Source organism: Azolla caroliniana, unplaced genomic scaffold (genome assembly GCF_043228905.1).
Source record: "Azolla caroliniana isolate FFs.n. ecotype wild unplaced genomic scaffold, voAzoCaro1.0.p SCAF_9, whole genome shotgun sequence".
Taxonomy (NCBI): Eukaryota; Viridiplantae; Streptophyta; class Polypodiopsida; order Salviniales; family Salviniaceae; genus Azolla; species Azolla caroliniana.
In genome coordinates this window covers 10,339,146-10,410,141 of record NW_028230444.1, presented here as the reverse complement: position 1 = coordinate 10,410,141, position 70,996 = coordinate 10,339,146, and the positions used below count along the sequence as shown (strand labels likewise).

The 70,996-nt window shown below is 40.3% G+C and overlaps 6 protein-coding genes across 7 annotated transcripts; 2 read left to right on the top strand and 4 right to left on the bottom strand.

Annotated features, from left to right (window-relative positions):
* Positions 1-3,842: 3,842 nt before the first annotated feature.
* On the top strand, positions 3,843-7,426 carry LOC147860154 (putative CDP-diacylglycerol--inositol 3-phosphatidyltransferase 2). Its single transcript, XM_087325122.1, has 10 exons — positions 3,843-3,989; positions 4,127-4,211; positions 4,594-4,643; positions 5,686-5,725; positions 5,832-5,876; positions 5,959-6,027; positions 6,154-6,268; positions 6,349-6,405; positions 6,489-6,587; positions 6,962-7,426. Exons 1-10 carry the CDS (start codon positions 3,887-3,889, stop codon positions 7,019-7,021), a joined length of 723 nt encoding a protein of 240 aa, XP_087181248.1. The 5' UTR covers positions 3,843-3,886; the 3' UTR covers positions 7,022-7,426.
* Positions 7,427-14,129: 6,703 nt separating this feature from the next.
* LOC147860153 (uncharacterized) lies at positions 14,130-20,839 on the bottom strand. The gene is made up of 6 exons (XM_087324229.1): positions 20,374-20,839; positions 20,227-20,291; positions 18,446-18,535; positions 15,755-18,344; positions 14,661-15,682; positions 14,130-14,522 (listed from the first exon to the last, which is right to left on the bottom strand). Exons 1-6 carry the CDS (start codon positions 20,557-20,559, stop codon positions 14,474-14,476), a joined length of 4,002 nt encoding a protein of 1,333 aa, XP_087180355.1. The 5' UTR covers positions 20,560-20,839; the 3' UTR covers positions 14,130-14,473.
* A 9,863-nt stretch (positions 20,840-30,702) lies between these two features.
* On the top strand, positions 30,703-42,461 carry LOC147860152 (ubiquitin-fold modifier-conjugating enzyme). Its single transcript, XM_087324054.1, has 4 exons — positions 30,703-30,901; positions 41,143-41,355; positions 41,448-41,509; positions 42,059-42,461. Exons 1-4 carry the CDS (start codon positions 30,785-30,787, stop codon positions 42,195-42,197), a joined length of 531 nt encoding a protein of 176 aa, XP_087180180.1. The 5' UTR covers positions 30,703-30,784; the 3' UTR covers positions 42,198-42,461.
* A 917-nt stretch (positions 42,462-43,378) lies between these two features.
* On the bottom strand, positions 43,379-47,989 carry LOC147860151 (ammonium transporter 3 member 3-like). Its single transcript, XM_087324408.1, has 3 exons — positions 46,999-47,989; positions 45,735-46,020; positions 43,379-44,125 (listed from the first exon to the last, which is right to left on the bottom strand). The coding sequence occupies exons 1-3, from the start codon at positions 47,653-47,655 to the stop codon at positions 43,554-43,556; spliced, it is 1,515 nt and encodes a 504-aa protein (XP_087180534.1). The 5' UTR covers positions 47,656-47,989; the 3' UTR covers positions 43,379-43,553.
* Positions 47,990-53,900: 5,911 nt separating this feature from the next.
* Positions 53,901-56,828, bottom strand: LOC147860150 (uncharacterized). Its single transcript, XM_087324455.1, has 3 exons — positions 55,295-56,828; positions 54,904-55,058; positions 53,901-54,817 (listed from the first exon to the last, which is right to left on the bottom strand). Exons 1-3 carry the CDS (start codon positions 56,775-56,777, stop codon positions 54,299-54,301), a joined length of 2,157 nt encoding a protein of 718 aa, XP_087180581.1. The 5' UTR covers positions 56,778-56,828; the 3' UTR covers positions 53,901-54,298.
* A 1,786-nt stretch (positions 56,829-58,614) lies between these two features.
* On the bottom strand, positions 58,615-66,775 carry LOC147860149 (protein ALWAYS EARLY 3-like). Of its 2 annotated transcripts, none has more exons than XM_087324268.1 (17): positions 66,323-66,775; positions 65,261-65,359; positions 64,884-64,946; positions 64,048-64,125; positions 63,752-63,956; positions 63,000-63,662; positions 62,665-62,739; positions 62,215-62,414; positions 62,085-62,126; positions 61,715-61,987; positions 61,412-61,590; positions 61,047-61,329; positions 60,715-60,948; positions 60,453-60,620; positions 59,869-60,009; positions 59,282-59,773; positions 58,615-59,178 (listed from the first exon to the last, which is right to left on the bottom strand). In XM_087324268.1, exons 1-17 carry the CDS (start codon positions 66,425-66,427, stop codon positions 58,978-58,980), a joined length of 3,501 nt encoding a protein of 1,166 aa, XP_087180394.1. In that variant the 5' UTR covers positions 66,428-66,775; the 3' UTR covers positions 58,615-58,977. The 2 variants fall into 2 exon arrangements, with proteins under 2 accessions (XP_087180394.1, XP_087180395.1); XM_087324269.1 differs by having other exon boundaries at positions 62,215-62,411.
* Between the last annotated feature and the right edge of the window lie 4,221 nt (positions 66,776-70,996).

The following is a 70,996-nucleotide window of genomic DNA, read 5'->3' as shown; positions in this document are numbered from 1 at the left end:
ACCAATTCTTCTCTATGGGGTGGAAGTATGGGGCGGTAGCATCCCTAAATCTATGTGGAAAGAGTTTGAAAATGTCCAAAAGCATTTTCTTACCAAGTTTCTACAAGTTAAGAAACAAACGCCCTACACCCTCCTCCTCCTTGAGACGGGATCACTTCCCATTGAGATCATGGCCATGGAAAGGGTTGTTGAATACATGCTTAAGGTTCAAAAAAGTCCCTCACATCGACTTCCTAGAATTGTGTGGGAAGCAAGCAAAAAGATCCAAAAGACGCATAAAAGCAAATTTTTGTGTTCCGGTTGGATGCAAGATATAGAAAAATGGTTTGGTAGATGGGATGCGAGACACTTGCTTCATGATGCAACATTAGATTCCTCTGTAAATGAGGCATTTTTGCAACGCCAATGTACCATGACATGGGACAAATGTGGAGGCTCACGCTTCACACATTATACTACACGTGTTGCACCTAACTACAAAACCATATTCTTTGCGGAACGGGGAAATCGTACACATCCATACATGTTAGAGCTCATACCGTTATCTGCCATTCGAACCATTGCTTCCATGCGACTTAGCTCACATGCATTGCGATGTGAAACAGGGCGTTGGGGTACAAGTGATGAGAGTGGTCGGCTATGCACACTTTGCCCTAAACAAGTTCGCGAGTCTGAGTATCACACTTTGATACAATGCTCTGCCTTTGATCATATTCGACCATGCTTTCCACATCTCTTCGATCGAGCCCAATCTTTGCATGAATTCCTCTTACAACCACAATGTGCACTCTCGATTGCAACATTCATTGGTAAAGTTCTTGAACATCAAGAGTCACTACTCACTTTCACACATATCACGTGAAATGTAATATTTTTGGTCTCATAGGTCATATTTGACCTCCGAAGACAATAATATAATCTATCTATCTATCTATCTATCTATCTCCCTCTCTCTCTCTCTTGATCTCTCACACGCCCCTTTCATCGCAAGCGGTGTATTCATGGGAAGCGTCCACCTGCGATCGCCATTGCGGGTCTGAGAGCTCGCCCTTCACATGGCGTAACGCTCGGTTCATCATCGGAAGAGTGACTCGAGGGCACTAGTTGGGAGCCGTGGCCATTGTCGGGACCTCCCTTCTTGCCATCCTTCTGTCATCTCATCACTTTCCTTTCTCGATGTATTATTGTCAAGTTGAGTCCAACCAAGTGTCGTTATTGTAACTTGGTCTATAAACCGCAATTAGGAGAACTGTTAGAGACACACCAACCATGGACTACGAAAGAGCATGGTTGACGAGGCTATGACCGATAAGTGAAACCGGAAGTGTCAAGGCTAGGAACTCTAGAAGTTGTGGGTGACAAGACTATGAACATAGGAAGCTAGGGTTAACTGGAGAGCATGAAGATAAATATGAGGATGAAGGAGACAATATGGCATGAATTGAGAATACTAGATTGACGTGTCAATGACTGGTGTTGAATCCCTTGAAAGGAACCAAGGAGGTTACAAGTATTTATACAAGTTCCAAGATTGAATATCTCTAGAATATACTCGAGAAATATCTCTAGAATATACCAATCTAGAATATACCATACAATATTTCTAGAATATACTAACAACTAGAATATTCTAATTTTGAAATGTACTATATGCTAGACTATACAATATTAAATTATTATATATAAATACATGCTCATATCAAAATGGTTGAGCATGACATCTTGTTGATGTGAGGTTGCAGGTTCAATACTCATCAACTATGTATTTGATGTCACTATGTCGTGACAAGAACACCTCCTTGTATTCTATTGTGTATCGTAGGCTTGTTTTCAACTATCATTCTTTGTGATTGACTCTATTCAGTTCCGTTGGTGTCACGCGGGTCGACGGCTAGAGAGCCGAAAGCAAGGAAGGAGGTCGTGTCGGCCCCCGCCGAAAAGCTCATAGCAGATGTGGCCTGAGGGGCCAACAACGAGGAAGGAATCCGAGCCGGCCGAGGACAGATACAGCTGGAAGGTGCAAGCTCACTCAATTTCAAACTCCCTAGTCTGAGACACCCATGGTCCCGCCTAACCAACTCGTGGACGCGGATTGTCGCATGAGCAAACGTGGCCCGAGGGGCCAACATCGAGGAAGGAACTTGAGCCGTCCGAGGACAAATACGACCGGAAGGTGCAAGCTCACTCAATTTCAGACTCCCTAGTCTGAGACCCCCATGGTCCCGCCTAGCCAACTCGTGGACGTGGATTTCTGTGACAACGTGGTTGATAACAAATCTCAAAGGTTGTCTGAGTTTGAGGATGCCAAATGATGTTGATGTATTCCTCCAAAATATGGATTTATTTTGGAGAAATTACAAGATATATCATAGTTGCATGTACCTTTTCCAATGGAAACAAATGTTGCCCCTTGGGTGGATTAGCAATTAAAGGATGATACACATTTGTTACAAGTCACTACAAATATATTGTATCATCATTCAATGGTATCATTATCTTGGCTATCACCTAAAGCAGAAAAGGTGTGGAATGTCTATAAGTCAAACGCAAGGTCATGGCAAATATTGCAACGTAGTTGGCATTCCCATTTGTCATTTCGTGCAAAGGTATTCATTCATATGGAGAGTCATGATTGTTGGTTCCCATTAGGTATAGCCTTAAGGAGACGAGTAGGGTTTGGTATGTGATTCTTTTGCACTATTCTGTTTTAGAATAGTCCACATAGGTTCATTATGTTAGGAATCGATCGGCCACAACCGGTTTAACGTTCGTATTCATGTGCAGAAACCAAGAACTAGTACACAGACAAGAAAAACGTGAAGACACAAAGACACCGATATTTTACGTGGAAAACCCGAAATGGGAAAAAACCACAAGGGACCACAAACCCCGAGAAAACAGATCACTATAGTAGAGAGGAAGTACAAATACGGAACTCGGAGGCAACGACCTCGAGTTCTCCTTCATCTGACAGACGACTACAGAGTTACACTCTCACTTTCTCACTCACAATTACAGAGGCAACTACCTCGTTCTAACTTTACAATAATGATCAACTACCTCATTTCTAAAGTTTGCCCTAGTTGCTTATATACAGAAGCAACTTTCTTGCTGTTTACAATTATAGCCCCCAGGAGGCATTTTAGACTATTTACAATTATAGTCTTCCAAAACGATTGCGGATTTCGATTTCGGCCTCGACTGAATTACCCTTTTGTCCTCGATTTCGGTTTCGGCCGAGGCCCATCCGGAGGGACCTGTTTCCCAACACATTACATGTCCTATAGCGCATATCATTTGTAAGTACTTATCAGATATTTGGCAAGTTTTAACCCTTTGTTATTTGAGGCCTCAACAATGGGGGTTTTCTTAGAATGTTCAAAATGCTCCAAATGACGAGCTAAAGATATTGTTCCAAATTTTAGAATATTGGGGACTAGAATACAATTGGAATACGTGTAATGCTTTCATGTTTGATGGTAGACTTGGGGTGAACTTTGAAGGCATACATGAGGAAGTTGAGAGGCATGCTTATGTAGGATTTCTGGATGTTAGAGAGCATGTGGGAATAAATTCGTCAAGTGCATAATATTCAGGTTTTTTTTAAGGGTTTTACAGATGAGGATCCTCCGTAGGTAGGTAAGTAGGTAAGTAGGTAGAGGGGTCTTCTGAGAAGTTGTAATTGTTTGTGTGCTTTTTTACCAGAACAAAAAAGAACTTGGAGAGGCGGGGGGTAAATTTGTAATAAACATAAAGCATGTATCTATCTATGTACATATCATTTGCCATGCCAAATAATACAGAGGCAGACGCAGAGAGCTCAACGAGAGAAAGACAGAGAGAGAGACAGAGAGAGAGAGAGTTGAGCCGGTCTTTGCATCGCTAGATGCAGAGAGCTCAACGAACGCAGACGCAAAGACAGTCGGAAAGACGAGCTATGGCTCCTCCAAGGACTTGGCCCATCTATCTATACGTACCAAATCTGATCGGTAAGTCTCTCCCTATCGCTTATCTCTTTGTCGTTTCCTTTGCAACTTTGTTTTCCTGCATAATTCATTTCTTGGAAAAAGGCTACGTTTTCATGGAAACCTATCTGCTTCCACCCGTCTCTCTTTCTCTCTCGCAGGATATGCCAGAATCCTGGCCAATCTCGTTGGTTTTGGCTACGCTTTTACCAACAAGAACCTCTTTACTGGCCTTTATCTCATGAGGTTCTTTCTTAATGTTATTTTCTCATGTTTTAGTTTTCGTTGCTTTACTTAAAACGTAATGTTGATGAAGAAAGATTCAAATATATGTTATTTGATGTTACATATGCATATATCTATGTACATGCACATGTATATCTAGCTCTATATCGATGTATGTATATTGCAATTTACATATACATGCATAGATAGCTATATTCACATAAATTCATAAAAACTTTGTATATGTGTATAGCTAGCTATTCAGGCACATGCATATGCGTGTTGCTATGATACAAGGATGTATACATGTGTATGTATGTATATTTCATATGTATTATATACAATATGGATGTATATATGACAAATGCTTTCATTTTGATAATCCCCCATTATTTCTTTGCAGCTTCATTTGTGATGAATTGGATGGTCGGTTTGCAAGGCTTCTAAACCAAAGTGAGTGATTTTTCTTACTTCTCCTATATTCAAATCTTAGAAAGACTTTATAACATATATAAAGAGGAGGGAACTCAATAAATGGTTAACATAAGATGATTCTGGCGTCATAAGATCATTGGTTGCCTCTTAAGATAATGGATACTGTAATTGAAATATGTATAAGTTGAGTTAAGATTAATAGAAATTTAAGGGAATAAATTGAGGCAAATTTGTAAGCATAATGATTATAAATATATTTGAAAATCATGACTAAGAAGTGTTGGATTCTTTGCTATCAATCCCAATTTCAATATATGGCGTTTCTTACATGATATATCGCTCTTTTGAGCATCCTACTAATGGTCTCTCATGGAATTATGAGGATATCGTACTTAATTTGTAAAATTCCAATTCAAACATATAAACACAATTGTTTAATGGTCAATCGTGTGCATTAAAAGATTAATGTTCAAGTCTCGAGCAATGAGTTTGATGTTGTGCTATGAAAATTCTTGATTTTAGTTGATTCTGGATACACCAGTTCACTTCTCAAAAAAAATGGTTTCCAGCATTGGCATTGCCACATTTTCAACAACATGAAGAATGAAAACAGTAGCATTGTCCTACTATTAAAGGCATTTCCAAAACAGGACAAGGAAATTCTAGGAGAGAAGAGCAACTGCAAAATATGATAAAATAACTAATGCAAACACCAAACCACTATATTTCTTATTTGGTGTCAACTTTTATCTTCAATTTGATTAATTTGAATCATATATCTTTCAAACATGTACATAAGAAAGTTTTTTTTACTCGAGGGAGAACTATTCAAAAAACGTTTATAATGCAATTGAGCAAAAATTAAATATTGTCATTTTGTCCTCATGGGCTCTTGGACTAAAATAATCACGAAAGCATTTTGATAATGATCATAGCCACAAATATTGTGCACATAATGTGGAGAATGAGATATAAATTATCATTCATGATTAAAATAATTCAGACAACTTTTTATAATATTTGTAGTCACAATTACATTGATTCTAGTGCATTTGTGCAGCATCTACATTTGGAGCTGTTCTTGATATGGTCACAGATAGGTATCTCATTTTAACATACCTGTTTAACATTTTAACGAAAATATTTTGCAATATGAAATATGTTTTTTTTATGCATGGAATTACCCAATATTTTGTCTAATTCTAGGGTAAGCACAGCTGGACTTCTAGTAGTGCTTTCCCACTACTACAAGTAAGTCCTTTCGTACATATTTGTTTCAAGCTCATATTTCAATCTTTGACATCTTCTCATATCGGCTTTTTTGGTAGTGTAGGAGTTGCTTCGGGTTTTTTCTTGGGTTGCTAGCCCTTGATATTGCAAGTCATTGGATTCAGATGTACAGGTATGGTGTCTGCTATATATGTGTATGGATGCACATGTGTGCATTGATGGATGGATATATACAGACATGCATGTATTTATGTAATGTGGAAGCTTAATCTCACGGGAAGATATGTGAAGCTTGCAGTATGTTCTTATCAAGCAAAGCAAGTCACAAGGATGTTGTCGATAGTAAGAGCAGACTACTGAAAGCATATTATCAAAATCGCATGTTTATGGGATATTGCTGTATTGGAGCAGAAGTAAGATAAAAACTTTTTCCATTAGAAATGAGGGATATTCAATTTTAATGAGACCACACCAAAATCATGAATGTCTGCAGGTAATGTATTTGATATTGTATGTTATTGCACAAGAGAAATTTGACGATATCTTGGATGTAAGTATCAATTCATGTCTATAGTGGATAATATACAAAAGTCTCCCATTTGGTGCCTTACTTGGTCACGATTGGCATGCTAGGTTGTACAAGATGCTATCAGGAGATCATCACCTTGGGTTATTCTTGGAATGATAGCTCTACCAGGATGGGCAATCAAGCAACTGGTCAATTTTCTTCAGGTACATGGCCTATCATTGTGGTATGTGAGAGAGGATATGTGAGTACACACACTCACAGAGGCTTGTTTTTAGTAATATATTGTATTACTGACAGGAAAGTCTGAAGTGAAGAATAAATTTAGGTCAAAATGCTGATTAAAATACATAGTGTAATGGTAGATATATTACACTGTTTAATCTTAAGGTTGTGGGATTGAGTCTAAAGGGAACGGATCTAATGCTATGTTATAGGAAACGTTCATATTTCTAGTTTGAGAGATCATATACCCTCTCTCTGAACACATTTCTTCTAAGAAAAATGGTTTTAATAATAGTCGATGGAATGAATATGCTGGAGATTTTAACGAAGAACCTCTTTGACTCTTTTTTAACAGATTCGCTCAGCTGCTGAAGCATGTATTTTATATGACATTCAGAAATCAAAATCACGCTGAAGTTTTTGACCATCTATGAATTCGAAACATGTACTTATTTTTCTTAAGATACGTGTTTTGATTTGTATCCCTCATTCGTTTTCTCATGGCTAAAAAAGCAAAGAAAGATGTGTTGAACTATATATGTGTTTTGCATGGTCATCAGTTTCTCTCTGACAGATTTTCAAGAATGTTTCTGATTCACTTATTTAATGATGCCATTCCATCCAAAAAGGAGAGTCGTGGAAAAAGAGGCAAATATTCTACGTAAGTGATGAGTGTTTTGCATACTAACAATAATGTAATTGTGTCGTGATGATGAAGGAAGACTTTGCAAAAAAGAAGAGACATGGGCAGAAGCCGTTCTTTGAGTGGATAAAATATTCCCTTGTATAAACATTTTAACTAAACTATTTTTTATCTTTGTGTTTTAGTAGTGTTATAAATATTGTTATCTATATTTATTTATTTTTATGATGATATAATTTTAAAAAACCTGTTTTGAGAAATATTGTACGAATGGTGTTATGAACGGAAAGAAGGTTTTGAAAGACAACAATGAAGATTGGTGTCAAGTTGTTGATATTGCATTGGAACCTCTCACGAAAGGCTTGCTCTCACAAGCATATGTTACAATTAACAATACAGTGTTTAGAATGCCTTGCTGGACTTAAGATCTGTCTTTCCCTATTATTTAGTAAGATAGATAACCAACATTTTGCTGTTTCTTTTAGTTTTAATGTGTGTATTCCCTTTCTCTAGTTTCATTTAAAACATTCTGTAAAAATGGGCAAATTGTCAAAGGATTTTCCCTGTGTATCAAATTTCTTCTCAGACAGCAAGCAAGCATGTGCACTTGCTCTCTTTCTCTACGCTACATAGAGAAGCCATTTAATTTTCTGACAAACTGTGGCTTTGTTTTTGTTTAATGTGAATAATACGACAAGCATAATGGTAATAGTATAAAGAGCCTTAGACACATCGTTATTATCCCCCATAGAATTAGTTTATAAATCTTTAATCAAATCTAAAAGTGAGCTGAAACAATACTCACCATTTGTTGTTTGCATATCCAATCGTTCCAACAGTCTCCTCAATACATAGAAATTTGAGTTGTAAATATTCTTTCCTACAATGCTCTTGAATGTCAAGTTCACTGTGAAACTAAGACTTAATCTTAGCAATCTCCAATGTATTCCACAATGTGGAATGGGCATATCATCCACATACAATAGAAGGGTAACAACGATAGTAAATGGAGTTTTGTATTAAGAGTTTAGGCGATACAATATCAAGTATGGAGGTGCAATCTTAGGATTGGGAATCTTCATAGTTATGTGAGAGAGATTGTTTTGATAAGACATGTTGTGAGAAAGAAAGAAAGAAAGATATATTAACGTCTTCTAAGGCCAAAATTGACCCATGAGACAAATGGTTTACAACAAAAAATAGGATATTTACCCATTCATCGAAAGTAAAAAATAAAAATAAAAATAAGATAAAAATAGAGTTTAAAGCTAAATAGTTCTAGTAAAATAACAAACATGTTCTATATAAAAAACATGTTCTACAATGAAAATGATGTTCTACTCCATATCGACTTGTTTTGAAGCCCAACATCCAAGGGCATTTGGTTGTTCTTTGCATTTCTGCTTCCTCAAGAGAGAGGCCGAGCAGCATAAGTGTATCCACATTCATCGTCTCCCCTTGTTCCTGAAAAATTACACTAGTTACATGTTGATGAATAGTAAAAGGGTTATGGTCAACACTTTGTAATTTATTCTCCCTATGTTGTTTTAGCTCTAAGATATACCTAGCTTGTCTCTTTACGTCCGGGGTATCTAATAGTTTGGAGAGGGTGGGAGAGGGTCCTAATATGTCTTGGTATTCCGCCCGTATCTCGGCATAAGTTGGGCACTTGCATGTGAAGTGATACTCATCCTCTATCTCTATGTGGCATAACCTACATAGCCTTTCCTCTCTAGGAACTCTATTAGCCCAACCATTCTCAATCTCAAGTTGGTGAGATGATATCCTAAGTTGTCCAATGGCCACCCTTAGTGCATTTGATAAGAATGTATCTAGATATCTTGGTCGTGTAATAAAACCTAACTTAGAGAAGTGCAAGAAGTGTTCCTTATAGTACAACATTTTAGATGGAAGTGGCTCTCGTGGGGTGATCCATTTATATCAAGTGTAACTTTGCCATATTTCTTGGCGTAACACTTTATTACGATCTTCATGAGATATTAGAGTTTGATCAGTCCCATGATTGTACTTAAGGGGAGGTAGGTTATTAATGTCTATGCCGTTTGCAAGTAACCAACTCACCACAATATTATACCAAGAGCTAGTGTCTCCAGACGCATGTAAGGATCAGGATGCCTCAAAGGCTCGACGAGATATCCTATCTTGTGGTTGGCTATGTATCCGATGAATAAAAACTACCACTTGAAAAAGTACTAATATCGGGGGCAAACTAAACTCTACTCTAATAATGTCATGTGGTAATGTCGATTTGCTTCGGAGTTGACGTGATAACATCATCACCAAAGGTCTCTCTAATTGCGTCCACATGAAAGATGGTAGACCTGGAGCCCATACTACTTATGCATACATGAGGAAAGGGGTCACTAATGAGTCGAAGAGCCATCCCTTAGTCTGTGGCTCTTGAAAGTATGCATGGTGGCATTGTCTCTCTAAGAGTGAGAGGGATGCATACCCTCTCATTAGCCTATCTTTGGCTGCTTGGGTCATCGAGAATTTACCTGAGCGAGCACTAAAGGTGACTCCCAAGTATACATATGATCCAACTACCTCAACTAGTTTATGAGAGAGGATTAGGTGACATTTACTCCTAACTCGGGACGATGTCTGAAAGATAAGGACTTTAGTTTTCTCTAGATTCACTACCAATCCTCGTTGTGTACAAAAGTCATCTAGGGCATTAAGATGCTTTTGTAGGTCGTGTTCCGACTCCGAGAGCAAGACAATGTCGTCTACGTAGAGTAAGAGACTAACTTGTGTATCCCAATAGTTACTCCCTTGCCTCCCTTACGAGCAATAAAATCAGTGATCTCATCAATGTAGATCCCAAAAAGAGTCGGTGATAGGGGGCAACCCTGTTTTACACCAATGGTGCTAGTGAAACAATCAGATAGGTCACTTGGGCATCTTACGCACCCAGAGACTTGCTCGTATAGGGCATAAATGGCCCAGATCATGTCATTTGGTATCGCCAAGCTCTTAAGTGTATCAAACAACCTCTCCCTAGGAACTGTGTCAAAGGCTTTGCGGAAGTCCACAAAGCAACAATATAGTTTCTTCTTACGAGCCTTCGTCTGGTCAATTAAGCACCTAAGTGTGAAGATATGGTCAACAGTGGAGAAGGCTCGTCTAAAGCCGGCCTACTTAGGTGCTCGAAGACTTAATGTTTCCATATAATCGTTGAGCTCCGCTTCCATTACTGCACCATATAGTTTAGTGAGCGTATGACCTATCATAATGGTCCTATATGTATTTGGGTCCATTGGGTCCCCTCCTTTATGTGTAGGGGCCACTATGTTCATGGTCCATTGTAGTGGAAAACCCTCGGCGAGGGCGCGGTTGAAGATTAGAGTGAGAAAGGGGGCTAGACACTCTCGAGCATATATGATGTGCTCGGCTCGCAATCCTGTGTGGTCCATGGATTTCCTATGTTGTAATTTTTTTATGACCTTCGTGACCCTAAAGGTCGTGAAAAGTGTCCCCATGGTAGGTCGAGGTGTGGAAGGCATTGGAATGGGTGGTTGGTTCAGGACATGGTAGAGTCTCTCGATATGTGTGCCAAATATTGGGATCCTTGATGGGTGTTTGTGGCCGCGGTTCCCGTAGTCTCTTCCATGCAAGGGCGCAGTCCCTACTCATGAGCATATGGTAGAGTTCCCAATATTGAGATGTTTCCCAATCTCGTCTTTTACGACGTGTCATCTTGCACATCTCTTTGCAAGCCTATACTGAGGAAATAATACCACTAAGTCGCGACACATTAAGTTGTCTTTACAACTCTCTACAATCCTCATCATACCACTTATTTTGTGGCATAGACCCTATTCTACTATGATTGGAGTGTTTCGTGTATGGGTAGCTACTAATTGCTGTTGAGTGAAGGATGTGTGCGAGTTTTGTAGTGAGGTTCTCTAAAGGCAAGGAAGAATCAAAAGAGGGGAGATGGGCTTGAACATGTTGGGAGTAGATGTCAACGAGCTCATGCGTGAAATGTATTATGGTGTGATGGTTTGGTTGACTAGAGTTGGTGGCGTGGGAGGTGTCGCGTTTTAGCTCAAAGTATAGGAAGCTATGGTCTGCACCAATGGGGCATGGGGCCACCCGGAAGGAGTTAACCATGTGGGTAGCTTCAGGGCGTCCTATGAGATACCCAACAAGAGATTGAGTGTGAAAATGTTTGTCTCCTTTTCGGTTGGATGCACACGAATGGTTCACATGGCAAGACCTCATTGTACTAAGAAAATGGCTTCCACGGATATGACATATCCTTGACCATTCGCGTATATAGTCTGAAAAGAAAATCGGTTGTGTGTGTGTGTGGAGAGTTGGTTCTCTTTTTCTCTCGCTACTAATAAATAGGGTCTTCTATTCCAAAAAAGAGAAGCCAATACCAAGAATTTCATTAACTCCGTTGTAGCAGTCTTCCACTGGTTTTGGGCGGATTGAGCATCCTAAGCACATATATATATATATATATATATATGTATGTATATATGTATATGTATATGTATATGTATATGTATATATAGCTTTTTTGACTTTTTGGGAGGATTCGGCTCTCCCCAATTCCGGTAGTGTTTCTATTCTGTGCATAGTGCTGCCTTTTCATATGGACAGGACACCAAGCTTCAACGTGGACATCAGATTCCCCTTGTATTGGCCCACATATTGTGGAATATGGTTAAACGAGTAGTTCAAGACTTTCTCTCAGTTCACCTACTCATGAGATTGATACACCAGAATCTTCTCACTTTAAGGGATGTGGGAGCAGCAAGTGTGTTGAAGCTTGGAACCTACGAGGTCTTCTCACATGCCTGCAACCCTAAGTATATTGCCAAGCTTCTTGAAGTAGGAGGAAAAAAGGCAATGCTTATGAGCAGGACATGTGGCGACAAGTTTTGAGATTCGTTGATTAGGAGATGCATGTCATTTGGGGAACAGTAAATTGGCTGCTTTATAAACTGGAAGCTGTGAATTATGATGATATACATAAAAGCTTCTTTTTTTATCTACTCACAAATGACTCGGTAACTAGACCACGAATGATTGATCATAGATATAATTGAAACCACTTGCGTACATGTTTAAGATGGGGAGATCATCAACAGTAGCAGCAGAACATTCTGTAACTACTACACACGAAGTTGAACATAGCAGAGTGAACCGAACTGAACCACAAAACCACGGCGTAACAGTTTCATGCCATCAATCCAGACAGGGGGATGCACCCTACATTTCAGTCAAGTTTTTACAGCTTTCCCTTTAAGTGTCACTAAACATTGTGAATACTTCATTGCATCCTCATGATCTGAAGCATTGTTTTCTCTTCTAGGCTCAGTCCTAATTACATGCCATTGTCAGTAGTTCATTGCATCCACAAGATCTGAAGCATTGTTTTCCCTTCTAAGTATGGTCCTAATTGCACGAGACAGACTGTTTGTAGACCCTGGTTAAGAAAGAATTCCTGAAACCTGGAGATTTCAGCTGGCGAAAAAGAACTTACTGCCTCAAATCATATGCCAAATTTTGTTCTCATGTTTCAATTTAATACCTGGTGACCTGTTGCAAGTTTTATTTTACATTTGAACATACACTACTTTGTTTACAAACTGCTATCCCTGTGAGACCTGTGAGATATTAGTGATATCTCTTGGTTAGTAAGCCTGAACACTCTAACTTGAGTTATTGTGGTCCTCCAAAAACTTACAGAATGCGTTGAAGTTATTCAGGGTATACTTCTATATTATACAATGAATTTGGAGTCTTGGACATCCATGGAAAAATGGACGGAATGCACCAAAGTCCTTTGGAAAATTGAAAATGTGGTGTGGCTCTATATCGACTCAAATGTATGAGTTCTTTTTGCAAATACTTCTCTCCCAAGTCAAATGAAAATGGCAAAAAATGAGCCCACAACATTGCTCTGTTTGTGTGAAACAGTGCCAAAAGAAATGTCATTGTTTTTCTGAGGTTTCAAGACAGAATTTTGTTTCGTTAAGAAAATTTACGAACCAGTTTCCTAAAATCAATATATAGATGCATATATAGAGAGAGACTGCTCAAGTAATTTCTGGTACTAGTTTCAGCAATGAACTGATTTCAGAAATTAATGAAACCTAACTAATATTTAACTGAAACTCTGTGATCAAATAAGAAATTGGATGTTACAAAATGTTTAAAAGTTGACAATTGCAAGATAGCAGAATGATTTGAGGTTCCAGAAATCAGATATCAGAGACGACGACAGTTATGATATTTGACGCCCACAGGGGGGCAATATGACCCTATAGGACCAGAATTGTTTCATATCACTCTTCCCGTCGTTAGGTGGTTGGATTTTAAAATGGTAAAGCAAAACAGAAAAATTAAAAATGGAAGCGAGAAAGAAAAAGAGATAGAAAAATAGGCTTGTTAGTGTCTTTTGAGAGGCTGAACAATCACCAAAATAAATATAACCAGATTAGAAAAAATTCTCTAAGATACCAGATAATTTCATTAGCTAAGCAAACATTCTGAGCTTAGATTGACTGGGCTTCTGTTTTAAAGTATCTCCAATGTGGGCGAATACAAGATGGAAGGCCTCCGAAGCAAGGGAAGCACCTTCAATGTCAGGTGATAATGGACTTGATATGCTAATAACAAGGGTGATGGGGCCTGGTCCAGATAAACGTAGGTAGCCTATGTGCATGACAAATTGCCATTGCCCATCTATGTGCACAGAAGAAGATAGATAGATAGATAGATTAGACTCTTACAGAGCCCAAAATGTCCTATGAGACCAAGCAAAATATTACATCTGAAAATGTGATCTCACCTTGGAAACAACAAGATAGAAGGAGAAAGAAACCGGCAGGACTCAAAGGCATAGGAAAAATAATAAAATTACAAAAGCGACATTGGTTTTGCTAAAGTAAAACATTTTTTTACTAATAGACCAAGTTTCATTTTAATGCAATGTTGACGGAAGTTTCATATGTTCAAACGGGTATAGAATATTTCAATGGGGTATAGTATAGTGCTTGGTATCATGAACTTTCAATTCATCGGAGGAAAATTATAGGTGCAAGGGGAACATGTGGTGAAATGCTACTGCAAAGGTTGAAACTTCAATGGCTCAAAATATTGTGAGACTTCACCAAAAATTATCCCAGATCTAGAACCAAGACTTTCTTAGCCAACATCTCCATTGTCCTGAATGGAACACAATCAAAAACAACAGCACAAGCTGTGAAGCAAAGGTACTTCAAACATTTGCCTATGATACCATTGACATAAGAAATTAGTTAGATCCAGTCAATCGACTGCAAAGAAAGATAAGCACAAAACTCCTTTACACAAGTGTTTAATTCAATGCTATATTAATACGCAATCATGTAGAAACCAAAATTACAACCGAGTTCTGGCTCGCTTTTGTGACTGTTGTGTTTGATTCCCTTTAGGGACATTCTGTTTCAATTGTGAAGCACCTCGACCAGACCGTTGACTGCTTGTAGTTTTCCTTGATTCTGTAGGTCGCCTTACAGATTCATATTTTGAACTCCTATTGTCAGCACGTTCTCTTTTCAAGTTACTTTCCTTAAAAGAAATTTGAGAAGCCAATGATTCTTTCTTTGGTGTATGCTTTGCACTCACAACTTCCGAAATTTTCATATGTTTCTCCCTAGATATTCGTTCTTTTGAACCAGACAGCTTCTCTGTCTTCTCATCGTCAATATGTTGCTTGTGTACCTTAGTTTTGTTCCCCTTTCTAACACTTCTACCTGCTCCCTTGGGCCTGTCCGGATCTTTAGCTATGGGAGATTTATCTAATTCATTACCTTCTATAGGTACTATTGGAATAACACCCTGTTCATTCACACCAGACACCTCCATCTTCATATCTTCAATTTGTTGCTTGTGTGCATTGGTTTTGCTCCCTTTCCTAACAGTTCTACTTTTTCCCTTCAGCCTGTCCTCTCGTTCCAGATCTTTAACCATTGCAGATTTATTCGATTCATTGCATTCAATTACTGGAGCCATCTCTGGTTCCTTCACACCCACCTCATTATCCAACTCAGCCTTGCAGCTTATATGATTAGAAGAAGATGACCAAACTGGCCCTAACCAACCTTGAGAATCGTTAATACTTGAGGCTTTTGATTCTAAGCCTTTGACAACTTGATTAATAGAGGAACTTCTATCATTAGTCTCAGTCTTCAGCAAACGTTCCATTTCCTTAATGAGGAATTCACGAAGAACATGAGCAGCACCGTACTCCCTAGATTCTTTTGAATAAAATACAAGTGCATTATTAAAAATCAAAAGCATGTCACGAAAGAACTCCCCATTAGCTGAATATTTTCCTTCCTCCAGTTTGTTTCTGACAGCATTCAGATCCATGTGCCTCTTAATGACACTTTTATATCTGGCATTAGTCTGCATATAGTAGCATATTATTAATTTCAGACATGCCCGGCTAAAGAGGGAAAGGGGAAATAAGAGACTCACCTGTATGTCTGGTCTCAACTTGAAAAATGGAGCAAACTTATGAGAGCTTATCATACGTAAGCACTCCAACAAAGTGATGAGATCTGGAAGAAGTTTGTTCTCTGTGATCATGTCTGTCTTCGTCACGGGGTTCTCATCACGAGGGACTTCAACCTTTTTGAGTTGGTAAGCTTCCTTGTCTATCATCTCAGCAATTACACTAAATTCTGTACACCCCAAGATTTGGGAGGAAATAACTTCATCTGTCACAAATTTACCAGGCTCCTGACTGGAGGTTTCTGGTTTCTCTAGTTTAAAGCACGAGCTCTGTGTAGCGAGACCTGAAACTGTCCTCTTGTATCTATATGAACTGAGCTGATGTGATTCATCTTCAAAGACACTGCTGGCACACCCCAGGTGTATCTCCAAATCAGAAAACATTAAATTAGTCGCCTTTGCATCATTTGTTGGAGTCATGCATGTCACTGCATTGTTTGCACCAACATTATCTAGCCTCTCCTTCGCTTGTCCACAATCACTGGAACTTAGACACGTGTCATTTGTTAAAGGAAACTTTCTTCTTTGCAAATTCACTATATCTGTTTCCTTGATTTTGATTACATCAACTAGACGCCCATCCTCGGGCATGTCTATCCTTCCTTGAAGACCATTTTGTGTGCATATGATTGAGTTTCCAATACAATCAACAAATGCTTCATCATTAATTTCTTGCAGTTCAGTTCCTTCAGTCGCTGTCTTCTTACTCAAATTCTTAAGTTCCACTTGACTGGTTAAACTTCCCTCTTCACTCAAAGAACTGTCCCTCTGCCTGCCATTATTGACAAATCCATATGAGATCTGTTTTTTTGCATATGGCTCCTCGGAAACCTTCTGACTGTCAGAACTCACTGCATATAAGTGGCAATCTTTTGTTCGATCACCCACTTCATAAACATGACCTCCCTCATGTTGACCTGTTACAGATTCCTGATCTACATGTTCTAAAGAAACATTAACAACTATTTCTGACATTGAGGTGTTTTCTGAAAGAAGAACAGTAATGCCCTTTTCATACGCTGTTAAATGGACAACTTGATTTGAACCTTCCAGCTGTTCATCAATACATTCCAAAGACTTGTATTCTATTGTTACATCCTCATCTCCAACCTTTTTGGCAACTGGTTCACCTATTTTTGATGCAGCACCTTTCTCTTCATTTGAACCTCCATCAGGACAAATTGTCGGATTGTTTGAGCTATCCAATATACTGATGTTGGTGCTTTCATTCATTCTCTTTGACTTGTGTTTTGTACTACTACATGAAACTGCCAATAGGTCTTTTCTATTTAGATAGGTGCTCTTTGAGTTGAAAGAAGGTTGATCGAGTGTATGCTCTTGAACACACGCGCATTCTTCTTTTTCAGCTAACATTTGACTCTCGTAATCAAGGTCGTCTCCAGCTATTTCACAGACCCCATCAATGTCAGACACGTTACCTATTTCCCTCAGAGTTTGATTGTTCGTTGTACACAAGGAGATGTCCTTGCTCTCCATAGGTTCGACTTCTACATTAATACTTCCATTTTCAAACACCATCTCCGTCTCTGATCCAGTTAAAGACAATTTATTCTTATCTGTCTCAGAAGATAGTACAAGAGATGAGGCCTCTGATTCTAGGATTCCTTGAGATTCTAAATCCTTAGCACCGATAGTTTCAGGGCTAGAGACAGATGTGCCATCCTCATAAGCCAACCTCAATAAATCCATTGCATTAACTCCAGGTAACAAGTTCCTCTCACAGATTTCAAGGTGATTTGCCTTGACGTCTGAGACATCTGTCATCTCAGACACAGCACATTCATGCATAGGCACCAACTCCTTAGGCAACAATTGAACGTGAGTGACCTTTATTTCTCCAGATCCATTATCAATAGACTCATTAATGTTGGACAAGCTACTTGCATGATTAGAGATTGGCCCCACAGTCAACAGTGAGCCATTCATATTTTCAGATCCACAATCAATCGATTCTTCGAGCACTGGGTTGCTGATAGGGTTCATAGACACACATCCCTCTGAAGTGCTATGCTGACCAGAATCTCCCTTAGATGGTTCTTTCACCATAATAGCAGCATCTAATTCATTGGCCACATTCTCTTCGTTGTAACATGATGCACCGGTTTCTACTGCAGCAATTCTACATGAGTCTCCATGCCTAGCATCTTCGTTATTGGAATGACCTATCTTATTTTCCAAAGGACTTCTGCAAGACGAAACTTGATCCCCCAACTCTTCTTGTGCTTCATTGTTCATGGTTATCAATAAGCTTACCATACCATATGTTTTTGAAAGATCAGAGGTTTTCCTGATTAGGGACATTTTCTGATTACCATTTAAACATTTTGATAGTCCTTCTTGACTTGGATCAGAATCTCTGACTTGGTCCACCACTTTAGCAACATCATTTTCAGAACGAAGTTCAGTAACTCTCTGGGTGAAATTGCAGTTTTGCTTGATCACATTGCCTTCTTTGGCTAACTCCTCAGCTGCTGTTGCTGCTTGAAATTCAGCACATTCTGCTTGTAACTGTTTCAATTTCTTCTGCAACAATCTGAGAGAAAATAAAAGATAGCCAAACAAACAAAAAACCATTAGTTATGGTGCATTATCATTTACAGATGTAAAAAAACTTATGAGATTCTAAGTTCTCACTCAATAGACCCATCATACTGTTCAAGTTCCCTTTTCAGTTGAGTAATCCGAAGCTTCCGGACCTCCTCAAACCATGGAATATTGCCACCCCTGTTCACCGTCAGATCAAAAACGAAATTTGATTTGAGGATTTGAAAATGTATATATTGGAAACAATATCAAAATGCTAATAAGATTTTCAATATTGCAGCCATGCGTCCAAATACATAACATGAGTTTCAATTGTAATATGCCGTTAGTGAGATAAAAGGTTATATAGCAGAGTTTTGCTTGTTTCCAGCATTCATTCCAGATATGTTAAGATTTGGTCGCTACAATTGCAGTATTCAAAACATTATATGAGACATGGCATGTGAAACAAACTCATTTACAGTGTCTCGTTGATAAAAACTCAATAAGGCAGAATTTTTCTGACACGAGGGAAGATGGCTATCCTCTAGTTCTTCTAGAGTAAAAAAAATTTCATTGTGCTAAATAATATTATTATTGTTTGATTGTTCTAAGATCAACAATTAAATATGCTTGTTTGATCTGCTGAACATGAATCAGAATAAATCTGAATCTGCTCGCTAAATTTGTTGAACAAGCATTTAGTTGATGAAAATGAGAAAACAATTTGACAGAATCTGGCAGTTTAAAATGTTGGGAAAAAAATTACTTGATGATCAAAGAAGAACCAATGAGAATCTGTTTGTTTGGTTTGTTAAGCAAACAACTAATTGATCATCTAAGTGCTGAAAATTACAAATCAACAATCAATTGTTACTAAAAATGAGAACAAATCAGAATATTAGGCTGCTTAATTTTTGAGCAAACAAGTAGATGATCAAAATGGGAACAAAGTCAGAATCTGCTTGCTTAATTTGGAGTGCAACAACTTCTTGATGATGAAAATGAGAACAAATCAGAATCTTAGGCTGCTTAATTTTTTAGCAAACAAGCAGATGATCAAAATGGGAACAAAGTCAGAATCTGCTTGCTTAATTTGGAGTGCAACAACATCTTGATGATGAAAATGAGAACAAATCAGAATCTGTGTCTTTGTTTTGTTGAGCAAACAACTAGTCATGATCAAAATATGAACAGATAAGAATCCCCTTGCTCAATTTGTTGAACACCTACTGAATTGTTAATATCAGAATGAATCAGTATCAAAACCTAGCTGAAGATGAAAATGAGACCAAATCAGAAGCAGTGACTAGAGATGATTATGATCAAAATGAGAGAGAATCAGAATCTTTCTGCTTAATTTGTTGAACCTACAGCCAGTTGGGGATCAAAATGAGAGAACTAGATTTCTTGCTGGATGTGTTAAAAAAATAGTAAAAATTAATAGAAACAGAGTCTGATTGCTTACTTTAATTAAGAGGCAAGTAGTTGATCAAAATGCAAACAAATTGGAATATGTGCTCCCTAGTTGATGATCAGTACACAAACAAATGAGAATTTGATTGCTCAATTCGTTGAATAAACAATGCTGCTTTCTTAATTTGTTAAACAAACAACTGAAGTGCAAAACAAATTAGAATTGACTTGATTAATTTTTTGAACAACTAGTTGCTTATCAAAATGAGAGAGAAACGAAGTTACGTGAAATCAAAATGCTAACAAATCAGACTCTCCTTGGCCAGTTTGCTTTTCAGAATTTTCTTGCTTAATTTGCTGACACAAATGCTTTTATCAAAATGAGAACAAAGCAGAGCCTATTTTATTTACTACTTAGGCAAACAACTGGTCTATTTCATCAAAATGAAAGCAAATCAAAGGATAGAAGCATGTACACTGTTTTAGAGCGATCAAGACTAGAGAAGCGTCCATTGAGGATCCAGAATCTGCATTTACAAGCCTGAGAGAAGAAATAAGAAAGAAAAGTTTGATTAACGCTGTAAAGTCTGCATAAACAGAAGACGATGATGATGATGGAGTACCTCTGCAGAGAAGAGAGAAAGAGAAGATGGAAAGAAAGCTCTGGATCGGAGTTCTGAGGACACCATATCCCAATTGCAGGTTCCGTGCTTCAAAACAGCGCTGGCTAACAGAAGGTCTTCCCAGGTACTCCAAGGGGAAGCCGGAGTATGATCCGGAGATGGAAGTTCTAGAGGAAGCTTCGCCATTGCCACTGAGAAAAACTATTCTTCTGCTGCTGCTTATTCGTCAAGGAACCACAGATGCAGGTTCTAAAGGAAGCTCTGTCATTGCAGCTGGAGAAAATCTGTCGTCTCCTTCTCCTTCTTGGACTGCAGAAATCTTCAGTCTTCTCTTCCTCTTTTTCTGATGCTGCTTCGCGTCGTCATCGTCGTCGCTCATTCTCAGCTCCTATGCTTTCTTCCTTCTTCTTCTTCTTCTTCGTCTTCTTCTTCGTCTTCGTCGGAAACTCAGGGAGAGAGAGAGAGACACACACACACACACACTCCCTTCCCTCTCTCTATCTCTCTCTTCTCTGACACGCACACTCTCTCTCTAGAGAGACAGAGAGACAGAGAGCGCTCGTCACAGTCTCCAAGTTTTGCATTTGTTTTTCTTTTTTTTGTTCGATTAATTATTATTATTATTATTATTATTATTCGCTCTTGCTTTGTCGACTAGTAACGAATTTGAAGACATGTAAAGAAAAGAAAGTATGGTAGAGGATGAATGTCACTTGCTCTTCCCATGCTCGACATATACATAGCGCAATTCGTTCAAGTTATGTTGACATACTAAGAGGGAGTGATAGCTTAAGTGCCATTCTTAAGACACCACCTAGAAGGTTGAGCTCATATGTTTATTGCTTTTTATTCACACATGTTGACTTTGTGCTTCAATGTATGAATACCCCTTCTTAGGAAGGAGACACATATCAAGAACATATGTATACTCTGGTCCCATAGGTCAAAATTGGCCTCTTTATGGACGATAAAAATTCTAATTCTATAATCTCTCTCTCAAGAAATCCCTAAATCCACTTGTTAAAAATGTCCAAAAACATTCTCTTACAAAGTTTCTATAAGTTAAGAACAAATGTCATACACCCTCCTCTCCCTTAAGACAGGATCACTTCCCATTGAGATCACGGCATTGTAAAGGGTTGTTAAATACATGCTTAAGGTTCAAAAAAGTCCCTTGCATCGACTTTCTAGAATTTGCATGGTAAGCAAGCAAAAAGATCCAAAAGACACATAAAAGAAAATTTGTGTGTTCTAATTGGATGCAAGATATGGAAAAATGGTTTGGTAGATGGGATGCAACACATTTGTTTCATGATGCATCACTACATTCCTTTGTAAATGAGGGATTTTTGCAACACCAATGTATCATGACATGGGACAAATGTGGGGGCTTACGCTTCACACATTATACTACACATGTTGCACCTAACTACAAAACCATATTCTTCGAAAAACGGGAAAACTATACACATTGTTACATGTTAGAGCCCATCCCGTCGTTTGTAATTCAAACCATTGGGTCCATGCAACTTAGCTCAAATGCATTGCGATGTGAGATGGGGCATTGGGGTGCAAGTGATGAGAGTAGTCGACTATGCACACTTTGCCCTAAACAAGTTCGAGAGTTTGAGTATCACACTTTGAATACAATGCTCAGCCTTTGGTTATATTCGATCATGCTTTCCACACATCTTCGATCAAGCCCAATCCTTGCACGAAATTCTTGCACAACCACAATGTGCACTTTCGATTACAACATTCATTGGTAAAGTTCTTGAACATCAAGAGTCGCTACTAACTTTCACATGTATCACGTGAAATGTAATATTTTGGTCTCATAGGTCCTTTCTCTATTTTCCTTCCAATTGACTTTTTATCTCTAATTTGCTCTTAACCTCAATTAGTTCCATAAATCTATTTATTGATTGGTTTACTCGGACATCTAAGTGGCTAAGACTAATGCCATGGTGGCCCCCACGTGCAACTAATGCTCTTATAAATTTCGATCAAAACCTACAACTCATCTCAGCATCCTTCTTCTTCTTCTTCACGAGATGAGTACAGGCAAAACAAGGTTGGGGTGGGGGACATTTCAAAAGTATTTGATGGCGAGAGGGCACCTTGAATTGATCGATGAATATGTATCCTCAACAACTCTTTCGAAGTGTTATTTGCATTCAGACATGCTATCATTTTTTAACTAGAACTTGGTTATTCAAAGAATGGCTCGATGAAAAAGTGTTAGATAGAAAGTGCTTTTTATGTTTCATCTAGGAAGGTAGATGCATGTTATTATGCCATTGCATAGATGGGGCATGGTTCTTACCACTAGATTGAATGGGATTAGTGAATATTTTTCATTCATTTAACACAAGTTTATGATGCTCTAGATTCCTATGACATGATTTATTCTTACTTAAAAACAAGAAATAGGTCATGAGTTACTTAGGTTTGTATTGAGAGACCTTTTGTTCCCTTTGTAGTAAGCATCACCATCACCCCCCTTCCTTTTCCCTGATATGCATACATGCAAGTGACCGAGATTCAAATCTTGAAGACATCCATCCATGCATGAGATAGCAAAACAAATGGAGACAACTCCTCTCTTATATTTCAGCACAATGTCATTGTGACCATCCCAAACCATTGGAATGCACACACACACACACACACACAAAAACTCATGAACGAGCATATGCATACATGCAAGTGACCAAGATTCAAAGTTTGTGGGTGTCCATCATGGGATGGTATAAGAGACAAAGACTACGCCTCTCTCATATTTCAACATAAATATCGTGTGACCATCCCAAACCATTGGAACACACACACACACAACTCATGAACGAGTGGGCGAAGAAGGGAACTCATTATCAAAATGCACGCACCCACAATACAATGCATGCATAAGTCTATGCATGCATGCATGTGTGTGTGTTTGTGTGTATGTATGTATCTATATATATCGACGTTTCTATTTGCAACCAAATAATAAAGAGTCCTGGCGAGGAAACCACAGTAACTGACGATGCACGAGGCATTTTGAAAGGCACATGTGATCTACATTGTTAGATCTTTATCCACAAAATACGCACACCTAAAAACCAACTAAACTATGACTAGCCTTTGTCACATCTAACTTAGGCAAATAAATTTTTTCCAACCCAGACATTGTAATTTCTAAACCGAGCAAATCTTGCCATGACATTACCTAATTGTTACTCCCTTCTTAGGGAACACCTTCGATTACTCCTCCTGAGTAATTGGATCAAGGAATCGTGATTGCGTAAGAGACTAAGGTGGGGCGAGTAGGGGGGAGCGAAACATTACACCCTTCTGGTTGGACACTCTGAGAATCGACTACAACGGATTCGTACTCACGACTTATAGAAGAGATAACACAATTGGAAATGGAATTGAACACGAGACAAGCACAGAGACGGACCCAAAAAATATACGTAATTGACTATTGAATGGATAATACAATGGTAGTACAACCCGAGTATAATTGGTAACACTCACTTTGACTTGGCTTAGTCACTCTAGCTTGAAAAAGATATATCTTATGTCTCCCTCCTTCTTGTCCCCTTCATGCGTTATATAGCTCTTTCCTTCATCGGCGTGTTCCAACTACTCTCCTGATCCTCGGTCTATGTTTTCGGCTGCTTGTATTTCAGTTACTTTTCCCTTCAGCTGTTAGTGCTCGACTTCTTTTATCTTTTCGCACTTAACCTACTCATCCCCTTTCACACTTTACTATTCCGATCCTTTTCACACCTTTGTCTTATTATCCCACAGATAACACCTGGCACGCCCTGGGACAGTGCCTTGCACGTCGAACCCAAAAATCAACCAAAGAAATTGAAAAATTGAAATTATTGCCATCCATAATGGAAGAATCGGGAAAATATTTTATGATACACTATTCTTCTTCCAAAATTTCTTGAAGGCCCTCCTCTTGTCCTGGCTCGTCCGGTTTGAGCGTGGCCAAAAGATCTAGCCCTTGGTTTGCCAATTCCGGATCGACCTCTTAGGCGTTGTCTGGTTGAGTTGCCTCCTCCTGCTTCGGCTCGTCTAGGGGAAGCTCAACCGATAAACCTAGCCATTGGTCTGTAACCTCAGCCATAGCTTTTGGAGCCACCTCTTCTTGCTTTGGCTCTGTGTCATGTTCGACCATCAGTTTGATCTCCTAATTCGGGCGCGTCACATCTTCTACTTTCATCTCTTGTGTTGCAACACTTCTATTGATGAAAGTAGAAGATGTGACAAGCTTGTGTCGTGGCTTTGGCTTCCTTCTCGGCTCAGAGGCGCTCGCGTTCATATCCTTCTATTTCAATGGCGAGCAACAGTTGATCATCATTCAATTCCTCAAGGAGGTTTCCGATGGCCATGCTATGTGTGCGTGCCAAGGCTTGGAATTCCTCGGTGAGGTCTTCGGGGAGAATCTGAATGCTATTTTCGACCATTTTGTAAAATCCACGACCCTCCTTTTTTCGGTTCTCAGCATCTGCTCGGAAGAATTGTAACTTGGCTGGTTGAGTTGACCACTCTTTCCAACCACAAGCGAGTGCCCCTTCAACCTTTAGATTTAACTTCTGTCGATGCTTTGTAATTAATGTCTATACGCGCTCTTCGACCATTTCATACTTGACCCGGAGAGTATTCATTGCCTCTTTGGTAGTTTCAGCGTTGAGTTCGAGCCTATCCGGAGTTGGTACGAGGTGTTTAGTCTTGACGAGAACTCAAGGCTCCTTATGCGCAATGCTCGGCCACAACCGAGCTTAAAATCATACACAGAAAACGGGAATGAATGCACGACACAAGAGAAGAGACGAGTACGCAGGATGTTTACGTGGAAAACCCAAACTAAGGGAAAAACCACGGCAGCCCACAGGCTGCAAACTATCACTATGCTAGAATGTACAACAGTGAGTTCACGGAGGCAACGACCTCATGCTCACGATCCTCGCCACAGGCGGCGGTTACAACAGAGGCAACGACCTCTTTCTCTCTCTCTCTCTCTGTACACAGTTCCGCGCTCTCTCTCTCCTTGCACCAACAAGAATAACAACAACTAAAAGTTTGCCCTAAGTCATATTTATACTAATATGACTTTTCGGCTATTTACAAATATAGCCATGATGGACTCTCATAAACATATTTACTAATATGTCTCTTCATACGGTGAGCACTCCTCATCGGGTCTGCACCATCCGACTCTCCTTAGCCGGGTACTCCTCATCCGGTTCTCACCGGGTCTGCACCATCCGGCTCTTCGTAGCCGGGTACTCCTCATTCGGTTCTCACCGGGTCTGCACCATCCGGCTCTCCGTAGCTGGGTACTCCTCATCCGGTTCTCATCCGGGTCTGCACCATCCGGCTCTCCGTAGCCGGGTACTCCTTATCCGGTTTCGGCCTCGGCCGAGTTTGCTTATCAGCATTGTTCTTCTCCCTTCCCATCCGGAGGGACCTGTCTCCCAACAAACTCCCCCTTCACTCCGGCATGGGGTGTCTTACTAGTCCGATCCTCTTCCGGCATGCATCCAGCTTGTCGGGTATCAACACTTTGGTCAGCATATCTGACCCTTCTCGGCCGTGTGGATCTTCGTCAGTGTGAACTCCTGGTCATCTACTCTTTCCCGGATCCAGTGATACCTTCGCTGGATATGCTTCGTCTGGGAATGGTAGGCCGCATTCTTAGCAAGGTGGATGGCACTTTGACTGTCGCAATAGAGTCGGTATTCATCTTGCCGGATACTGAGCTCTCCGATGAAGTCCTTCATCCATAATATTTCCTTGCCGGCTTCCACAGCCGCCATGTACTCCGCCTCCGTGGTTGACAATGCAACCGTCTTCTGCAGCCTCGACTGCCACGAAACAGCTCCCCCTGCATATGTCATTACGTACTCGGATGTAGACCGGCTGGTATCCACATCAGCCGACATGTCCGAATCGGTGAAACCGTCAAGTTGAGGTTTTCCGGAACCGAATCGGAGACACATATGCGAAGTGCCTTTCAAATACCGGAGTATCCATTTGACCGCGTTCCAGTGCTCCTTGCCGGGATTACTCATAAACCGACTCACCACTCCGACTGCGTATCCTATATCCGGTCGGGTACACACCATTGCGTACATTAAGCTCCCGACGGCAGAGGCATATGGAATCTTCATCATATCCGCCTTCTCTGCTTTCGTCTTCGGGCTTTGCTCACCGGATAACCTGCAGTTTGCCGGAAGTGTCGATCCGACCGGTTTCGCATCCGACATGTTGAATCGGTGAAACACCTTTGTCACGTACTTCTCCTGTGACAACCATAATTGCTTCACTGACCGGTTCTGGATAATATGCATCCCCAACATCTATCTTGCCGGACCCAAGTCTTTCATTGAGAAGGTTCGGTTGAGAGCCTTCTTCAGCATCCGTATTTTGGCTTGGTCCCGTCTGACGATCAACATGTCGTCCACGTACAGAAGGAGTATCAGGAAGTCGCCTCCTTCGAACTTCTTCACAAACACGCAGTGATCGGCCTGCGTCTTGTGGTACCCTTGATCGGTCATGAAGGAATCAAACTTCCGGTACCATTATCGGGGAGCCTGCTTTAGTCCGTACAGGCTCTTCTTCAGCCGGCATACCAGGTGCTTCTTCCCTTTCTCCACGAATCCTTCCGGTTGCTGCATGTAGATCTCCTCTTTGAGGTCGCCGTGAAGGAATGTCGTCTTCACATCCAGCTGCTCTACCTCGAGGTCCATGCTTGCCGCTATACTCAGCACCATCTGGATGGAGGTCATCTTTACTACCGGGGCAAATATCTCGTCGAAGTCCATGCCCTTCTTTTGCTGGAACCCCTTCACAACGATCCTGGCTTTGTATCTCGGGGGGTTGCCGGCATCTCCCGGTTTCAACTTGTACACCCACTTGTTTCGGAGTGCCCGCTTTCCTTTCGGCAACTCCACCAATTCGTACGTATGGTTCTCATGCAAGGAATCCATCTCATCCTACATGGCACTTAACCATTTGCGGTTGTGGGTATCATCCTTCGCTTCTTCGAAGCTTTCCGGCTCCCCCTCATCGGTCAGCAGAACATGCTCTGCATCCGGAAATCTCTGAGGCGCCCTTCTCTCTCTGAGAGGATATCTCTGTCTTCGGGCTTCGGTAACCGGCTCCTCCATTTGCTCTTCATCCGAATCCGATTCGGGGTCTTGGCCGGTTCCGGTTTCAACTTCCTCTACTTCTTCTTCAGCCTGTTCGGTATCCTCACTGTAACTGGCTGGTCCCTCGAGTGCTAACCGGTCTCTTACCGGTTGGGACTGTTCATCGTAGAGTCGATCCTTACCGGTCAACTCGGAGTTCATTATCTTCTTCTCCGAAGTCGGCGAGCGTTTTGTCCTCCATGAAGATAATATCTCGACTCCAGAATACCTTCTTGTCGACCAGGTCCCACACTCGGTAGCCGAACTCATCGTCACCGTAACCGAGGAATATGCATGGTTGGGTCTTTGGATCTAACTTTCCTCTCCGGTCCTTAGCTACATGCACGTACGCGAGACACCCGAACACCTTCAGATGCCGGTAGGATACTTCTTTAGGCACTCTCACATTCTCACACCACTTTTATGTCTTGCCCCACCAACTCTTCCCCCTCACCCTAGGTTGCAATTGGCTCCTCAAGCGTCGCGCTATGATTGATTTCGAGGATCACAAACTAATTGTCCCACAAGCTCCCCCTATCCCCCTCCTACACGATAGCCCCCATGTCCCCCACCTCAGCCAAGTCCAAGTGGCCCTCAGTCCCAAGTAGTGGTTAATCTCCATCCACAAATTGTTGGCTCGTTTTCCGTCACTAGCCCCCCAACCCACACATGCCGCTACTGTCTCTTTCCCGCTACAACATGTCATTCGTACCGGGGATGCCACTCCCATCCGCATGGCTACACGCCGACATTCCCCCCTCGACCACGATCACATCGATGTTGCCGTCACTGATATGCTCACCAAAGGTATTATCATTCCTTCCACCAACGATTGGGTTTTGGAACCCCACCTCGTCAAGAAGGATGATGGCACCTTCCGCTTGTGCATCGACTTTAGGCCTCTCAACAAAGTGACGATCCATGACCTCTACCCGCTCCCTCGCGTGGACGACCTCTTGGATCAGCTCGGGGGATCCTGTTATTTCACCTCCCTTGACTTAGCCTCGGGATATTGGTCCAAGAATCAGGGTTGCTCGCCCATCCTAACTTTGACCAACCGTTTACGTTGCAGACAGATGCCTCTAACCATGGGTTAGGAGCCGTCCTCCTGCAAACCGATTGCCATGGGCAAGAGAAGGCAGTCGCCTTCATTAGCCGAACTCTCACGCCAACTGAACGGAACTACTCAACCACTAAGAAGGAACTACTTGCGATCGTCTGGTCTTTCCAACGTCTTCGCCCATACCTTCATGGTAGGCAGGTTACGGTTGAGATTGACCACCAACCCTTACTTTCTCTTATTCATCGACCTCACCCCCCGAACCGCTTGTTGCGATGGATGTTGGCACTTCAAGATGATCAGTTTACCCTCTCCTATCGAAAAGGTGTAACCAATTTGGTCGCCGATAGTCTCTCTTGTGCCGATTTCCAAGCTGTCCAATTTCTACCCACGACGTTTGACCTTCCACTGCCACTACCACAACTCGTTACACTTCAACAACACGACCCCGCCATCCAAGAGATAACCCATCAGTTGTACTCCCTCCAACCATTTCCCTCACAATGACGGTTCATGCTCCGCAATAACTTGGTGTTCTTCATTCATAAGCATCACAAGCCGCGTCTCTACATCCCTCATACCCTACAACAAACGTATCTCCAATTTTATCACGACCACCCATTATCGGGTCATCTGGGTTTCCACAAGGTTCTTGAAAAATTACGTCTCAAATATTATTGGCCCAACATGCGACACTCTGTCTCTACCTACATCAACCAATGTGCTTTGTGTCAACACATCAAACTTGCGAGCAAGCCCGCCGAAACGCTCCAACCCATCACCGTCACTTCGCCTTTCGAGCTCGTCGGATGGGATTTCATGGGACCTTTTCCCGAAACCCCTAATGGCAACAAGTATATCCTGGTCATAATAGAATACCTCACCAGATGGGCTGAAACTGTTGCCATCCCTGACGTCACTGCGCCAACAATCGCATCCCAACTTTTGCACAAGGTAATTTTTCAGCATGGTTGCCCTGTCCAACTCTTATCTGATCAGGGCCGCCAGTTCCTTGCGGACGTCCTCAACGCGGTTGCAACTCAACTAGGTGTCCAACAGGTGTTTACATCCCCATACCATCCGCAAACAAATGGCCTCATTGAACGCCTCAACAAGACTCTCAAGCAGGAGATTGCCGCTTACATCGATCCATGCCACAAAACCTGTGATCAAATCTTGCCTTTCATCACCCATGCCTACAATACATCCGTTCAGGCGTCAACACGGATCAACCCTTTTCGAGCACTCTATGGGTGTGACCCTCGGCTCCCACCAGAATTATCCATTGACGTCCATTCCAAACCTACCAACGTGGATGTGCCACTTGGGGGCTCTATCTCCAACAATTGCTACCTCTCCTTCGATAAGCAAGCTCTCGAAACCTACAAGTTGCACAACAACGCCAAAAGCGACACTACAACGTGGGTCAAATTACCCCGACTTATGATGATGGAACCAAAATCCTTGTTTACTTCCCGGTCCGACGACGCGGTCTCAACGAATCACTCATGCACCGATGGATCGGCCCATTCACCTTGGTTCGTGCAATCAAATCCACAACTTACTTGCTCCGACGCGATTCCAATGGTTGATTCACCTCCGCCCATGTTGCCTGCATCAAGCCCTATGTTACCCCAAGCCCATCTTCTAGCACTCGTCCTTTCCCCATGTCGTAAAACTCCTTGTTTCTCTCAGGGGGGAAATGTGGTGTCCCTTGGATGCAAGTGCATGCCTTCATGTTGTGTGTGCATGTGTTCCTTTGTGCCCCTTTTAGCATACCCGTGTTTAGCATGCATGCCTTCATGCTATGGTGTACATGTGTTCCATTGAGCCACCCTTTTAGCATACCCTTGTTAGGAGGCATGTAGCTAAGTAAAGCCAACCCAAATGGGTACCTTTGTACGGCTATAAATTGAATAGGAAGTAAGAAGATAAGCAAGCTGGTTTGGATTCCATTTATGTGCATTTCACAGTATGTATGTATGTATGTATATTATATATATGTATGTATGTATGTATGTATGTATGTATGTATGTGACAGTCATATGTACATACATACATTCTGATCGCGGAAGATCGACGCAGGAGCAGCTGTTGAAGAAGAAGAAGAAGAAGAAGAAGAAGAAGAAGAAGCAGTAGCTGCAAGAGCCAGCGGCAATGGAGGGTTGGGACAGTAACACAAAATCCACAGTGACGAAGATTCCTCTCCTCTCTACTCGTGCCGGACCTAGAGATGGCCAGCAATGGACGCAGCGCCTCAAGGAAGAATACCAGGTAAAGATTCGAAATTCTTCTTATTTTTCTCTGTCTTCATCCTCGTAGACATCTGCATCCATTTTCTGTCGGTAACTGTGTTTCAAATATCTGTGAATCTTCTTCTGTATTAATCTTCAATCGTTTCTAAATGCCCGTAAATGTTATTATTCATTTAATGTTTGTAGATATGTTGGAATCGTTATTAATCTTCTTTGTTCTTGTTTTCGCCTGCTTGCCTTGTAATCTGTAATCTGTAACGTTCGCTGCACCTTGATCTTATCACGTAAACTCTGTACCTGTGAATGATTGATCTGATCTCGTGATACATCTAGGATGGCTGGCCTAGTCTTATAAGAGCTCATCATAAATGCTTCTGGGAAATGATTTGATTTTAGACTAAGATTATCCCTAAAATAATGCTCCCAACAAGTGGAAATGGGGGGGGGGGCAGAAACCCTCTCATCATAAATGCTTTTGGGAAGTTTTTTTTCGTTTAGGATCTGATGATCCTATAACAATGCTCCAAAGAAGTGGAATGGGGCATGAAAACAACCTTACTGTTGGAATTCCTTACCATAAATGTTCTCCGAAGAACTAAAGAATGTTTTTTTATGCATGACAATGGGACCATTGGGAACTCCTGAAATCATGAACGATATAACGTTTTCTGTACATGAAGATAGGAATTCCGTAACCTATGAAATGTTTAACCCTTTGAATGCATGACCATAAGAAGAATACTCATACAACTGCAATTGCATTGTATTGAAACAACCCAATGGTACAAATTGGGGCTGTATGAGTGGACACGTCTCTTTGTGCAGATTTAGCACTTTAAGTTGGCTTTGATTGTTTCTAGCTTCTGAGTGTTTGCGTTACCCAATGATGCCAGCCCATTTGTCGACATCAGAGATTTCTTGGATAATTGCTACCTCTCGTGTATATTAGCCATCAATAAGAAGACCACAACAAGCTCTCCAAATGTGAGCATTTATAGCACAGGAGTTACGTGGTACCATCGCCAGCTGATTATGAGCACTTGCAGACCAGGATCTGATTGCTACAACAGCCAGGTTATTAAGGACAAAGTTCTCCAAATATGGGCATTTATAGTGCAAAATCTACTTGCTACAACCACTGGCTGGTCATGTGTGCTCACAGCCCAGGAGCTGACTGCTACAACACCAGCTTATTGTTAGGATCGAGACCGGCCACAACCGATTTCACTCTCGAATATTTGGGTGCAAAGAATCGACAATGACATAGACAAAAACAGAAAACGAGATACTCAGAAACGAGACACAAGATGTTTAACGTGGAAAACCCGAAAGGGAAAAAACCACGGGGGTCCACAAATCCCGAGAAACAGAATCACTATAATCAAGAGAGGAATACAAGGAGACTCGGAGGCAACAACGTCAAGCTCGTCTTCGTCTAGCAGACGGAGACAGAGTTACTACTCACTCTCTCTCTCTCACTCACTCACAGTTACAGAGGCAACTCCCTTCTGTGTCACTATACAACAATGATTCAACTCCTTCTAACTATCAAACAACTTGCCCTAAGTATATATATATATATACCCATACAACATTTATGGCTATTTACAAATGTAGCCTCCGAATCGACTATTAAATCGATTTTCAGTTTTGGTTCTCGATTTCGATTTCAGCCTTGGCCAAATTACCCACGTGCCTTCAATTCGGTTTGTTCTCTTCTTCCCATCCGGAGGGACCTGTTTTCTCAACAAACTCCCCCCTCACTCTGGCATGGGATGCTTCACCAATCCGACCCTCTGTTGGCACTCTTTCAACTTTTCGGTCGACAACACCTTCGTTAGCATGTCCGACTTGTTCTTGGTTGTATACAACTTCACAAGAGCAAACTCCTTCTCTTCTACTCACTCTCGGAGCCAATGGTATCTTCTTTGGATATGTATGGTCCTCGAGGCTCCTCCATCATACTTCTTGAAAAAGATGCAATGATCAGCCTGTGTCTTGTTGAAGCCGTGATCCACCATGAAAGATTCAAACTTTCGGTACCATTGCCGAGGTGCCTGCTTCAGCCCATATAGGCTCTTTCTCAATCAGCATACCAAGTTTTCTTTACCTTTTTCTTCGAATCCTCCCGACTGGTGCATGTATATCTCTTCCTCCAAATCTCCATGAAGGAAGGCAGTCTTGATGTCTAGTTGCTCGACTTTGAGATCCATGCCGGTCGCGATGCACAACACTGTTCTGATTGATGTCATCTTCACGACCGGGGCAAACATTTTGCCGAAATTGACATCCTTCTTCTACGGAAAACCATTCACGACAATTCGTGCCTTGTATTTGGGTGGATTTCCGCCATCTCTCGGCTTCAATTTGTATACCCACTTATTCCGTAGTGCCTTCTTCCCTTTCGGCAACTCGGTCAATTCATATGTGTGGTTCTCATGCAAAGAATCCATCTCCTTTTGCATGGCACTTAACCACTTTTGGCTGTGGGTATCTTTCTTAGCCTCTTCAAAGCTTTCCGGCTCCCCCTTATCTGTTAGCAGTACACACTCTTCATTTGGAAATCTTCGGGGGGCCCTTCTTTCTCTTAGGGGATATCTTTTGCCTCCATTCGGCATCGTCTTCTACTCGATTTGACTGAGCATCAACTCGGCTTGATTCGGTAGTTGGAGACTTATTCTCAATCTCCCAATCGACAATTGTCTTCTCTTCCATGAAGACGATGTCTCAGCTCCTAATCACCTTCTTCTCGGCTAAGTCCCATAGCCGATAGCCGAATTTGTTGTCGCCGTAGCGAGAAATATACATGACCGAGATTTCGGGACCAAATTTCCCCTTTGATCTTTAGCTACATGCACATAGGCAAGACAACCGAACACCCTTAGATGTAGGTACGAGACGTCTTTGCCGCTCCACACCCTTTGTGGAATATCACCATCCAAGGGTACTGAGGGTGATCGGTTTATCACATACGTTGTCGTCATCAACGCCTCAGCCTAGAACGTCTTCGGTAACTTTGCATGTGCAAGCATACTTCAGACCCTCTCCATTACGGTCCGGTTCATTCTCTCGGCCAACCCGTTAAGCTTTGGCGTCTTTGGCACGGTATACTCGAGCCAGATTGCCAGCGCTTGATAGTATTCCTCGAACTGCACTCGGTACTCTCTACCATTGTCCGACCGGACTGTCTTCAATTTCCGGCCGGTTTCTCTCTTGGCTCTCGCCTGGAACTCCTTGAAAATACCTAGTAGTTGATCCTTCGTCTTTAGCACGTAAGCCCACAACTTACGACTGTAATCATCAATGATGGTAACAAAGTACTGTCCACCGGAATGAGACTTCGCGTCTACATAGCATAAATCGGTGTGTATGAGTTCCAAGGCGGTTTTCCTCCGAATCGGAGGCCTCAGTCGGAACACGGATCTGTTCTGTTTGCCAACCAGGCAATCGGCACATTTGTCAAGATGCACTTTCTTCATATCCGGCAGGAGGTCTTTCTCAGGTAGCATTTGCATTCCCTTTTGGCTCATGTGGCACAACCTCTTATGCCACAGCTCCCCGGTTGTCTCGATTGCCACGTTTATCTCGTTTCGGCATAATCAAGCATTCATTATATACATCGTGCTGGTTGTCCGGGCTCGAGCGATGATCAGGCTCCCCTTGCAGAACTTCATGATGCCGTTCTGGATGCTACCCGTCTAGCCTTCATCATCCAGTCGACTGGCTGATATCAGATTTAATTTGACTTCTGGAACGTGTCGAACATCTCTCAGCACTAGTTTGCACCCGGTCGATGTCATTAGACATACATCTCCAATGCTGACGATTCGGCATGCTCCTTCATTTCCCATTTTTCCAAGATCGTGGTCTCCGGCCTTGTATGATGAGAAACACTTTCGGTCGGGGGTTAGGTGAAATGACGCACCCGAATCGACCATCCATGTTGATTCATCGCCGGCGAGATTGACCTCATTTTGTTCACTAATGAACAACTCCTCTTCACTCACGGCGATTGCTGAGGTGTTCTTTTTGTCCGGGATTTTCTTCGGCTCTACACCATCAACTCCCCCTTTCTCCTTTCGAAAATGTTGGCAATTCTTTTGGAAGTGCCCCGGCTTCCCACAATTGAAGCACGTGGGCCTCCCTCTCAATTTCGACCTTGTCCCTGACTTATCTCGATTCCGGGGACTTTGATTTCGGCCTCTTCCTCGATTCATGTCACTTTTCGTGATAAGGGCCTTCAGGTCGGTATTGGACTCTCGGTCCTTCCAGTGAGCTTCTTTATTCAATAAGCTCAACTTCACCTGCTCTAGGGACGGATGCTTCCCTTCCGGTCCAGCGTTGCCCAATGTGACAACTAGCGTCTCTCAGCTGTCCGGAAGGGATCCTAGCAACAATAGTGCTAATACCTCATCGGCAAGAGGTACTTCTAGTGAGGTGGTTTGGTTCATCAATCCTTGGAAGGCATTAATGTGCTCCGCCATACTGGAGCCATCCTAATACGTCAGTCTCACGATCTTCCGGAAGATTGATACTTTGTTAATTGCGTTTTTGTTTTCGAACATGATGCCGATCTTCTTCCACAGGACATCCGCTTCTGTTTCTTCACCGAAGTTGTACAGACTCATGTCTATAAAACACCTTATATATGCGGCTACCTTCAGATGCAACACTTCCCAAGTCGCTGCATTGATCTTGTTGGGCTGTATATCTCCGAACTGCACCGGCAGCCAGAGGTCTTTGCACACGAACATGTCCTGCATCTTCGACTTCCACACCCGCTGAATGAGTCTTCCATAGCTCTAATACCACTTGTTAGGATTGAGACTGGCCACAACTGGTTTCACTCTCGAATATTTGGGTGCAAAGAATTGACAATGACACAGACAAAAACAGAAAATGAGAAACTCAGAAACGAGACACAAGATGTTTAATGTGGAAAACCCGAAAGGGAAAAAACCAAGGGGGTCCACAAACCCCGAGAAACAGAATCACTATAATCGAGAGAGGAATACAAGGAGACTCGGAGGCAACAACCTCGAGCTCATCGTCATCTAGCAGACGGCGGCAAAATTATTACTCACTCACTCTCTCACTCACAGTTACAGAGGCAACTACCTTCTGTGTCACTATACAACAATGATTCAACTCCTTCTAACTATCAAACAACTTGCCCTAAGTATATATATGTGTGTATATATATATATACACACACACACACACATACCCATACAACATTTATGGCTATTTACAAATGTAGCCTCCGAATCGGCTATTAAATTGATTACCCATGTGCCTTCGATTCGGTTCGTTCTCTTCTTCCCATCCAGTAGGACCTGTTTTCCCAACGCTTATTAAGGACATTTGCAGTCCATGTTAGTTGCTAGACACTCAGCTGGTGATGGAGTTATGTAGGACCCGAAAATCCAATAGCTGTGATTCGAGAGTCTACAGCTAACTAATTATGGCCATTTTGGAGGCTTGCTGCCTGCCAACTACTTTTAAGTTGTCATGTGAGTTTCCTTTTCTTCTCATGTTTTCATCCAGCTTTCAGCCCTCAAGTCTTTCACTTTCATGTGCTCGTTTTTAACCCTCCTTATGCAGCTTTCAGCCCTCAAATCTTCTTGTACCACAAGTCAACCTTCACCAAAATCAAACTTGGTCCACTCAGCCAAAGAAACAGTTTTCCTTGGCATTGAGGAACATTCTACACATTTGGCTAGAACAACTACCTCAACCATTGATGAGTGGTGAGTAGACAGTGGTGCCACTGAACATGACTTATGACAAATCCATTTTGCATGAGGTGAAGCGTTACTCCTCCCAAATCTCCATAGGAGATGCCTCAAGCTTTTAGGCTTTGTTGTGAGAAAAGCTGTTAATAGCAGTAACGGAACAGTTGTTAGAACAAAATAGACACAACCAAGCTGTGAGAAGGCTGTTAGACAACAATAGAAAAAATGGTTACAAAGAGTAGAGACACAGCCAAAGAGTAGAGCTTGTTTTTAAGTAGCAACAAAAGTAAAAGTCTTTACAAAAGAGGCTGGTATAGCCTATTTATACAAAATTGGGGAAAGTGGGTGAAATGGTTGTTTGGTAGTTAAGCGAGTCTTGTACTACGAAATCGGTACAATAAACTAGGAATAAGAGGGAATATCTTGGAAAAAGTGGAAGAGAGAAAAAAGCATTTAAAGCGTTGCAGATTCTAGAGAGAGAAGAATCTAGGAAGACAGAGAATGTAGAACAGGGAAAGGCTCTCGATGTGCCATGAAGGCAAGCAACACAATTGGGTATTGGGAGTTTTGAAATTAGGTAGACCCTCAACTAGCTGTGAATAGGAGAGCTTTTGTAGATAATCGTAGTTGAGGTGACCGAACCTAGCATGCCACAACGTGGGTTCTTCTTGTGCCACCAAGGCATGAGAGCCTTGAAGAAGATGAGATTTGGAATTTTCCAAGGGGCTATGGGAACTTTTCAGGTGATATAAATCCCCTTCTTGTGTGCCACTAGCTACAATTTGTAGGCTGTTGGCGTCAATGACTTCCAAAACTGAGTTATCAAAGTAGACTCCATAACCTTGCTTAGTGATTCGGTAGACCAAAAGTAGTTTGGCAGAGATGCAAGGCACATGTAACATATCTTGAAGAACGGCAGGTTCGTCATTTGAAGAAGTGTTAAGAAACACATTACCCACACACGAAGCCTCAATGCTTGAGGCATCTCCTATGGAGATTTGGGAGGAGCTAGGCTTCACATCATGCAAAATCGATTTGCCATAAGTCATGTGTGTAGTGGCACCACTGTCTACTAACCACTCATCAATGGTTGAGGTAGTTCTAGCGAAATGTGAAGAATGTTCCTCAATGCCAAGGAAAACCGTTTCTTTGGCTGAGTGGATTGACTTTGATTTTGGTGTAGGTTGACTTTTGGTAGAAGAAGATTCTTGGTATTGTCCCTTTTCTTTTTCCGACAGTCGGGGTGAATGTGACCTTTGTAGCCACAATAATGACAGTTGAGCTCCTTGTAGGCTGGGTTGTTTGGTGGTCTTGGATTGGGTTTGTTGTAGGAATTGCCATTTTGCTTCCACTTGCCTTTATTTTGCGCATGTTGAAGTGACTCATTGGAAGTTTGAGCACTTTTCTTCCTTGTTGCCCTGTCTTGTAGCATGCCAAGAGATGTATTCATATCAGGTGTGTTGGGAAGAAGAGAAATTGTGTCACAAAAGGCTGAGAATGACTCAGGCAACTTTATCATTACGATGCACAAACTCAACTTCAGTTGACTTGCTTCCCAAAGAAACTAGTTCCTTTTGGAGAGTAACAAATTGCGTTATTTGATCCATGATGTTGGGAGTGTCATGAATCTTGAGATTTGTTAGTTGGCTCTCAATAGCTATCATTTGAGCATGATTAGCTCGATGATACCTCTTTTTGATGGCTGCCCATAGTTCATTGGCGGTCTCTTCATTTGTATCTTGAAATTGACGAGCAATGCTCGGTTTAATATTAAACATGAGGAAAGCATGAGCACGAGAATCCTTATCTAGCCAAGCTTCAATCTCAGCGTTAGATGAGCCAACTGATTTTGGTTGAAGAGGATGAAATTACCGGTGGTTTCTTGTCACTACCATTGATTACATTCCATAGACAATGGTACTGTAGCAAGGTCTTTATTTACAGTTCCCAATCCAAGTAATTGTTCCCATCCAAGATGGACTCTTTGGGGAGTTGGGGAATGGTTGATGAAACAATGGTAGCATGTGAGGCCATGGATATCCTCCTCTTGAGCTACAACTGGACAATTTGCAGCAATGAAATGGTTGTTTGGTAGTTAAGTGAGTCTTGTACTTTGAAATAGGTACAATAAACTAGGAATAAGAGGGAATATCTTGGAAAAAGTGGAAGAGAAAAAAAGCATTTAAAGCGTTGCAGATTGTAGAGAGAGAAGAATCTAGGAAGAGAGAATGTAGAACAGAGATAATAAAGAGGAAAGAGAGTGCAGGTCTGGAGTTGCCACCCTCCAACATTCTTGTGTGGGTAATTTGTTTCTTAACACTTCTTCAAATGACAAACTTGCCGTTCTTCAAGATGTGCTACATGTGCCTCACATCTCGTGCCAAACTACTTTCGGTCTACCAAATCACTAAGCAAGGTTATGGAGTCTACTTTGATAACTCAGTTCTGGAAGTCATTGACACCAATAGCCTACAAATTGTAGCTAGTGGCACACAAGAAGGGGGTTTATATCGCCTGAAAAGTTCCCATAGCCCCTTAGAAAAATCCAAATCTCATCTTCTTCAAGGCTTTCATGCTTGGTGGCACAAGAAGATCCCACGTTGTGGCATGCTAGGTTCAGTCACCTCAACTACGATTCTCTACAAAGCTCTCCTCTTCACAACTAGCTGAGGGTTGGCCTATTTTCAAAACTCCCAATACCCCATGTGTTGCTTGTCTTCATGGCAAGCAACATCGAGAGCCTTTCTCTCATGAAGCCACTCACCGCGCAACATCTATTTTCGAGTTAGTGCACATGGATCTTTGTGGTCCCATGAAAACCACTACTCTTGGTAGTGCACGCTACTTCATGCTTATAATTGATGATTTCTCCTGCAAGGTTTGGGTTTATTTTCTTGTAGAGAAATCTCAAGCCTTCACCAAATTTCAAGAATGGGTAGCTTTTGTTGAGAACGAGACATCAAAGAAAGTTCGAAAGATCAGGTCCAACAATGGTGGAGAGTTTATCTCCCAAGCTTTCTACCATTTTTGCTCTCAACGAGGCCTACTGGCTCCGCACGGATCTGCTCACTGATCCAGCCCACGTTGAGCTTGCTCGCTCAATAGTAACAACATACTAAATATGGTGGAACAATAGTTGGGACAGGGCCGTTTAGTTGTTGATCAGGGCTGGAAAAGTAGCTGGCTGCTGCTACTTCTCTCTCTCTCTCTCTCTCTCTCTCTCTCTCTGCGTGAAGACACTTCTTCAGCATGCCCCAAAGCAGAAAATAAGGGTTATTAGTATTATTATTATTATTATCTTTAAAACCCCTTATCACCCCTAATAAGGCCAATAAGTGGAGACTTTGTTTGGGCCTTTCTAAAAAAAAAACATAATTTAGACCCATTACAACATACACATCCACATATAATGTGGGTAAACAAAGCATAGACCCAAATAAATATTTGGACCTCTTCCTCCATGTAGGAGGGAACAAGTCAGCACAAATGAATGCCTTAATATTGGTATGGTTCAGGGAGGCCTCCCAAAGGTGCCAAAGATAGGTCAGGCTGCTTCTAAATGCAACCTCTGTATGGTTCCTCTTATGAATGGCCCATGGGCTGCGGCTAGAATCCTCACTTCAATGAGATCCAAAGCACCCAAATCGCTGCTCTTGACATCCTTGGTTTCTCTACGAGAGATTGTCCAGCGCGTGCCCTGGGTGGGTGCCCCTCCATGGCCAAGGTCATTGCTGAATGGTCAGAAAGTGTGGTACCTGATGATATCAAAATAGAGTCTCTGAGCTCCCTGACCCATTTCTAGGCATAAAAGTGGTCTATCTGTAATAGGTTACTTGCGCCAACCCACCAATTCAGCAGGAATAGGAGTACCATAACGAAGCTGGAGGCCATGTAAAAGCGTCATGCCAAATATCTGAAAATTCAAAGAACTAACCATAAGTGAGCTCTGCCTTTTCAATGGAATTGTCTATCACTCATTAACTCCAAAGCATCCTTGATCATGATGAAGTTATCTCCAATGTGCACTGATACTGACAAACACCTCTTTCCAAAAGTTCATGATTCATGTGCCATCTCTTTGAGTTAGGCATATCAATGTGGAACAGTCCAAGGATGGCATCCCCTTTTTCTGTCCTGAACTTGATTATGCCAGGGCACTGTGGTGTTCCAAGACGCTGAAATAACCCTACAAACAGAATCATTGGAAATGACATAAAAATGAGACTCCTGAAACTTCTTCCTGGGTTCTTTTGTGAGTCCTAGAAACTTTGGCAATCTTATTCATTGCTTGTAAAAGAGGCTGTTTTGTACCTGTGAGCTGAGCTATACATCATCAAAACGTTAGGTTGATTCTTAATTTCTGAAAAATGAAATGCAGAAAGTGAAACTTTTAATTTCCCCAAATTGGAATGTGTAAAATCCAGGTTAGTGATTAAGAAAGTCTTACCGTTAGATTCTAAAGTTTCTGAATGGAAGTAGGAAAACAAAATTCATACCATTTTTGTTTTGTGTCCTGCTGCAACAGGCCTTAATTAAGTACATGGAGATGAACAAAGCCAATGACAATGACTGGTTCAGAATATCAGCGAATGCAGATGGCACACAATGGAAAGGAAAGTGCTGGTATATTCACAATCTCTTGAAATATGAATTTGATCTGCAGTTTGATATCCCTGTGACCTACCCAGCAACGGCACCTGAACTCGAGCTTCCGGAATTAGATGGAAAGACTGCAAAGGTTTGTCCACTCAACACTAATGTTGTATTTTACCCTCTCCCTTTTTCCTTTCTTAACGTGCTTTAATAATACTATTCGCACGATTTTTGCAGATGTATCGGGGTGGAAAGATATGCTTAACAATACATTTCAAGCCTTTATGGGCTAAGAATTGGTATGACTCGTAAGATTGCATTCAGTTCTTTTTTACTATTAAGCGATAAAAAAGATTGGCTTCTTTAACCCGTTGTGCGCACTGAATTGGTGTCTCAATTCTGATTTTATTTAGTTCTTTACTACCATGTCGTAAAAGATGTGCCTTCAAGCCATTATGGGCAAAGAATTGGGTTGATTCAGTCAGCTAAACGTGGTGAAAAATGTTATGCTAGACAGTACTCTCAAGCCAGTTTGGGCAAAGAAATTATTTGGCTGCTTGTGATTTCATTTGGCTTTGTTCTACTATATACTGAAAAAGAGAAATACATTTTTTAAGCCACTTACGATACATGTGATAAAATAGCCCTATTATGTGTTGAAAAAGATTATGCTTGATGATATATTTCAGGACTGTGTGGGCAAAGACTTAGCGTGACTTTTATTTGTGATCTTATCCTGTCACTTTTCCACTGATAAAAAAAAGATGCTTTGACAGTATAGTTCTCATTTCTTTTCTACAACTATGTGATGGAAGACATTAATGGTGTGCATGTGTGCCTTTGGACAGCCCTAGGTTTGGGATTGCACATGCCTTATGCCTAGGACTGGGGCCTTGGCTAGCTGCTGAAGTTCCACACTTGGTAGATACTGGAATGGTCCAACATAAAGATGATGTTGAGCAAACATCTGGAAGTGCAAATGTCTGACACAGAAATTTTTGCTTAATTAAGCTGATTTGTAATCCGTAATGAACCACACATGTAAGCATCTTTGTCGTTAACCCTAAAAGGGATTTGGATATATTTATATATATTCTTGTTGAGTGTGTATTAAATGCTCCATTTAATGCACATAGGTTAGTAGAGTTAAAGCTAAAAATACTTTGCTTTCAATGTCAACTTTCATGACTTAATAAAAGCATTGTACACTAGGTTCAGCCTTCATTTTTCAATAGAGAAAACATATTGTTGCAAAGAAATCAGATTGTATATTGAGTTTGCTCATGGTTTATACCCTTTTTAGTTAACTGCATATTCCTATTGTCCAACTAACTAATCATGTTCTAACTGTGATGATTTGGAATTATGTACATTGACACCAAAATGTGCAAGTCTTCTATTCTGACAAGGTCTACTTACAATGTCAAAATTACTAAAGCAAAATGCTTGCTAGTATGTGGCCCATTGACGTAGGAAGAAAATAATTTGTGTACATCGATGAACTTTGTCTTGGTTTCATCATCAGGATGATGCTTTTTGGGTAATTTACATCACTTGACTAGGATCACAAGTTGATTCATATTATACAAATATTAAAGCTTTTGGGCTATAGGATGTTAATAATTAGTATTCACTGGATATGAACCATTGACTACATCAAGTATGTAATTTACATCATTTTTTTATGTTAATTAATTCCAATAGCAAATGGACACAAACGAAATGAGCGATTGAGGAATGTTATCCTGTGTTACCAAGGAATGTACTTGGGATGATGAGTTTACACATAATTAACTATAAGCATTAGAGAAAGGGTTATATTGGTAAATATTGCTAGAGCTCAAGGATTTTCTCACCTGATACGCAATAATTGCGATAATAGGTTCCAATTGAGTTTTCTGCTCATCTTTTACTTAAAAAATCCATATTCTTATGGCAATGCATATATATAGAAGAGCAAACCTTGTTCTCATATTCAACATTGAGTTTTTGGACCCTTTTAAGGCTAGATGTGAGCTAATATCTAGGGTTACCGTTTGGGTGTGAGAACTATTAAAACCAATACTAAAGAAAAGCTAGCTAAGTTACTTAGTTTTGGCACTAGCGATAAAGGGATGTAATCCTCTATCTATTATTTTCCTAGACATGCTTGGGACTACAACAATGTAGGTTAGGAAGATCAATTGCTCTTGCACATTACAATATCTGAAAATGGATGTGTCTACATTAAGGGAGAAACAAGATAAGCTTGAACCATATAATTAGAGATAAATGAGAGGGCATATCTCTGAGTTGAAGAAACAAAACAAGCTTTGCAAGAGTAAAAATGTGCCAAGAATTGAATTAGATATGGACGGTGGAGGAAGTGGTAAGGCTGTCCTTGGGCAGGTTGTAGTGCGCGGCAATGCCATGCTCTGAGTCTTGGATGTTTGACATGGGAATGTTGCTGGTTACATTGAATCGATTGTCGTTGAACTTCTCGCCATCACCCCACAGTGCATACGCCTCCTCACCGTGAGCCGCATCATCACCTGTCGACAACTCCTCCACTGACATCCTCAATGGAACTACCAACTTTATGACCAAGCAAATGAGGGATGTCACAACAACATTCCATCCGATGATGAAGAGAGCACCCACGAGTTGTCGTCCAATTTGATCTTTACCCTGTCCACCGTAGAAGGATCCGCCCGATTTCACGCCAGGTCTAAAGTAGCTGCAGAGTATCGGGTCCGCCAAGAGGCCAGTCATAAGACCACCCAATATGCCGGCAACCGCGTGGGTGTGGAACACCGCCAATGTGTCATCCACATGTTGCAAAATCCGTGATTTCTTGTGTACAACCATCATTGTGAACCAAGGCACACTACCTGCTAGCAAGCCCATCACGATCGCAGCCCATCCCTGGACTAGCCCTATCACCAAAACCCCTAACAACATTAGGTAGAAGTAGACAAAAAGATTGTGATTCTATTTAGCACACTCTAGGCCGACTTAATTGTGCTATATGGGTTTTTGGTCTATTGTTTTTACCATCATGGTCACCCCATTGTGGTAGTCACATACGCAATCCACAAGAAGTAAACCTTGTGCTTTTCCTAAAAAAACACCCTTCAAATAAAGATTGGGATATATTATTCAAACTACCACGGTACCTCATAACTTGCGGAAAATTTTGATATGCCAGGACAACAGCAACACTGATATGTCAAGTCCTCTGTTGTTGTTGTCTGATGGAGGATATGGGTGTGTTAACATTTTACAATAACATTACCCTAATTTCATTTTCAAGGGGCATCAGGTTATGAAGGCAGTAACTAGGGAAGATACTTAGGATGGTTAAGTAACCGAGGATTTAAGGATTCTTTTCAGAGTTTACACTACTAGTGAAAACCTAACCAATTATCACTGCTAGTGCTAGTGATGGCTAGCCTGGCCAAGGGTTAAAGGATTCTTTTTGGTGTCTTCTAAACTACAAGCAAAAAAGTCAAAAAATTAATTACAATCTACCTCTCAAACGAGCAATCATTTCATATGCTAGCTGCTTGTTTTTGAAACCTAGGGCCTAGACTCCTTGGTAACTTTCGGAGATAAAAAAGGGACATAAAAATCATGCAAACGGAATTCACCATGTACACTAGGATCAAGTTCAATGCAATGGTTGAGAGACGTAATGAAAGTGAAACATTTATTTTCTATATGGAAGGTGACCACATGAAAGAACAAAGACTTGTATTCTAGAACCTGTCTTAATGGTTGCCAAATCAGAGCCCTTCAAGGTCAAAAAAATTAGCAATTGTGAGTAGGAGAAAGACAAGATGCTTTTATATTCTACCTCTTTACATACATTTCGAGAGGAGAAAAACACGAACATTGGATAAGATCCAACTAATGTGTATGGGCATCCTATTTACTCTTTCAAATTGCCGCAAAGAAATATATATCTTGCTCAAGTGTTAAACTCATTTTAGGGGAAAAAGATGCCCATAGGACACAATGTCGATATGTTTCTATGTTTTTATTTGAATTAATAACAGCACTTGGAGCCCATTGAGGGTTTGTTAATCTTCAGGTTTCCAACAAGGAACAAGGTATAAGATTTATATTGGTTTGGTCTCATAGGTCACATTGCCCTCTTTAGAGACGTTAATACAGACTTACTTCCTCTTCTTCTTCGCCTTCTCCATATATGTTTCAAAATAACTCCTATAAAGTAGCATGGCTCAACCACCACATCACTGACTCTAAAAAGGGCATTTGTATTGATCATGTGCTCATCCATCACTACAGCACCATTCTCTTTTCTACTGAGCAGGGCATATTAGACATAACTAGACTTTCTTTTCAAAGTTTATTCATTTGTTCCAGTGGAATACTTGAAACAAATCATTCATGGAGTGACATTTTTAACAATGAAATACAACTTGGAAACCCATCAAACATGGATCCAAATCTAAAGAAATGGCATGATGAACGTAAACATAATCACATAATCACATGCATATATATATTTATATATATTACCTGCAGCTGGAGTGATGCAGACAAGGCCTGTGGTCATGCCTTGCACCGCGCCGATGACAGATGGCTTGCCGAAGATGAGGACGTCGAGGGCTGCCCACACGAGGAGACTTGTGGCAGTGCACACATGAGTGTTGAGCACGGCCAATGAGGAGTCAATGTCCGCGGAGAAACCACTACCACCATTGAAGCCCGCCCAACCCAACCAAAGTAGCCCTGCCCCCACCAATGTCAATAAGATGTTGTTGGGCGGAAATCGTTCCCGATCCTTCGTCAACCGTGGTCCAACCTACAACACTCTTGTTCCCAACAATCTTCCTTTTTTGCATATAATACAACAAACACCTAGTTAAAAGTCTCACTCAGTGCTCAATCACTCACTAGTGGCTACCCCATCATCTTGTTTCCATAGTACAACTTGAATATTTAGGTGGGGGTTCATGATTCCGACTTTGAGGACAATATGTACTTTGATCTATCCATGATCATCATCGAGAAGAAGTTTGTCAACATTTTAGAGCTCCTAACATCATGTTTCCATGTATATTAACCTTCTAACATTAGACCTACTACGTATAAGACGGAACACTGCCATGGGTTCCCTTGAACCTACATTTTATATAGCAGCCCACTAACAGCAACAAATTTAGTCTACAAAACCACTCCCTTCATAGTTTGAGAACAAACAGGCTTTCTCCAAGCAAGCTGTTCAAGTTCAAAGCATCAAAAGGATTATGCATCTCTGTACTGGTCCCAAAAAGCAATCGGGATTTTGGACAACAAACAAACCCCCTTTGACTTGGCAGAGGAAGCGAGAATCGAACCCGCACCATTTATTTGCTTGGAAACTAAGGGTTATTATTTATAGTCGTTTTGCAAAAGATACATGTATAATAAATAACTGTGACACCTCTACCAAGTAATGGAGAATGAATTAAGTAAGTCTCCATTTAATTTTCAATGGAGAATTAAGAGACATGTCAAAAAAGCAGAAGCTTAGGGATGATGCTTTGCTTTTCTCTACTACTAGTACTGGCCCAAAAGAAAAGGGGTATAGGGTTTAAGTGGGTATAAACTAAACATAAAAACACACTCCTAGCTTTAAGTTCACCCTCCCTCTACACCTATATTATATAGCTTCTGTTGAAGCTCCTTGGATGGATACATTATATACATATGGGATCATACCCATTAAGCAAACTATACATATAATAAATATGTGGCAAACATATTAGGGAACAAACATTGGGGGTTTATTAGGGGTTACCCAAAATGCGGCTACTAGGCCCGCGACGCCAGATGAGACATGGATGACATAGCCGCCCGAGTAGTCGAGGACGCCCCATTGGAAGAGGAAGCCTCCGCCCCATAGGCTAAAGGCGCCGACGGTGTAGGAGAAGGTGACCCACAACGGCACGAACAACATCCACGCCTTGATGTTCATGCGGCCGAGGAGGGAGCCCGCGAGGATTATGACGGTGAGGGCCGCGAACGCAAACTGGTAGTACACCATGGCGGCCATCGGGAAGAAGGGCTGGACGAGTGGGGTCTCGGTTTCCCCGACCCCCCCCTCCGAAATGTGGCCGCGTATCATGGTGGCCGGAAGGTATGCCCGGCCGACAAGGTAATCTTGCGAGAGGGCCGGCCCCGCCTTCCCCCAGATCGGGAGGAGCCGATCCCCGAACGCCATCTTGTACGCCCATGTCACCCAACACAAGAGGGTCGCGGCGAACGCGTAGAGAGCCATGAATGCCGAATTCACCGCCCACTTCTTCTTCACGATGCTCCCGTAGAGGATGACGAGGCCCGGGACGCTCTGTAGGCCGACCAGCGTCGCCGCCGTCAGCTGCCACGCGTTGTCCGCCTTGTTGAGCCAGTCCGGCACGCTCGCCGTGTTGTTCGCGTACGCGATAGGCAATGCCATCAATAACAAATTTCGCTTGCTTCTCCTACCACCGATCTTTTTCTTCCTCTGCCCGATAAATCAATCAATCACGAGGGCACACACACACACACAATGCGATCGATGTCCGATCTTCTTGTTGTTGCTTGCCCCCCCCCCCGGCGACAAAACTTGAAATTCAGGTTGATGGTGTGAGATCATTAACCAAGAAGGTTAGGGGATGGATGGATAAGATGCCCCTAATGCTTAGCATCAAATAGAAACCCATGAGTGAATGGAAGAAGAAGGAATTAGGTCAATTTACATTTGCTTTAGTTTGCCTCTTTGTTGGAGTGTCCTCTCTCAACCATACAATGTGTACAATATGTGTGTGTGTGTGTGTGTGTGTGTGTGCGCGCGCGCATTATAGAGTCATTCTTATCCACTTTTTGGGCTTTTCCTTTTGGCATTTTTTGGAAAAGGGCTTTTTGTTTTGTCTTATTCCTTTCTTTTGGGTTTTGAAACCCTAAGGGAGGGAAGTCATCGGTTACACACAACGAAGGCCTAGGATCACTAGTAATAAGTAGTAAGTAATTTTACTACTAGGGTAAGCTAATTTTATGAGAAAAAAAAAGTGACACACTATGATGGAAGGGCACATGAGAAGAGTGATCAATACATACATAGCAATTCCAATCTTTTGAAAAGTTGATGCGTCGTTGTTTCTGAATTTATTTAAATATTATAAAATGGGAAAAAGAAAGCATAATTTGAAGGCATGACGTTTCGAAATGTGATATGCACAAAATGTCACTGAGTCTCCACTTGTTCTTCTTAATCAGCGGAGGGTCATTGTTGGTGGTTACGAGTGAAGAATCATAGTCCCTCCCTCATTTGTTAGGTTGCTCGATGTTGTACCTAGGCTACGACATTAGATGCCTCGACTCTCACTCCATTTCATGAGATTGCCATATGTTGGCTAATCCCATGGTTGGATAAATCTTCACTTAATTTGCCTAAGAGGCATGGATAGGATCGACCCACTTCTTAACATTGTGGATTCAGTAAGTATGTATTATTGGCCCACAACATTGCCCATTTGTGGAGTAAAAATGCCCACGATAAATGTGTCAACTTATTATCGTGAGTTAGATTGTGACTCCTTTAAATACTCATTTACTAGCAACCACATTGAGCATTTAATGACAAACATTCTTCAAAGAATGGTAAATAATTTTGGGTCACTTTTGGGGTGCAGTGGTCTTTCTTGTCCTCAAATTCTCTCTTTTGACTCAAGCTCACCTAGCTTCTACTAAAATGGGACATTTCATAAATGACATTTTTAGAATATGAACTAAGACAATTTTATTATGTAAATGTGGCAATAGCACATATCACATAGAACAAATTCTCGTCTCTTTAGCCGATAAACTCTCTCAAATTGAATTGCCTTCCCCTTAATTATAGGCATTGGGTTTAGAAGCGCGAAATGCACATTTTATTTGATTGGATTTGTGTGTTTAACAAGCCTAAAGGTGACAAACGTTTTGGTTTATGCTTGCATTGGTTTTGGTTTCATAACAGTAGTGTAAATTTCCTTTTGGGATTTTGACATTGTAAGTGAACTTGAAGGGTTGGAAATCAATTTGTATCCCATATATGCTATACAACATGATTGTATGTTTGCATTAATCAAAGATACACATGTTGGATCACTTTTTTAACCAAATCCTTGCACAAATGGATTTTGCTTTTGTTTTGAGTAGGCCCACTACATCGATATTCCTAAATGAGTACAAGCACCTCATGAGTATTATTTACTTTCCGGTTGTCACTTAATCAAAAGAAAAAAGGAAAGTAGAGTTCACACATGTTTTAAAATATGACTTCTATTTGTAAACCTTGATTTTATGTGGGATCCATTGTATATCAACAAACTACATAATCATTGTACATGATTACTTTCACTTTCTGCCACCTCATGGAAAACTTTAATTGACTCATTAATGTAGCTAGCATGTAAATCGATGCACGATGAAGTTTTATTAATACACTACATTGTTGGTAGATTACTACGTTTCAATGACATCTTGCAACAAACTTCGTGAATCAATTAAAGCATCAAACTTGTGGACGATATTTGAAGATGAAAGAAAAGTCTTATCCTCTATTATAACCAGTAAGTTATCCTATTGACATCATCAAATCTCTCATAATCGTACATTGTTTGGTGATGAAATTGAATACCTTTGAACATGAAAGTATGAAGCCATTAATGCATCGATGTTGGGTAAAGATATTAACATGCACATGGCTCATATGGATGGAGTCATGAGGACTACGAGTTCACACATTGGAAAGATCCATTGTCAATCATGGAATAAGGAAGTTCAAGAAAACTCTTACTCCTCAAGTGGTTAGAGCTCATTGTTGCTCTTCTTGGAGTTGAGAACTAATAGAAACAATCACATGGTGGTGCCTATGGCACAATGATTACTTTCTTTGCAACACAACATATGAGATCCCAACCATGTCCCCTCTTACGTCATGCTATCCTCCACTCCAAGATCTTCTTTTTGTGGGATCGAGAGAAGAATTGGGAAACATCTAAGTCACTTGCAAATGTTATCAAGTTCTTTAATATATATTGGAGAAGAATTGGGAAACACCTATGTCACTTGCAAATGTTACCAAGTTCTTTAATATATATTGGAGCATGCCTAGAGGCTAGAGCAAAAAGTTTATGGGGCATATAGAGTTGGAAGACAAGGTGGCTCTCACTAAAGAGAAAGACCAATATGCACGATGATTGATGATAATCTTGACAATTGTTAGATCTACATCCAATTACACAATGCTTTGCGTATGAAGATTGTACCCGTATGGTATGGTACAAACAACATGCTTGTCACAAAGCATAAAACAAGAACAAAGTAAGCTTAAGGATCTATCAAAAGATGGAAAGGTGAATGAGGAGGGAAGGCCCTTCAACAAATATAAACTCGTAAGAGGAGATTTATGAAAATACTTAATGCAAAATATTAAGAGAAGGGTTGACATCAATTGATAGAAATGCTGAATGAAATTCATTAATGAAGATAGTACAATAGATCTTTGATCATCGGTCTCTTAATTAAGTGCAATGGGCTCAATTTTCATTCTAAGATTTAGTCTAAGGTGCTCTCTAAAATTACATTCTTTTTCTTGCCTTGGCATTGATAAATGCTAGTCATGGAGTGAGATCATGCTTCCATCACCCCTTTTTCCGTTTGTACAATATTAAAGCCTTATTTGGCCCTTATCATATTTATGTTCTTTAGAGTTTAAAGCTGTCCATTACAACTCTTGTCTTTTTCTAAAGTATCTAATATATTACCATACGTAGTGTTACTATATTTGACTGATTGTTGTATTATTTGACTTAGTGAAGATGTGAGCTTTGTCGAGAAGAGATGCCCATCATACTTGAATTTGCATAGAATGTATTAAATTTCACAACGCAAGATAGAACAAGTTTACAATTAAAGGAAAGAACCCTAAAGTTTATATTAATATTTCCTCATTACAATTGATTTTGAACTACATTGCTCTCCTAGTAATCCCCAAAAGCCTTTGTTAAAATAACATGTTATCTTCCATAGATGTGAGTCTATGTGATTGTTGTAACTTTTGCACCTTTGGGCTTTTGTTTTAAACTTTGGAGGCATAAGTTTATGGACGGGTTAAATGTAAATTCCTCTTACTAAGTTCTATTACCCTATTGATAGTTCATAAAGTGTTACATGAATGTATATTCTTCTTACTAAGTTCTATTACCCTATTGATAGTTCGTAAAGTTTTACTTGAATGTTTTTTTTTTTTTTCCAAAAAACATCTACTTCCATTAGTTAAGAATGTACAAAGGAATCATTTACAACTCATATCTTACAAGACATCTTGCATGTCAAAAAACAATGTGTAGATGAAACAACATCTTGCATCTTGAATGTTTATTCTTCTTACTAAGTTCTATTACCTTATATTGATAGTTCGCAAAGTGTTATTGAATTGACGTACGGGGTTTGAAACCACCATCTTATTCTTCCTTTGTTTTCTCTTTAAATTATGTAATAAAATCTTAAAATTTCCATTACTTGTGAAATTGAAAGGATTGAGGTGTTTCACAAGGTGCAACATTGCGACATGACTATTGGTTGTCCAATAGACTTCTAATTATAGAGTTAATGTATGTATTAATATATATGTAACTATAATATAGGATACTTAGTGATCCCCTAAGCCCAATATTCAAACACTCAAACATAAACTAACAATAGTAGTGGCATGTCCCTCATTGATCAATTGTTGTGAGAGTAATTATATATATGTCTTGAAGGTGCTTTGCATGTAATTCATATGTTGCCACATATACTACCATGTATACTACCACATAATAGCATGCATGCAAAACAATTATGTCTAGACTTTTAATAGACTTTATAGGGATTCATTGTTGATTTATCATACACATTCGTATTCAATGATTCAAACCTTTGACCCTGTGTATAACATGTGGAATTGTCCAATTGATTAAGCTCAAGTCTGTGGGGTTTATATTTGTCACTTGACATTGGATCTGTCAAAATAATCTTGAATCTTGAATTGTTTAAACCCTTGACTGTATTTAGAACACATGGACTAAATTAATTCAATTGAGATAAATCATCTTCAAACCAAACATTTGTTCTTTTAATTAGAATTTCTACAGGTGAAGTAAATACTTCACAACATTGTTGGGGATAGTGGAGGGAAAAAGATGAACTAAAATGCGTAAATGATGAAAATGAATGAGTAGTAAATACCACCAAATTAATGAACAGTTTGTTGGCATCAAGCACTCATGTGAGATAAGAATAAGTGATGTGTTACAATGCGTAAATGATGAAAATGAAGCAAGCGATAAATACCAACAAGTCAATGAACATTTTGTTGGCATCATGAACCCATGTGAAATAAGAATAAGTGCACGCTAAAGGAAGAGGAAATGGTGCACACACATAGCCTTGCATTACCAAGTCTAGGCTCGGCATAGAGCTAGGCTTCACACTTAAACCCACCTTTTTTGCCTTTTCTATCCAACACACATACTATGCTTTGCAAGGGTACTAGTGTGAATTGGTATAAGAAGCTCAATAGAAAGATCGTCGAAGAAGTGTCATCTCAACTATTAACTCATGTAACCCTTCATCGACAAGCCATCTTCCATCATTTAGGTCCTTGTTGCATAATATCTTACGCATGCACAACTTCTAGAGACATCTTGGTGAACTTGAATTCTAGTGTGACATCCTTGGTGAACTTGCAATGGAGGATCTTGCTCATAATTTCATAGGCATGCATGAATTCTCGTGACATCTTGGTGAACCTGAATTCTAATGACATCTTCGGTGGACTTGCAGTGGAGGATGACGATGTAGAATGAAGATTTTGTGATGGTGATGTCATGGATGAGCAAGAGTACCTTCATGCTCAACAAGGAGGAAATAATTAAGAGGGCATACCCAAGCTTAAAGCAAAAAGTCAAACATCAACAAGAAGGTTGACACAAAGCGAGAGCAAAGAAGAAAAGGTGACGCATACCTTTTTTCATAAAATATAGATGATGATAAGGCCAAAAAGAACTTAAAAGGGAAGGAGAAGGAAAAAACAAAGGCCCTTGCACAATGTGATAAGAAAATTGGAAGAAGGTACTGTGCATATCTATTCATGTGATTATGAAGTGGCCAAAAACAAGACCGAAGAAAAGAGAGTGGGTGAACACAAGATCCCTAGGAATAGTCTGGACAATGTGATGGTGAACATCACTGAACCTTGGCAACATCATGCTGAAAAGGAACAAGGGAATGCTAATGGGAATAAGAAGATTGGAGGCAATCAGGGATTAAATTAACTAATGTACATCAGAGGTTAATCAAGATTAATATTCAAATCATGCATCATCTTTAATGAGCATAGAAATGATGACCAGCAACTAGGATGACAGATGTTCAATATATTGCAGAACTATGTCTGCAAGGGTTGTTTTCCACATACAAGTTACATACATCAAAGTTGGGTCTATTTACATGATATATCATCAACTCTAATTGGAAAGTTTGTTTTTTGCTTATATATCACACTAAAATATAAAGGATGGACTTTTTGAAAGACTAAAAAACTTGAATTCATCCCAATCCCACAGACAACCAAATATGATTACTATAGATTCATCTGAATTGTGGCATCTCAACATTGTCAATCAGACCCATATAAATTCAGGATTACAAAAATAAGATAAGAAGATAAGACATAAATATTCTATAATTTACAATGAGAACCCTGGGAGCTTGAGTAAATATGTGTATACTCATATTTGAAGGGGGGGTTACAACCATTTCAGAAGCATGGGCATCAAATAGTAGTTCAGTCGAAATGCTATTTAGTATCACAAGATAAAGGTCGCTTAGATAATAACATCATGTGCCACATGTTAGCAAACCAATAGAAACCTCAAGTGCCAGCATTCAAATTTGTGATATTAACATATTGATAAGCATTATCACAGGGTAAAGAGCATTGACCTCAATGAGGTCATATAGCACTTGCTTCTACTCCTTTTCCTTGCAGCGAATGATTTATCCATGGAGAGTACAAATCAACCACGTTTTTAGTGATATGATTGGTACCCAGATGGTAAACCAGAACCATAGGCATAACTACTATATGGTGCATTAGTACTAGCATACGCTGATGATCCATAACCAAGAGAAGCAATAGCATCAGAAGGATAGATATATGAGCTTTGCATTGAAACAGGGCTTCTTCTAGGTGCACCACCAGCATATGTAGAACTGTAACCATTTAAAAGATGACGATCATAACCAGTGTGGGTGGTTGTTGCATTGTAAGGTAAAACAGGTTCTCCATATGCAACTCTTCCTTGATAGAAAGGCTTATCATGAACCATATCTCTTGAAGTACTACCGAAGTTAACATTTGTTCTAGGTCTTTTCATTTGTTGTGGTCTGGCTGTACCAGCCGTACGTTTTTTGTCTGCCTTTGCTTTCTCTAGTTGTGCAATTCTTTTTTCAAGTGGTGCCGATGGATACTTCTCTTCAAGCTTCAGATCATTTATTGCCTTCAAAACAACCTTTAGTGCTGATAACTCCTTGTGATTAGCATCATTCTGTGGGTCATTATAATTATCAATTCATAATTAGTCTGCTTAAGCAATGACTTTGTACACAAAATCATGAGTGCAGGAATTCTTACCTGACCCTTCGGTGTGTTCTGGACAACTCTCCGAGAATCCTTTAGATATGTCTTTAGCAATGGAACTGGTGGAAACCTCTCCAAAAGATCGAATTCAGTAGCAAAAGCAATGGCCTCGATTTGTTTCCCATCTTTTATGAGTCTCTCAATAATATCTGCCACTCAAACATAATATATAAATATATAAATAAATATAAGATAATAAAAAATGCACAATTCGACAACAATGAAAACACAAATCAAACAAAACAATAACTATTTTCCAAGAAAATAGCCAAAGAAGAATGCATTATTGCGCTCCAACATGATCAAGTCTGATACAAATAGGCAGACAGCTTTGTTTTTTAAAAGCAAAGCATCAGATTGTGCTTTGTCACGACAAAGGACAAACCTGGAACTTTCGATGACAAACCAAGGGTTCGGCAAAGAGAGGGTGTCTGCCTACGCCGTGTGATGGGAATAACAAGCTTGCAAAGCTCATCAGGGTCATATTCCGAAGCCAGACCAAAAGTTGCCAAAAGTTGCAAAAGGCTCTGAGCTTCGATAGCTTGATTGGAAGTCAAGTCAACTTGCAAGTTGATCTTAGACTTCCAGGAGTCAGCAATCCGCTGAGCTGACTTCTTCAATTCTTCTGAAAGCTCATCTCTATCCTTCATCACATCGGCAAGTGATTCCAATAATATCACACAGGCTCGCTTATTAGCAAGTAATAGAGAAGAAGCTTCCTTCTTCAGGACTGAGACAGAACTCTGGCCCTCGGGAGGATGATAGCCTTCCAAGGCTTTGAGCACTAGTACTGCAGGATGTGGTGCAGATTTTAGTGCAAAAGGAAGCTCGGCACTGATACCATTTAGGTCCTTGCGCCGATCAGCAATAAAAATCCTTAATTTTTCTGAGTCCATAGCCTCGCACAAGGATTTCAACATTGGCCGAGGCTTTAGAACCTCATCAACCGATGTGCTATTTGCCTCTTTTGTAAGAAGGCCACTGAGACTGAGTACCTTACCATTAAAGGCTGGCTTTTCAGCATTAGACGTGGCATCTACATCCAAAGATAAGTGATTTTGGGTACCAGCAATTGAGTTTTGATGTGGTTTATTGTTGTCAGATTTAGCCTTTAAAGCTTCCTTTTTAGCAAAGATTTCCTCCTCCCTTCTTCTTCTTTGAACATGCTTCTCATCATCACATTCCACTTCCTCAGCTTTCAAAGTTTCCGTTTTCTTAAAGCTTTTCTCCTCCACTCCCTCATCCACCTTTGAAGGTTTTGTGTTTATACAGCTTTTGTCATCCATCTCCTTCTTCTCGTTTTGTTTTTGCACTAGATTCTCTCTCTCTCTTTCAGTTTCCTTCTTCTTTTTCTTCTCCTCCTCTTCTTTTTGTTTTTGCTTTCCATTTTCAATCTCCTCCTTCTGATTTTGCTTTTCATTCACCTTCTCGTTTTGCTTTTGTTTTTCATTTTCCTTTTTCCCCTTCTTCTTACCTTTCTCTTCCTCCTCCTCCCCTTCTTCATCTCTCCACTGCTCATTATTCCATTTACGTTTCGCCTCAAGGATGCTTGCAACCGCAGCATCCTTCTTCTCCTGGACGAGAGCAAGTGAAGCTTGCTCTCTCCGAGAAATGCCCGTTTCTCTCTCCGCGAGAGCCTCCTTGGCCTCTCGCTCTCTCTCTTTAATGGACGTTTCTTTTGAAACGATGTCGAGCAGAGAAACACGCAGACGTTTCTCAACCTCATTGAGGTAAACTTCCACATCGTTCCAATTCGCCCCGAAATTGCTCAGAATCATGGCGTTTTGCTTGCATTCGAGCGCAGAGAAAGCTGTACGAAGCCTCTCCCGTCTCTCAGAGAGAGAATCGATGGCCGAAAGGACATCCATGGGCGGTGCAAACACTCTGAAGACGAAGGAGAAGTAGAAGAAAGAATGTGTACACACCTGTGTTAGAAGGAGGAGGAGGAGGAGGAGGAGAAGGTCGGGTCGGATCGGATCGGATCGGATCGGATCGTCAATCTGCGTGTCCGTATGATATGTCTGCTCCACTGGCGATGGCGAGCTCTGCAAGAAAGCCTAAAATAACTAACCCTAAATTTGGTTTTCTGGCGTGATAACAAAAAGGAAATAAGAAAGGGAGGGAAGGACAAATAATAATAATAATAATAATAATACATAATTAATAATATAAGGAATGAATGGAATTGCAGGTGGTCTCAATTGAATCTCTCCTTCTCCTCCATAAACATCTTTGCACCCTCCCTCCTCATGGATCGATGTACATACATATACATTACACATTTCTTGACCCAACTCAGCATTACGCAAACGCCTTTCCTCACTTCCCCAACGTAACGTGATATTGCTACTTCCGTGTGGACTGAACAAATTCAACTCCCTTACGATGCTCCTTCATGTGGAATCACTATAAGTTCGATATATTATATATATCATAAGGGTTCGACGGTTACTAGTGTAGTTGTGATGATGATGTCTCTTCTTGCGGCCCATCTAGATTGTACTAACTAGCCTATTGATTCTCATGTTCAATGTGATATTGTTGGTCGGTGAGACGAGGCTCTCTAAAAAGCATTTGATTTGTTGCAACGCCCCATCATTCAATTGGTTTGCCATACAAAAGTGGATAGGCAAGACATAGATCGAGGGGCTTATTCATTGGTTCATGGCCAAGCATGAGATGATTGTTTTCTTGGCATAAATAGACAGAGGAATCCATGGCCCATTAGGGGCTACCTACCCTCATGGAAGCTCCTTTTTTCTTGTCTTGTACAACAATCAATTGGCTATATACTAAATCAGCAATCCATGGACATCCATGTGCTCAAGAGAGTCTAGATAGCCATAATATCTACTGTTGTCTTGAGGTTTCATGTAATATAAAGGGACGACAAAATCTAGTGGCATGCATAAAAACAAACTAGAAATCTTCAAGGCAAATTTCTAGAACCACACAAGCTAACAAAAGCGTTATAGCATTTTTGTCCATTTCTACATACATGATTGTTGCTTTCATTGGTTTTTGGTAATTACTCTCATTTATACCTCACCAAATGCAAATTAAAGAAGTTTTATAACTTGTTTGTGCCATATATTTAAAATAGATACTCATAAACCATGCGTGATGCATTCCTTTAAGATATTAGACTTGGTTCACAAAGCAAACACATACCTATCAAAGTGTTGTCAAATCATGGAAGGTCCAAAAAAAAATCATGTGATAATCAATCGCATGAGAGTTCAAATTCACAAAGCATGATGCCAACATGTGTGAATCTCAACACTTTTTGCAATGTTACCTTATTGTTGCCAATCATTTATCAATATCAGCACCACATCCACCTTCCAAGACTTGTGAAACTAGCCTTGGCCTTGTAATATGATAAACTTTAACGTGGTATGACTTAACTACAAATCATTTCATCCAAAATTTATTGATGACTTTGTAAGATATTGTATTGTATGGCACTACTCATGTGACTGTTGACCTCATCCAAAACTTTGATGGCAACCCTAGTATTTCCAACACAATTTTTAACATGCCATGGCAATCAAGTACTATCAACAGATGGATCCAAACACAAGGCGGAAGGGCTACCTTATTATCCAATCAAACAAATTTCCAATTTTACTAAAATTCACATCCTCACAAAGCTGGCAATAGATATATTTTCTGTGCAAGTAGTTACTTTGGGTGTCTTGCTCATTCAAAGAAAAAAAATACTCTTTACACTAAAATATTTCGTTTTGATACAATAGACCCAAAATTGTGACAAAATGAACTTTGATGTACAACCAAAGGGGATGCTTTAAATACAAGAACGCTGGGAATTGATACCCTAATGCAAACAGATACTCTAATCAAATGAAAATCTTACAATGTCCTGTATGGAGGAAGAATACAGTGATTATATTGATGCTAACCCCAGAGGTTATTGTAGCTGGAAGACATAAAAGCATTGTACAAAGCCAAATGGTGGGAGGACAATGCTGATAAGCCATATGAAACAAGCTGTTCCACAACCTTATTTATAAAATGGAATGATTTGTTGTACAATTTGATAACTTTCTAAGAATGCGGAAGTGGACAATCCGAATGCAAGGATTGTGTTGGGATGAGAGCAATTATTTGGTTCTTAAGAAGGCTTGCATAATGTTGTATCTCAGTGTAGATTGGATAGTTCTGCGAAGAACAAGGCTGCAAACCCACAAGAACAGAATCAAAAGCCATAGCTATCTCCGCTGGAGGATACTGCCTTTCCGTAAATGCCTGTAGATTATCAAACAATTGATACAATCATTCATATACAAGCAACCGCTTATCTAGTATCAAGCAAAGTAGTCTAGAATAAGAGTCAAAGATAACGTTTCACCTGAACCATCAGAAGAGTAGCAACGCAAGTTGACATGAGATCGGCAAGACACATAGGTTCTTTCCAAGTACTCCCTTGCTTTGTAGCACCTTGTGGCAGATCAGGATTCGTCCAATCTTGAAAACCTGTGCTGTTGCAGCCACCATTCGGTACCGAAGTATCAACCTTCCCAATTTTGGCATGAGATACAAACAAATTTGGATTCTTTGGCAGCTGGCTGAGTGTCATATCAATCTTGGATAAAGCATCTTCTCCCTCTTTAACATAAAGCATAGTCTCCACAGCACTATTCACCATTAGTTTAGCTTGTTCTTTTGCATTCATTGTTACTTCTCTTGCAAGCGGAAACTGTTCAAGTGATAGATTGGTTGCTTCTAGACTTCCTGAATGGGTACTTCCTGTCGAGTGCTGCACTGTCTGCCGTTGCCATGGTGGCATACAATTCTCCCGATATTTGTTACGCTGTCTCAAATGCAACAAAGCTTCACAAACCTATGCAGGAAAAAGTGACAAAGAGGGCAAATGATGAGTTATCAAATACATGGATAAACCAGCATAAAACAACAGATCATCATAGTATATCACACCTGTTGGTTCACTTCTTTAATTTGGAGAAGCAATGTAGCATAATGCTTCTGGAACATATCTGATCTGCGGACAACATCTCCATCTTTTTTATTCGAGGCAACATCGTCATTCATATTCCGCAGTTCCAGGAGTATAGCTTCCTACACATCATATTCATATATCAAGTTAGGTCTAGACTGAATGGCCAGAAAGGCGGCTATGGCAGCACTGAAGCTCCATGAATATAGTTGTGAAAGACCAACATTTGAAGGCATAACATGCTGCAAGGAGTTGAGGTTGGGCTAAAGCTATAAAGCCACCCCTCTCTAATTAATATCTATCTTTAATACTAAGTTAATGCTATCTTTGATTCATTGATCACACATTTTATCCTAATTATGATTCATATAAATACTTGTCGTTAGTCCTGGTTCATAGCAATCAGTGTGAACAGGGATTTCTTACTGGTGGTTTGCAATCTCCTTTGTAATCTTTGTATTAGCCTTGGGAGATTAACAGAACTCATGATGTTGATCGTCTCCAGAAAGTACACTATTTGCAGCAAACAATAAATTTTCACAAATATGTAAATGCACTCAATCACCTTCTTGTCGAGGGCTCGAGTTAAATCTGCAAGTGCTCTGATATCTGCTTCTCTAGCTTGAACCTGTAATGATGATAATGGCTGATTATATACTGCTTGCTGAGCAGCGAACACAGCTTCATTTGCTGCCATCTTGACTTGCATAACAGAATCTGCTGTGTCTGCTGCCTGCTCCACAAAGGACACAACACTTTTACTGAATCGTCATGTTTGGGAATATTGGTTATTAATAAATATAGATATCTATGTGACATTTAGATACCTGAGCTTGATTACAAAGTGCATTTAGTAAAGAGCTTGATGAATTTGTTCCAGGAACACTTTCATGTTTATCATGTCTTTCATTTAGAGAACTTTTGAGCGCAGGTCGGATTACCAAGGACTGCACATCGAACTTGGAATCCTCAATGTGATTTCCTTGATCAACATGGCTGCTCTTTTGGAGCAATATGTCTGACACATTCTCCAAACTATTGATTGGCATACAATCAACGTCCTGTTTTCAAGGAAGGAAAACAAATAAGAGATGCAAAAAAAAACTTGGCTAAAGAATACCAAACTTCAAAGTTTATCTATAAAGGAAAGAAGACATACAGCAACTACTTCTACACCCATTTCCTGAAGTTCAAATTGAACCCTGCACTTATTCCAGTCAACAGTAAGGATGCTCCCTTTACAGTGTTCTTTTGTCTTTGGATGTCGTGCAATAACCCGTTGACCTACTGTTAAAGGTCTAGGAAGATCTATAGGAAGACCTCCTAAGTGTCCCATTCGAATGTCTTGATAATGCTTTCGAACCAAATTTCGGTACGTTTCAAGTTTCTCTCTTTCTTCCTCTAGAAATCTTTTTGACAGTCGACGTGGCTTTCCAAGAGATCTGCATTAAATCCCTTCAAATACATTATGTGAAATTCTTCATATGATTCTTAACCTATGCACACAAAAAGAATTTAGCATACCCACGTATGACACCCCATTCAGCCCTAGTAAGTCTTGGCACATGCCCAAGGCCAGCATGGTTGAGATATTCAACAAATTCATTTTGTGCAAACCAGGGAAGGTCTATGGCACTGTAAAACCATTCGTAAATACACCACTGCCGAACTTTCTCAGATGAGAGACAATGAAGAAGGCTGATCTGTTGAGACAACAAAAGACAGGAAATATAAATTAAATCAGCCAAGAAGAGAAGAAAACAACAAGATTTTCCAAATTTCAAAAGTTTAAGCAACAGAAAGTCCATCTAGCTTCACATTGTGTACCTGATCACTGGAATTTTCTTCTAGAACAGAGTGAGGAATACATGTTCTCACTGATTCCTTGGCATATTTAGTCTTCCTTTGGGTTCTCTGCTTTAGAGGAAGCTTTACAACATCTAACATAGGCACTTGTTTTAGTTTAAATTCCCCTACATGAACTTCTTGGGTTTCAGGCTCCTGCTTAACAGGTCGTCCCACATATTTAGATGGGGTTTGTCCTAAGAAAGTACGCTTTGCTTTCATTTGGTTGATCAGTTCCTCGGAATGTAGAGAAACCTTATTAGTTAAACAGATAAACAAGTTTAGAACAAAATACAAGAAGAGTACATTCATGCACGTAATGAGAATGCGCTATCATAACCTTCATATTTACCTTCTCCTCAAGTTCTCCATTACCATCTGAAAACTGATCTCTCTACAAAAAACATTGAGTTTAAACTCAATAAATGACTAACATAACCATAAAAAAGAAACTCTCCTAAGATGGTGGTAAAGACACACACCTTGTCAGAAACAACTCTCCTTTTCCTTTTCCTAAGTTCTGCTGATTTCTGAGTTTCTGATTCAATCATTTTTCCATTAACATTAAGTCTGGCAAAGGACTCCTTTGATCTGCCCTGCAAACCATCTTTTGAATTCATATTTGCTATGCCCTTGGATGGACCATACGATATGTGAGCATGTGAAGCTTGATTATCTCCTGCTGACAAACCCACCCTCTTAGTTGTAGCATCTTTATTTGGCTTGAAACGCTTCCAGGAAGGAATGTCTATTACCTCAGCGATTTTCATGAGTATAAGAATAATAAATAACTGTGCAAATGGATATTCTTAATTGTTTCGATGTAATTACTACTTGGCATACATGTGAAAAAGTAAACCTAGACACCAAGTATACTACTTCCTTGTCAGATCATACCATTCTGGCAGAAAGTAAAAATTAAACCAACAGACCTGATTCACGTCTAGGTGATGGAAGAAAACACAAATCTGCCAAAGTTGCTAATGCATCAAGCCCATTTCTTTCATCTGAAAAATACGCCCAAAAGACATTGAACTTAAAATTGAAAGCTTGACACTTATCTCAGCTCACACTCAAGCAAATAAAACATTTTGAGGATCATACGAGCAATGCTCTAACACTGGCAAAATTCCAATACAAACGAAGTATTACTCAAAACCTGTACACTACTTTCCTCTCCTGTTTATGAAATAAAAAAAATGCGGATCACATCAACAAGGTGCCTATAACTACCAGCATTCCCAAATACAAATGAAGAATAGCTTACCTCCACAAAACAATTGCCTACTTCGGTTTTTAGTCTTCTGAGAGGGCAGCCTCTTCTTTTTGGATGCATGTTCATTGACGAACCCATCACCCATTTTCACATCTTCTCGTTTTTTCGTTCCTTCATCTGTGCAGCTGCATTCTTCCTTCAAATCATCCGATCTAAGCTTGTCAAATCCTTGTAGTTTCCCCTTTCTCGACAGAGATTTAGGGATTCTTCGTGTCCTACTTTTTCCTTCTCCAATATGCATATATCTTTTCCGAGAATCCGTGATTCCTCTGGTCACTATGTCACTCTCGATATCCCTGCTTTCTTCACTTTCTCCATCTTCTCTGCCATCCATATTAGAACCAGTATTGTTGTTATCAGAGCTTTCTGATCCTGTATTGACAACATGTTTATTGCAGCCATTTTGAGCAGGTGAATTTCTCCATTGACTAGCATTACATAGAGGGGTGCGAGAAATTTGAGGAGAAGCAACCCTCTGAGAAGCCGAGGCCGCTAATGTTAATGCTACTTTCATTTCGTCACATTCTCCGAACGAATCTTGTTCTTGATCTTCCATTGGATCCACAATCAACAATTTTTCAGATGATTTTCTATCTTGAAAATGCATTATTGGAACCCGAGGTGTCCTCTTCCCAACTGCTCTGGGTCGATTCACTGCAAAGAAAACCCAATAAGTAATCATTTCTCAAATTAATATGGGAAAGGAAGGTTATGCAATTTCCAACGAAAATCAAATAACATACTAGCAACAGTTCGTGGCTTCTTTGAAGGTGATGGCCCTCCATAGCTGGATATCCCAGATACCTGTGGCACAAATTTGGATCTATTGACAGGCCTCGGCATGGGTGATGTGTTTCGAGACCGTGAAAGAATTGGATTAGGTTGAGGTGAGCCTAAAATTTCCTTGCTACTGTCATCATCATCATCACCAAAGCTATTGCTTTCCTCCTAATCAAATAGTAGAAATCATGTAAGATTCAGGTCTAAGATTCTATAATTATGCATGGGATCACAGATAAAGAAAGACAAGCTAACCAACCAAAATATTGCAATGATCAGTCATCATTGCTATGAGTCCTGCAGCCGATGCAGCTCCCTCGGGTAGGGATAAATAAGCCTAGAAATGGAAAATAACAACAGGAGAAGTGTTAGTAGGCAAAGGTGCCTACAATTTGCAAATATCATTAAGTAGAAATGGAAAAAGCCTGAGGAAATGAAAATGGTTATAAATGAAAACGAAAACTCCAAGAAGAAAATAGTAAAACCAACTAAAAGAAACACATCCATACACAAATATGTTGAAGAAATACTTGCAATCAAAGAATGCTATTTTCCAATCAACTTAGAGAAAGTCAGACCATTATATATCTGGCTTTCATACTCAAAACACAAATCCTAAACCAAAAAATGTGTAAATAGTTTGGACGACATTTTGTATCACATTAGATGTATGATTATTCCAAGAGTCGAGGCCAGGAAACCACAGAACAAATTGTGATCTGAACATAGATAGAATTAAGTACATAGACAGTGAGCATTATTATCAAACCCAAGGCTATTATCATACCCCTCATATCTTGATTTTTTTTATGTGTAGCTTTGAAATTTTACAGCATTTTGTAGATCTGCATGGGGACCAAAGTAATGGGTACATTGCATTCCATTATTGAATATTGCAGATGTTAATAGACGTATTCCCAGTTTCAAATCACCATAACTCATAGACATAATTGAGAGCTATAGCATTAAATCTTTTTGAGATAGTTCACTTGAAAACACCATAAATGCCATGTTACCTGATTTCAGTGAATAATTAGCCATAGGGAACATAAATAAATGAAAGCTGATACAACTTGCTCATAAAAAAAAATATACCTTATTCATTTTGTAAAGAACTTCAACCATTTCCACTGTTCGATTTTGGAATGAAGCTGCCACCTTTATATCATAACCACAAAACATTAATCACTATAAATGTAAATATTTACTATTTAATCTCAGGATTTAGCAAATACCAAATACTTATAGATAAAGAAAAGGATATGATATAAATAGATGCTACAGAAAACGTGTTTTAATGTTGGTGATTGGTACTCAAATGACCAATACTTTTTACAGTTACACATAGTTGCACTACCATCATGTCACAAAGAAGACAAGTTTTACATCACTTTAGGGGCTCAATTTTGCATACTGTTTCACATTAGAATGTCATTGACACCTGTCAACAAGAATATTAAACAAATAAATACCTTTTTCCAGTCTCTTCCATGGTGGCGATAAGACTGATAAAAATGCTTGAGATCCTCCTCTGACCATGGAGGACCCAATAAATCCGAAAGTTTCCTTTTCTGTGAATTCAAGGTCAAGATGTCACCATAATGTACACTGAATTAGAATAAAAACCTCCTGAACACAATAAACCACTTCACATACAGTCATCGTGTTTCACCATCACAAACATGTTATGACAATAAAGCCTCCAATTTCGAAAAATACTAAAAAAAACATGTTAGTCTAAATCTTATTTCACAGTGGCAGCCTCAGATCTTAAAGAAAAAACAATATGCTTTAATCAAACAAGTTAAATTTCCTGTAATCTCATTTCTTAATGTCAATAAACCTACAAAACAGCATGCTTCAATCAAACAACAAAGCTGAGCTTTTTTTCCACACAAAAGAGAAATTCTTCATGGCCTCTTAAACCGTAATTCACAATGGCAATAAAACCTTCACTCTTGGAAAAACACAATGCTTTAGTCAAATAAAAAGCTAACCATGTTTCCATCATCTTCATGTGCAAGAGAAATCCCACAGTGCATCCTAAATCTTATTTCACAACGTGTGGATGAAACCTCCAATTTTAAAGAAACAATGTGCTTTAATCAACCAATAAATGAATTTTGCTTCCAATCATCCTCGTACACAAGAGCAATTTTACATAGAAACTTCAATATTACTTCACGGTGACAAATAGAATCTCTAATTTAAAAAAACAAATACATATGCTTTAATCGAACATGCATAAGATCACAAAACAAAACCTCCAGTTCTGAAAGGCATTGCTTTAATCAAATAGAAAATTCAATTTGTTTAAAATTTATTTTACAGCATAAATGATAAAGAGTAAAACCTCCAAATTTGAAAAAAGAAAAACGCTACCCTTTCATCAAGTGCACTAGATATATTCTTTAACCTTCTCACAGAATGCCTGCCTTTTGCAGGCATAGAATTTCAAAAAACGTTTTTCACAATCCTTGTGGTTGTAACAAGGGGTATCGTCCATATGTCAGTAAAAAAAAACTTCCACTAACCTTTTGCTTGCTCTTTTCTGTCCCAGACTCTTCTTCACGCTCTGTGAACCTCTCTTTTCCTTTCACATGACCTCTACCACCACTCCTCTGCTTTCTTGCAGACATATCTTAGCTATTAAACTGAGATAGTCAACATAGAAGCGTGGAATTACAACGAGAACATTTCAACAGACTGTAACAGATCTGCCTGGAAAGGCGGAGGATTCAAGAGGAAAGGGGTATTATAGCTAAACGATTGCAGACAAGGAAGGGGAGAGGAAGAGTTCTTATGTGCGCGAATGCGTGTGAGTATCTATGCTGTAGATCTTCGAATTAGAGTTTAGCATGGGAGGGGAAATAGGAATCAGCAGAGAAAACGGAGGCGGGTGAAGAGGAAGAACCTCGATGAATGAGGGCTTAGCAGGCGGGGAAGATAATTAGGGTTCCGGAAGGGTAGATAACAGAGGGGTATTTTGGTGGTAGCAGCAGCAACAGCAAGAGGATGTTGTGGAGGAGGAGGAGGATTTAGCAGAAGCAGAAGAAGAAGAAGAAGAAGAAGAAGCCAAGGAATAGCGAGAGAGAGAGAGAAAGAGAGAGATCCAAATTTTTGTATTTCAAAGAGAAAGGAACGAACGAACGAACGAACGCGTGAAAACACACACCTGAGAGCTCCCCCCCCCCCCTCCATCCACGTCAGACGAGCGAGTGCTGGCACGTCGGATTCTTCGTCCTGCGTGGCAATGCCAGCTCAGCCTGCTCGGCTGAATTTCCTGGGGCTGACGTGGCAGTGGCTTTTGAAATTTTGAATACATAAATTTTGAGGCTGCCAATCCTACCCCTATCCTCCCCCTCCCACACCCCTCACCCAAAGCAAAGCAAAAGGATGGAATGGAATGAAGGAGCGACTTATCCAAAACACTCACCACCTCACACGGTGGATCGATCGATCGAAGGACAAAGAAGAAGGTGAAGGGACGTGAAAGAGGAGTACAAGGAGATTCGACACATACATACATACATACATACATACATATATGTCCGATTCCGCATGACACGGCGAGCCACCACCAACCCAACCTCCTCCCTGTTTTTGCTTCTTTGAATTAAACATGCTTTCCCTTTCTTTCCCTAGAAACCACAAATTCTATTAACTTCGATATGTTGAAATTTGAATCGCTTTGTTTCAAAGCTCGCAAACATTCGTGCCACTTGTTCCTAGTACGAAGGAATACATTTAATAATCAATTCAGGAAGCCTTTATGCTCGAAGATTACATGGAAGGAAATTCCATTGTTATTCTTTCTGAAGGTAGACATTAGTGTTTGGGAAATGTTTTCTTTGCTAAATTCATTTGAGTTTCAATCAATGCATTTGATGTGAACAAGCTTGTTCATCCTCTTTGTTGAAGATATTTGGAATTTATGTCACAATTATGGGTATCCATCGTGTAGTATTTAGACAATCACATGCATGAACAATGATTAAGGCATCGTGGTAATGATAATATTTCCACTCTATCAATTTGTCACTTTTCATGTACACAACAATTAATTGTGTCATGACACACTAACATCTTGACCGCTTTGATTATTGAGGCTTTGTTATTCTCTATCTTCCAACATCTCTTCCGTATATGGTTCCTCCCCTTCTTGGGCATGACAATGAAGATGATTGATTGAGGTCTATAATTGGAAATTTTGTCATTCAATACCAACAATGAGCAATGACGGAACCATGGCACCGTTCCTTTTTTTTTTGAAAGAAAGATACACCTTAGTATATTACTTGAGAAATGTACATATAGAAAACAGAAGGATACATTTCATCTCACCTCTATTGTAATACAAAGGCTAATACCAACATCTAATCAAACATATGATATCATATAAGAAACAAGTGGAGCACAAACTACAACCTATGCAATAAAAAAGAAGGTATGGCATAATTCCACCTCATACTAGAAGTTGTATCTGAAAATAAGTGAAGCCCTCGCCACCCTTTCTTAAAGTCCACTTGACGTTGCCTTAGAGCATCAACTGAACCCTGCAAATCATCATATTTCCCACTTGACCATGGCACCGCTATTTTTGGCTATTATAAATTATATATGATTCCAAACCATTTAGTGTTATGGCATATTCTCTTTCTTATCTTGAGTTTCATATGTCATCTCTCCAACAAGGTGGAGTTGCCATGGGTCTTGACATTTTCTCTCGATGGACAAAGATGCACAATGATAAATATGGATCTCCACATTTAGATGCCTCATAAACTGCAAACATGATTCCCACTCACTTTCATTAACCATAACAAGAACCTTGAACCTCACAAACACTACCCTTTTAAACATGAATGTTCACAATGTATTCAATCCTCTCTATCATAGTGGGATCTGTGCTTAGCATGTGTACATTATCCTCACAACATTTAACATTTGATGCTCCATTCTGGGTGTAAATTCAAGAATCCTTTATGTGTGTGTGTGTGTGTGTTGAGAATCAAACTCGACTTTGTTGGGAATATGTCCCTCCAGTGGGAGGAGCCGACTGTTTGGGCCAAGAAGTGCCGACAGTTGAAGACAAGGAGGAGCCAACTGTTTGGGCCGAGTGTCAATGGTTGAAGAGTCAACTGTGAGAAAGTCGATAGGAAGGAGATCCAAGTCAAAGACACGACCGACTAGTCGGGCTGACCAGGACGACTAGTCAGACCGATTGGACAGTTGACACTAGAGTCAGTTGATGGCTAATTATTATTATAGATAATATTGGTAGTGATGTGTAGTAGGGGCTACACTTGTAAATAACCCATATGATGTATGAATATAAATACATCTAGGGCAATACATAGAGCGTAGAACAGAAGGTTGTGTGAGTGTAACAGGTGTGTAGAGAGGAGAGAATAAGAGCGTTGCAGAAAAGCACGAGAGGAAGAAGAGGGACAAAGTGGCGCCATAGCTATGTGTGTGAAATAGAAGGCACCAAGAGCCCTGTGAGGCTGATACACTCCATAGAGAGTGTTGTAATCTTCTCTGTTTGTATATCCACTGTATAATGAAGCTCTGTTCCCGTGGTTTTCCTCGTTTAGGGTTTCCACGTAAAATCTGTGTACACTATTGATGTGTGTGATCTGAATTGTGTATTTCAACGTATTCTTCTTGTAAGTTAATGATTTGTTTCTCAACAATTTGGTATCAGAGGTTGAGGTGCAAGCATGGAAGGAGGTGTGAGCGGCTTCCTAGGTATGATAGTTCGGACATTGTGACAAAATCGGCCACTATGAGGCAGAATGTCAGAAGAAGAAAAGTGAATCGGCTTTCACAAGCCGACAACTTACCAACTTCGCCTCAAATTCCGACTACAATGATCGTGGAGGAATGTTTGTAATGCGACATAGAGCGAATTCTATGACAACCTCCAACCCGGCTAGCACCTCTGTTAAGAATCGATCGGCCACAACCAGTTGCACGTTCGTATTTGTGTGCAGAAACCAAGAACTAGTACACATACGAAAAAAAATGTGAAGACACAGAGACACCGATATTTTACGTGGAAAACCTGAAATGGGAAACACCACAGGGGTTCACAAACCCCAAGAAAACATATCACTATAGTAGAGAGGAAGTACAAATACAGAACTCGTAGGCAACGACATCGAGTTCTCCCTCGTCTGACAGACGGCTACAGAGTTACACTCTCACTCACGATTACAAAGGCAACTACCTTGTTCTAACATTTCAATAATGATCAACTACACTATAAAGTTTGCCCTAGTTGCTTATAAGCAACTTTCTGGCTATTTACAAGTATAGCCCCCAAGAGGCATTTTAGACTATTTACAATTATAGTCTTCCGAAACGATTTCGGATTTCGATTTCGGCCGAGATACTCACCAACACGATACTTCTCTTCACATCCGGAGGGACATGTTTCCCAGCGAGATAGAGCGAATTCTATGACAACCTCCAACCCGACTAGCACCTCCAACTCAGACGATGTATGGCTTGTCGACTCAAGCGCCTCGAACCATATGTCATCTCACTAATAATGGTTTCAAGACTTGAGAGAACCGGAATGACCCGACTATGTGGAAACTAGGGATTACACAATTCACCCCATTCAGCATGTCGGCAATGTCCCATTCGGGAAAGACGATAAACAAATCTACATAAGAAACGTTTTGCATGTACCAACCGTAAAAAAGGATCTGGTCTTGGTAAGCCAGATTGTGGAATAAGGCATGCAACTTTGTTTCAACGACGGAGGCTGCTTCATTGAAAAGGAAGGCTGAATTATTGCTCGTGGACGAAGAGAAGGCCGAATGTTCATTCTCGATTCTCACGAGATGAAATCGGCAATGTTTGCCAAGGGCCATAAAGCCGACGCCGACATAGATCTATGGCACAAAAGGATTGACCACATCAATCTCCAGAAGCTGAAGGGCATGCAATCGAAAGGGGTCATCATCGGACTCCCGACTTTTATAGAGAAGGAGATTGCAAGTGTATGTGAAGCCTGCTAATTCGGCAAACAACATCGATAACCGTTCCTGAAAAAGAGGAATGTGAGCAAAGGCCTCCTGGACGTAGTCTGTTGGAAACGCGGCCATCTAGTGCGGAACAAGTCAGCACTCTTCGAGAGAGAAGATCATAAACAAATACAAGCAAGGTGGATTGATAGAAACAACAATATCAACAAA

Excerpts from the sequence above, each read along its gene's own strand:
- LOC147860154 (XM_087325122.1), top strand. The coding sequence starts at position 3,887 with ATGCAGAGAGCTCAACGAACGCAGACGCAAAGACAGTCGGAAAGACGA. Across the intron at positions 4,644-5,685 it reads TGCAAGGCTTCTAAACCAAA|CATCTACATTTGGAGCTGTT; the intron begins GTGAGTGATTTT and ends GCATTTGTGCAG. Across the intron at positions 6,588-6,961 it reads AACTGGTCAATTTTCTTCAG|ATTCGCTCAGCTGCTGAAGC; the intron begins GTACATGGCCTA and ends CTTTTTTAACAG.
- LOC147860153 (XM_087324229.1), bottom strand. The coding sequence starts at position 20,559 with ATGGCGAAGCTTCCTCTAGAACTTCCATCTCCGGATCATACTCCGGCT. Across the intron at positions 18,536-20,226 it reads CTTGATCGCTCTAAAACAGT|GGGTGGCAATATTCCATGGT; the intron begins GTACATGCTTCT and ends GACGGTGAACAG. Across the intron at positions 15,683-15,754 it reads AGTTGAGACCAGACATACAG|ACTAATGCCAGATATAAAAG; the intron begins GTGAGTCTCTTA and ends TACTATATGCAG.
- LOC147860152 (XM_087324054.1), top strand. The coding sequence starts at position 30,785 with ATGGAGGGTTGGGACAGTAACACAAAATCCACAGTGACGAAGATTCCT. Across the intron at positions 30,902-41,142 it reads GCCTCAAGGAAGAATACCAG|GCCTTAATTAAGTACATGGA; the intron begins GTAAAGATTCGA and ends CTGCTGCAACAG. Across the intron at positions 41,356-41,447 it reads TAGATGGAAAGACTGCAAAG|ATGTATCGGGGTGGAAAGAT; the intron begins GTTTGTCCACTC and ends CGATTTTTGCAG.
- LOC147860151 (XM_087324408.1), bottom strand. The coding sequence starts at position 47,655 with ATGGCATTGCCTATCGCGTACGCGAACAACACGGCGAGCGTGCCGGAC. Across the intron at positions 46,021-46,998 it reads GCCTAGTAGCCGCATTTTGG|GTTGGACCACGGTTGACGAA; the intron begins GTAACCCCTAAT and ends AGAGTGTTGTAG. Across the intron at positions 44,126-45,734 it reads CTGCATCACTCCAGCTGCAG|GGCTAGTCCAGGGATGGGCT; the intron begins GTAATATATATA and ends TTTTGGTGATAG.
- LOC147860150 (XM_087324455.1), bottom strand. The coding sequence starts at position 56,777 with ATGGATGTCCTTTCGGCCATCGATTCTCTCTCTGAGAGACGGGAGAGG. Across the intron at positions 55,059-55,294 it reads TTTGTCATCGAAAGTTCCAG|ATATTATTGAGAGACTCATA; the intron begins GTTTGTCCTTTG and ends TTTGAGTGGCAG. Across the intron at positions 54,818-54,903 it reads AGAACACACCGAAGGGTCAG|AATGATGCTAATCACAAGGA; the intron begins GTAAGAATTCCT and ends AATGACCCACAG.
- LOC147860149 (XM_087324268.1), bottom strand. The coding sequence starts at position 66,427 with ATGTCTGCAAGAAAGCAGAGGAGTGGTGGTAGAGGTCATGTGAAAGGA. Across the intron at positions 61,988-62,084 it reads ATGGAGAACTTGAGGAGAAG|GTTTCTCTACATTCCGAGGA; the intron begins GTAAATATGAAG and ends TTAACTAATAAG. Across the intron at positions 61,591-61,714 it reads AAGAAAATTCCAGTGATCAG|ATCAGCCTTCTTCATTGTCT; the intron begins GTACACAATGTG and ends TTGTCTCAACAG.